At 35.1% G+C, this 72,089-nt stretch overlaps 3 protein-coding genes across 4 annotated transcripts; 1 reads left to right on the top strand and 2 right to left on the bottom strand.

Annotated features, from left to right (window-relative positions):
* Positions 1-11,571: 11,571 nt before the first annotated feature.
* LOC127073166 (probable methionine--tRNA ligase) lies at positions 11,572-22,019 on the bottom strand. Its single transcript, XM_051014288.1, has 17 exons — positions 21,759-22,019; positions 21,481-21,625; positions 20,372-20,525; positions 20,046-20,201; positions 19,459-19,689; positions 19,233-19,376; positions 16,889-16,979; positions 16,388-16,494; positions 16,167-16,281; positions 15,782-15,909; positions 15,243-15,308; positions 14,982-15,110; positions 14,249-14,389; positions 14,043-14,163; positions 12,913-13,148; positions 12,721-12,822; positions 11,572-12,072 (listed from the first exon to the last, which is right to left on the bottom strand). The coding sequence occupies exons 1-17, from the start codon at positions 21,871-21,873 to the stop codon at positions 11,842-11,844; spliced, it is 2,412 nt and encodes an 803-aa protein (XP_050870245.1). The 5' UTR covers positions 21,874-22,019; the 3' UTR covers positions 11,572-11,841.
* Positions 22,020-39,439: 17,420 nt separating this feature from the next.
* Positions 39,440-40,829, top strand: LOC127073165 (peroxidase 40). The gene is made up of 4 exons (XM_051014287.1): positions 39,440-39,690; positions 39,774-39,965; positions 40,065-40,230; positions 40,331-40,829. Exons 1-4 carry the CDS (start codon positions 39,442-39,444, stop codon positions 40,732-40,734), a joined length of 1,011 nt encoding a protein of 336 aa, XP_050870244.1. The 5' UTR covers positions 39,440-39,441; the 3' UTR covers positions 40,735-40,829.
* Positions 40,827-57,825, bottom strand: LOC127073164 (flowering time control protein FCA). 2 transcript variants are annotated; one of them, XM_051014285.1, is made up of 19 exons: positions 57,322-57,825; positions 55,605-55,675; positions 55,384-55,462; positions 53,054-53,136; positions 52,910-52,961; positions 52,333-52,400; positions 52,055-52,121; positions 51,747-51,826; positions 51,609-51,673; positions 51,240-51,296; positions 50,932-51,097; positions 49,986-50,063; positions 49,312-49,878; positions 42,735-42,938; positions 42,452-42,646; positions 42,336-42,374; positions 42,121-42,180; positions 41,997-42,042; positions 40,827-41,262 (listed from the first exon to the last, which is right to left on the bottom strand). In XM_051014285.1, exons 1-19 carry the CDS (start codon positions 57,566-57,568, stop codon positions 41,255-41,257), a joined length of 2,232 nt encoding a protein of 743 aa, XP_050870242.1. In that variant the 5' UTR covers positions 57,569-57,825; the 3' UTR covers positions 40,827-41,254. The 2 variants fall into 2 exon arrangements, with proteins under 2 accessions (XP_050870242.1, XP_050870243.1); XM_051014286.1 differs by having other exon boundaries at positions 42,336-42,368.
* Between the last annotated feature and the right edge of the window lie 14,264 nt (positions 57,826-72,089).

Here is a 72,089-nt window from a genome sequence, read left to right as displayed (position 1 = left end):
GTAAATCCCATTTTTGGTTTCCCAGCAGATTGTTCTTACCCAGTAACCGGTAATGAATACGCCTTTTGGTTGCCTTCAGCGAGTCATCCTTAATATGTTTACCCTAACCGGTAATGGATGTCCTCTCTGTCAGATTTTGTTATCTCCTTACCCAATAACTGGTAATGAATAATATACTTCTGTTACTCCTGTGTTGAAGATCATTTCTTCCCCAGTTGAGTGTGAGTGCGCATTTCCTTAGTGAAATCGTCGTTTCCTACTTGGCTCGAGTATTTCAGCTTTGTTCTAATCTACTCGCTTCCCCCTGCAGATGTCCTTCTTTCCCCGGCTGAGTCTTTCCATTGATTTATTTTCATGGAATCCCTCGTGTCCTCCAGCAGTTTTAAGTCGTAGTCTGGCCTACGCACAACCTTTTTTATCCCCCCGGAGTCTCTGTCTCCCCAGTTAGTTTTCCTTACGGAATGCATTATGCTCCTGCAGACTTTTAGTCTCTCTGAATTCTTTTCTTTTGTGGCAACATTTCCCCACAAAGATTTATTTTAACATTCATATAATATGTGTCATGAGGTCTCTTAGGGACCAAAATTTGTTTCTATATGTTGTTATTTAAGCTCATTCTACTGAGTCGATACAAATATTTTAACTCTCACCTCCTCAATTAGAATGTCCTTAAATGGGGGCAGCTGTAAGACCCTAATTTTGACCCTAAGATCCGTCATGCTATCTCATCATATGCATTAGCATTGGGATCATACCTTGGCATCCTCTTTACCCCTCATTCATTAGGTTTGCATTGGGAGAGATCACCAAGCATCATGTGATTGTATCATACTTTGTATCTTTATCATTTACTAACCAAAATACCAAAAATATGTCTTTGTATACACTAACCCTTTTGTAGGTAGGGCATGTGCTCACCTTTGATCTATCAAGCTCAAATCTAGGATTTAAGACCCTCGTTGCAAGGAGCTCAATCAAGAATTGGTATACTATGGCTCTAAACATAATATATGGATCCCCATGATCTTCACATGTTATTTTGATCAAGAATTCACCAAGAGTTTGGAATTGGTTTGCCTTGGAAACCCTAATTCATTTGGGTATCTTATGTAACTTCTTCAACAAGCTTCTTCACCAATTGATCAAATTTTTCAAGGGATACTTAAAATTTCATCATCTTATGCATATATGATCTCCCATGAGTCTCAAAAGTCAAGAGAATTGCAAGCTAGCAAGTTGGTTCATGGTGGTTAACCAGAGGATTTCATTTGATCTAAATTGGGTTCCCTAGACCCTATCTCCTACACTTTTTGTCATATGAAAATGATTCCAAGATAAAATTTATTCTAAATGACATTCCAAACAACTTTCATGTTAATGTCTAGAGCTAGTTTTGCTTGTAAAGTCTTTTTTATGGTGAAAGATTATAGGTCATTTTGTCTAAACCCTAATTTGGAGGTCAACTTCCCAAGACCATAACTTGCTCAATTTTTATGAGATGAAATATTTCCAAGTTGAACAATCAAATTAAATATGTATACTTCAACTTTTATATTTGTAGTAAGAGTAAATTCAACTTTTATGTGCATGTGATATGAGGATACATTATAGGTCATTTTGGACCAATGCCATTGAACAAGTGATTTTCCTCAACTTCAAAAATGCATAACTCCTTCATATTAAATCTAAATTAGGTCAAATTTGTGTCCATTTTTAAGTACTTTGATAGAGCTATAACTTTGGTGAAGGAACTTTTCTCATTTGAAACTCACATAAAAAGTTAGCCAAGGTGGAATAAGTGAACATATGGCTTAACACTTAGAAACTTTTTTGACATGTTTGATTTTCCCAACTTCCATCTCAAAATTCATCATGATCCAAGCTTCAAATGAAAAAGTGTCCAACATCACAGCCACCCATGTTTTCCTAACATACTTCAACAAAACACCCATGTTTTCCTAACATACTTCAACAAAACACCTCTCAAACTTATTAAGTCAAAAACCTGTCTACGTTCATAAACTAATCTACTCATTTGTTAAAACCTTCAAAACTAATCTCACATTATATATATACACCCAAATTGTTGATATTTTCATAATCCTAAGTTGTTATCATTTTTCAAAAGTGTTATAGTGAGCTTATAGCATGGCGTTATAACACTTTTGATTAATTGATTATAAGCCAAACTAATTATAGTGGTCCTAATTAACTAATCTACAACTTAACAAAATCCCTTCAGTATTATTGTACATAGTAGAATAATTCTTTAGTTTGGCTTAGTAGAATAATTCTTTAGTTTTTATTGATTAATTGTTAATTAGTTAATTATAGGCTAATTCACCATTTTTTATTAATAAAATAAATTCTACTTAATCGATTAATCTATACCTTTTGAAATTTTAGGTTGGTTAATTAAACTTAGCCTCACATATCATTGATTCATTAGTATTGATTAATTCTAAAACAATCTTTATTATATCTTCCATTTACTCCATTTTCGACATAATGACCATTTTGCCCTCAATGCTTGAAAACTCTAATTTTTATACATGTTCCCTTAGTTTAGGGTCTTAATTAGATCTGTCTGATTTATTTAGTTGATTAATTCAATAGGTTTATTATTGTACATAGTTCAACTAATATTTTTAATCTCATTGATTAGTGTTGACCAAAGGACACTTTGGTTAACCAAATATTTTGTATTGTGTTGTAATCCCTAAGCCTATTCAAGTGATCATAAGACTCTTGATCACTTGATATGGAAAGTTCATTATGCTCAAGCTATTTTGGATATGTTGAATATCAGGAGCTCAAGACCTCAAGGTTCAAATGCAAGATCAAGACTTCAAGTCAACATCAATCAAGCATAGCCAACAAATTAGACTATTTCTCAAGCATAACAAAGGTATCAACACTTGGCAAGTGTGATTCAAATTGTAAGCCATAACCCTTAAGTAATGAGGAATGATGAGACATAGTTTCTCATACCCTTGTCTAGAGTGACTTTGCGTACGGGGCGTACGCCTTAGCTATTTAAAGCATTCGTCCTTATTCATAGATTTTAGCACAATTTGATCAAATAATTGTCAAGTCTTCTCAACCCAACAAACTGTTGGTGTAAGCCCTAGAGGCCAATGCTTTTGGTACTTGTATCGAATTAATTATTAATAATAAAAGGCTTTTTCTTTATTACGGTTGTTTAATAAAGTCCCTAGAATAGTTAGTCCGTTTAATGCATCAAGTGTGACTTGATCATGAGACCACATTAAACATAAGGACATTATTCTTAAAGTATCCGTAGTCGAGCTTTATTGTGAAGTGGGATAACATTAAAGCATTAAGACTATTATGTTTGTAGACTGATGATCACATCTTATGGATCATGGATAAAGAGTTATCAAGTCTTAAACATAGGTATGAATATTAAGAGTAATATTTATACCGGAATGACCCGCTATGAGAATACTATATAGAAAGTTATGCAAAGTGTCATAAGTTATTCTCATGGTGATAATGGTGTATACCACTCTTCGACCTGAAACCACTATGGACCCTAGATGTAGAGTCGAGTGCTTTCTTGCTGATCAAACGTTGTCCGTAACTGGATAACCATAAAGACAGTTGATGGGTACTCCACGAAGCATGCTGAGGGACATGAGTGACCTAGATGGAATTTTCCCATCCTGCATAACAGGATAAATGTCTATGGGCCCAATATTGAACTAGACAAGGATGACACGGTCTATGCCTTGTGCTCAATATAGACATAAGGGCAAAAGGGTAATTATACACATAAGTATTATCACAGAAGGAATTGTCAGATCACATGACATTTTCGTGTCTTGGGTAGCAGTGATGTGTTGCTAGATACCGCTCACTGTTTATTATGTTAAATACGTGATTTAATATAATTGTTAACGTCAAGAAAACCTACAGGGTCACACACAAAGGACGGATTGATGAGAGGTAGAGTAACTAAGGAATACCGTAAGGTACGGTGCCCTTAAGTGAATTATAGAACATCGTAAGGTACGGTGTACTTGAGTAGAATACGAAATATGGTAAGGTACCATGGGCTTAAGTGATTTTGGGCATATTATAAGATATGGGCCAAAATACACTTAAGTGGGCCTTTTAGCTTGAAGCCCACACAAGTGGTTCTATAAATAGAACCCTTGTGCAGAAGCATTGATGGCGGTTGCATTATTTTCGTTTTCTCTCTCTCTCTCTCTCTCTCTCTCTCTCTCTCTCACTCAAAGCCTTCATTCGTACCAGCTAGCACTGAGATTGAAGGAATCAGTTCGTGTGGACTGAGTAGAGACGTTGTCATCGTTCAACATTCGTGATCGCTTCGTGGATCTGCATCAAAGGTTTTGATCGTCACAAGAGATATGCACCAAAGGTTTCAATCGTCACAAGAGGTAAATATTCTATCACTGATCATGACCATTCGTAAGGATCTCTAAAGGAGAAAAATTTTAAATTCCGCTGTGCCTTGGATGGCCATTCTCCTTCACAAACAACATGGCATCATCAAGATCAATAATCAGAATCCCCTAACAACACTTGTTAATCATGATAAGGGTTACACGCTATGAGCCTTAATTAATGAGGAATGATGAGATGGAGTTTCTCCAACCCTTGTCTAGAGTGACTTTGCGTATGGGGTGTAGGACCTAGCTATTCAAATCATTTGTTCTTATTCATAGACTTTAGTTCAATTTGGATCATATAATTGATAAGTCTTCTTCAAGCAAGCATCAATCATTCAACACTTCAATAATTGAGCACCTTTCTATCAGCACCTTGTGGTTGTACACCCTCTTTCATTCAACTTTTTCCTACATATGAGGTGATAGACCTTGGCATTCCATTTGCCTTGTAGGGTTATGGACCTAGGAAATTCATTCATAATTGCATATAAGTTGGTAGACCTTGGCAATCTTCCTTGCCTATTAAGTGATAGACCTTGGCATTCCATTTGCCTTGTAGGGTTTATGGACCCAGGCAATTCATTCGTTCTTGCCTATAAGGTGGTAGACCTTGGAAATCTTCCTTGCCTATGAGGTGATAGACCTTGGAATTCCTTTTTCCTTGTAGGGTTGTGGACCCAGGCAATTCAACCTTTCTTGCCTTCAAGGTTGTAAACCTTGGCAATCTTTCTTTGCCCCTTGAGGTGGTGGACCTTGGACAACTATTTATGTGCCTGTGAAGTTATAGACTTTGGCACTTGGTTATAGACCTTGACAATCCCTGAGTAGCCTTGTAGAGTTGTGAACTCTTGGGAATCCGCTTGCCCATCGGGTTATGGACATTGGCAGTGCTTTCCTTTGCCTTGAGAGTTATGGACTTTGGCATCCGTTCTCTTTGTCTTTTGGGTAATAGACCTTGGCAGTTCAGTTCTTTGCCTTCAGAATTATAAACTCTGATAGTGATACCTTGCCTAGCAGGTTGTGAACCTTGGCACCCATTTTTCTGCCTCGAAGGGTTGTGTACCCTGGCAATCAATATATCTTCATTTGTTTCAGTCCTAGTAGGCTGAACTACGAATGCTCTAACTTTGTCATTGCACGATGAGAATATGTAGGCATGAGGGTTTGAATCCTCCACGAGCATATTTATTTGTTTCTCTCCGTTCATCTCCAGGATGCATTCGTATTCTACCTTCATTCACTTCATGTGATATAATCCACCTTTGAGCCAATTACACTACCTCTTTGAGATCTATCTTGTGTCAGCTTGTGAACCAAGAGTTGTTTGTGCTGTGAAATCGAACACTTAATTCTCTTTCTTTTCGGTTATTCCAATACAGTGATACCATGTTTTAGGCCCCTAACTTGTTGGTTCCTACCAGTTTTACTCTTGGGTTCAATTCATCCCTTTTTGGAGTTCAAACAACATTATCCTTTGGTTCAAACCATATTTATTATCACTCTTCTTTCACCTCCCACCATTAGTTCTATGAACTATGGAGCTCTGAATTCCTTATTGCACTATAAGGATACGTAGGCATGAGATCCTCAATCCTCACCGAGCACTTTATCTATTCCTTTTCTTTTTCCTCATTCTTTTGCGAGTAATTTTTAGATATAACACTCATTCGAGCAAGAACAATCAAAACGGTTTCCATGGAGTACCATAGATGTTAGGGGTTCTAATACATTCCCCTTGCATAACCGAATTCCTTACCCAATATCTCTTTCCCGGGGTTTTATCGATGTTTCCCCTTTCCTTCGGGAATAAATAAAGCTCAATGGAGACTCTGTTGTATGTTTGAGTGTGCGATGCGTTCAGGAATATTTTTGCTAGCCTCAGCAGCCAATCACTCCATACTAGACCTAACACACATATGCCTGAGCAGGTCATGCGCCAGTTCGGGTATCTTCAGATGATTCTAATACATCTTTTTGTGTCTGCTCCTCTGACAATTCGCCGTATATATCTTGATGTCATACTCGATGATTTCTATGCTCATTTGGTACGAGATTAGACACATAGTGTGTCAGCGGGCAAACCATGGGCTTATGCATAGGGCTACATCAATTGGTTCTATCGAGTGTCACATCCTTACATGACACCGGTTATCGTAAGAGCATCACTTATACATTCTCTTCAAGAGATATTGGAAGAGAAGCGGGCTAGGGATGACCATACAATAGACCTATTGATGTTTTGTTAATGTATTGTGCCGATTGTGAGAGATGTCATAGAGAGATGAGACACTTTATAAGATAATCCTGGTATAGCCACCTTACAGACCATCTTACTCGTGGCACGGAATGCCTTGGGGTACAAGCGTTGGCAAAGGAGAAACGAGGGGGAGGATAGAAATATACAGTAGTTTATTTGTATTTGTATTTTGGTAACAATTGTTTTTTCTAAACAAATTATGTATCGTAGTAACATTTTCGATTATTTAATTAATGTTTGGATTTGAATTTATATATGACATGTTTAAATTTTAATTACTTCAGGATAATTAGCATGGTTTATAGATGAAGCCTTAGTATAATTACATCAATATACTATAGCCTTAGTGTAAAGGACCTAAAAAATATCAATTTGGAGATGTATCTATGTTAATAACTCGCAAATGCGTTCAAGGGTTATTTTGGAGATGCATCTACAGAATTACCCCTAAAAATTTACTAAGATGCATCACCGGACCATATTTTGACAAATTTGTATATATATATATATATATATATCCCGGGGTGATTCTGAAGATGGATCTCCAGACCATTTTTTGACAAATATGAGGTGGATGACTCACTTATGAAGCATTGTGTGCATTTTAAATGCGTACAAAGATGGATATTATGGAGAAAATAAAATCACTAGGGAATGGTTTTTAGCTAAGGATATGGTCTAGTTGAGGTGACTCGTTCAATTTGGAAAACCAATCTGTCCTACTTTTTAGTTGGATAGTTTTATATCTCTTTCTCTTTTCTGTTTCTTTGTATTTGTAGGGTTGAGTACCATTTGTGCTCTATAATATATCTTATCTTTAATTATAAAAAAAGGTGTGTCCGGAGATGCATCCCCGAAATATGTAAGGGTGAATTTGGATTTCGGATAGTTTGTTCACCCTCGCCCCATGGAGTGGATAAAGTAAATACCCAATATTGTTTGGATATAATAACTCATTTTTTAAATCATTGGAGAGAATTTTTCAAACTTTGACTAGAACAATCATTGATCATGCTTCATTTACCTCTCGATCAAACTCTGAATTATTATGTCCATTTTTCATTTGAGAATAGGGAGGTTAAAACAAAAGAAGAATAAGTTGTTACACAAATGTCTCACTTGTCAAATCATCAAAAATAAATCTCAAATATACAAAATGTATAATTGAGGAGAATGTTAAACATTTTAAAAATTGAGGGCTAAATTAATAGATTTAAATGTAGGAGAACTAAAACTGTAAATAAAGAGAATAAAACTGAATTTGGCTCTTTAATGTTGTGCATTAATTTTGGGAGTTGCTCCTTTCACCCTTAGGGGTTATCCCACACCATTGTGAAAATACTAAAATATCAATCATTTCCAGACACAACTGAGGCGAAAATGATGAGAAACCCTTATTCTGTTAAATTTGATCCATAAATGCCTTTTTGTGTGTCCAAAAAATTGTTTCCGAGATGTATCTTCGTATCTCCCTTTAGTTCATTTGTCTGTGAGTAATTCGGAGATGCATCTCCGGATTTTGCTCTGTTATTTCAAAACAGAAACAAAATAGGCAGAAATAATGGCAGATTGGAAAACATAAATTAACTCCAAAATAAACATTACATAGACAAACATTACATAAATTCAGCATTACATATTATTAAAAACATGTTGTTCGGGACGTTGCAACATTCTTATAATATCTTCGGTTGACCTTTGAAAATCGTCGCATCCACTTCAATCGGATCCTTTGTTGAATAACAATAAAAGGTAATACACATCACCTTCAAATCATCATCTGTCTTCAGTTCAAGCATTGTGAATTGTATCTTTCATTTGTTATCTATCGAGGGTGAACAGTACTCGAGCTTGACAACTCTCTGATTTTTTGGATATCACAGGAAAGTACTCAGTTTGATTTTCAGATCGGCGAGAAGTATGTACTCGCATATCTGAAATTGAAGTTGGGAATTTATGTCGTTGAAATACACAAATGCAAGATGGGAATAACTAGTCTTTCTAGTTTGTGTAAACAAAATGGATTGAGAGACTCTATTTATAGAAGTTATAAAGCAATAAGGACCTTATATATTTTATCAAAGTCACGAGTATATTTTTCGGAGCCACCATATTTAATGTCATGTCTGAAACAAGTTCTCTCTCCTTTGGCACAAGGCGACATACAATGAGATGGTCGGCTAGCTTGTCAGTCAAGGCATGATTATGTATATCCGAAATCACATTAAATTTCCATGCCTCATCCGTCATACGATATCCGCGTAATTTAAACAGACACTCACATTTCCTCGATCTAGTGTCATCTCGTTTCAACTTCTTAATCTTTGATTGGTACGTGTCACTTCTTTCGCATACCATTATTACAAATATTTATATCTTATCCGAACCATTGTCAGGCCTTCCTATTAAAACTCCAAACCCCAATTTCCGGCCTCCCTACGGATCCATTGTAGCATATGTTCACGAAAAAAAAATCTTTATTAGTATATTATGAACAAACATCTACCTCTACACTTGTCTGTCGAGCACCCGGTTGAACATCGTCATTCGCTTCATCCGGTTGAACATCATCATTTGCTTCATCCAGTTTAACATCATGCTTCACTTCAACTAGTTTAACATCCACACACTCACAATAGGTTTGGGAAACATATGCGTGCCCCATATCTATTACCACCAATAAAAAAAGTAGTGTTACATTTCAAATTATCAGGACAATCTGGAGATGCACATTCAAAACTGACCTAACTTCGTCTGAAAAAACATCTCTGGACTCAACGTTCTTTTTTCATCAGAAAACTAAGATTAATGCAAGAAATGAGAGATGAAATTAATTATATTTGCCTGTAATTCCAGCTTGTTTTGCTTCCTTTAAGGTGATGAAATACAAATAATGATGTTTTAATGTTGAAAAATTGATTGAAAATGAGATAAAAAAATTCAAGGGTTTTGTTATGGTTCTCATGCAAGGTGGTGTTTTATCAATTTTCCCGTTAGATATTTTCGGAGATGTATCACTAAGTTGTTATTTATATTATTTGCGTGAATAAGAAACTCATAATGAATTCAGAGGATATTTCGGAGATGCATCTTCAGATACACTCAAATATGATACGGAGATGCATCTCCGGATTTTTTTTCAAAAACTAAGGTGAAACTCAGGAAAAAAAATAGACATTATTGGGTGTGTCCGAAGACGCATTTTCGAACATCTAAAAATATTTTTAGGGATAAAAACAAATTTCCCTTTTTGTTATAACAATGTATTTCCCATCCTTTTATCACCATCTTCTTTCTTTCTTTTCTTTACTTTCTTTCTCTTTTTAAAATTATATATATATATATATATATATATATATATATATATATATATATATATATATATATATATATATATATATATATATATATATATATATATATATATATATATATATATATATATATATATATATATATATATATATATATATATATATATATATATATATATATATATATATATATATATATATATATATATATATATATATATATATATATATATATATATATATATATATATATATATATATATATATATATATATATATATATATATATATATATATATATATTTCTCGGACTGTTATGATATGATTTGTCAAAAAAAAAATTTGCTTTTCCAAATTTTATAGCATTATACATCTGATGCGTCATAAAAAAGAAACAGGAAATAGATAAGTTAAGAAAAAAATTAAATTACTGTCCAAGTGCAATATATACAAATACCATGTGAAACTTGATGTTTTGGCCGTAAAAAATAGCTTTGTCTAGACGTCAATAGGTTTCTAATGTAAAAGACCAGATTTTTCCTTTTTTTTTCAATTCCAATTATTTGACACATAATATAAAATTTTTTATTTTTAATCATTCAGCGGCAGTTTCAAAACCCTGCCAGGATTTATTTTTATTTTTTTTATTTTTAATTAGATAATGCTAAGTTGTGTTCCAATGACACATTTTAAGAAATTTATAAATAAAAAAATTATTTTGAAAAAATAAATAAAATTATTAATTATAAATTTTTAATAAATTTAATACATAATTTTTAAAAATTTATTTTTTTATTTATCTTTCTTAACATGTCCTCCAAGGACACATAGCATTACCCTTTTAACTATTAACAACAAATAATTAACACTGAAAATTTACCGTTAAAGCTATAAAAAAAACACAATTTTGTAGATAGCGACGTGAAAGAGCCACAAAAAAAATAAACTGTGATGCAAGGATAAAAATATTAAAACAGATGAGTGGCCACTCAATAACGTAGGAACAACTCCTATTGTAGAAGCTAGTAAATTATATTTATTTAAATATTTTATATAAAATTAAATTAAAACTAAATTTTTAATTGGCCAAAATCTCTTGCAACTTAATTTGAACAGGAGAGGATATGGATCTACCAATCACCATCCATAACATTGGCATTAAAGTCTATTTATTTCAACTTTAAAAAAAAACATTTTTTCTTTATATTTTTAAAAATAAATTTTACAAAATTACTTTAAAATATTATAAAATTTTCTAATAATCATTTTTTATAAATTATATTCTATAACATAAATATACATTATTGAAAATTAAAACATAGTAGAATTTTAAAAAAATATACAAAAATAATTGTTATGATCAAAATTAAGTAATTTTTAGAATTTTAATATCTTATAAAATTTTAATAAAATGAAAAAATATTTAAAATAACACTTTAAAAATAATTATTCAAATTAAATTTTAATTTAAAATTTTTATGAAAAACTTCTTTGTAAATAATTCAGTTAAACTATAAAAAAAAGAAAATTAAAAGTCAAAACAATCAACAATCGGGGCCCTAGGTATCTTTAAGATAATCACTTTAATCAAATAGTAAAAGGCAATCCCAGCATCTCATTGTCCCTAAATAGGAAAAGTATAGATAGATATCCTAGAAAAAAATCTGGAGATCAAATAGAAATAAGGCAGTTAAATTACTCAACGTAAACTCTGCAAATATGGCAAACATGAAAAACTGCCAAATCTGCTGGTAAGATCATAAGGGCTAATATATGTTTTCTGTTTCCTTATAGTCTTTCTCTTTCTCTCTGAACTCCAATCCTTGATATTTGTCTACCTTATCGATCCACAGGTTATTGATGAAACCTTGCAAACCCCAGCTGAGGTGGTAAGTGGGATATTTTTGTAGCATGCCACTAGCTCCTCATTACTGTGGAGATCGACTTGCAACGTCTCCCAAACTTTCTTCTTCGGGTTTAAGAGTTCATCGGGGTTACCTTCATGCCCTGGGAATGTAATTCTTTCTCCAACACGAGCAGAACTGGGTGGTTCGACCAATTCAACCTAGAGGGTGCACAGCAATAAAAAATTTAGTATCTATTACTCTCACATAACACATTTCAACGAGAGGAAGCACAACAAAATACCAGAAGAAAAGATATTTCAAAACAAAATCAAACATGCCATGCAAGCGTCCATGCTCTGAAGTATATTGCAATAAACATGTGTTCATATTAATATAAGCATCTCAGTATCTGCATTCAGGAGCTAGGGGAAAAGATGCTAGATATTATCCAGACTATTTCTGGAAAAGTTACAAGAATAAATGGAAACCTAATTTGAGGTCCTATCCTACTAACCCATTCGGAGCTCAACATTTATATTTCAAACTACATGTAATTAATTCGATCGGAAAAGGGACGCTCAGTGATTGATATTGATTATTAATGTATGTCAGATGAAGGCACGAAGAAAACTATATATCACTATTGGAGAACTTAATTGTCTTTCAGACAATACTGCCATTTGTGATTGTACTACATCTTTAAAATCGTAAACACCCACCCAACGCATGTGATAGAACTACATCTTTATAATCAATAACATTCGCTACACTATTACCATAGAGTCATTGTGTAATTTAAAGTGCTAACTAGAAGGGATTTACCGCCCCCTTTTGTAAAGAAAAAAGCGTTGTGTTTTTTTCCTTACCTTGGTGTGATCATCATTGGAAGCAGCAAGAACCATTGCTTGAGATTTAATGCCCCTCATAGCTGCTGGCTTTAGGTTACAAAGTACACACACCTTTCGGTTCTGAAGAAAGTTATTAGAATTAGTTATTAATTAATCAGTAGATAAAACAGTACCTTCACAACTTTCATTTAAAGGGATCCAGACAGTAACCTGCATTTCATCAACTGGTATATACTTGACAAGTCCACTAACAACAGTTCTTGTCTGTTCTTCGCCAACATCAATCTCTTCAACGTACAAGGTATCAGCATCAGGATGCTTTTCAGCCTTTTTTATGAGACCAACCCGAATATCAAGCCTGGTGATGGTAATATCCTGTTCAGCAGCAGCCTTGTTTTTGGTTTCATTTGATGATTTTCCTGATGCTTTTTTCTTCCCTTTGCCATCTGTTGCAACAATCAAGTCTGAAGCTGTTAAGCTTACAACTAACATACACAGATAACAAGGTGTGCAATAACCCCAACATATTACATTAACCAAAAAAAAACCTTAATATATATACAGCTTCCTTTCAAAGAAAGTGTAGTTTAGGAAATAACAAAGGAAAACAGGGCCATAACATCAATGACCCTTCCAGGTTTTTGAGCTTTTAAAGAATAATAAATTCTGAAAGTACTAATCGTTTAGCTTGTAACCTAGAGCAAACAAAATATATCTGTAATGATTACTATATTAATTACAATTACAGAATTCTTGAGAAAATAAAATACAAATATGTTATTTCTACATCAATTTGAGACCCCTAGATTCGACAACTTTTTACTCTTTAACATACAGCTGAACTTTATTGACGCACCAAAAAAGAACTGAACTTTATTAACCACAATTTCAGGTGTCCCAACTACATGTGAATCACATGAAAATCAAGGTAAACCGTGTTCAAGTTCGTGATTAATGAGTTGTGGTACCTGTTTAACCCATGTGTGTGAACTGCGTTAACTATTTAAAAAGTAGTCAAATTTAGGTATCCAAATTCATTTTCATATAACGCATTTGAATAAAATATATAAACATGTAAGCAATGAGGTTAAAATGGAGTACTGGAATTATAAAAGGTCCAACTGTTCAAGTCATTTACTTAATATGGAATAGGGCCGGTTGTCACATTTTATTTGGGAAGTTTAAAAATTTCTTAAAGTATTACAGTTTTGATATACCTTTTCCGCTTTTCTTCTTCAAGTTCATGTTTTTAAGAAAATAATATGATAATACCTCATCATCTGTCTATAGTGTATATCCAATATTCAACATTCTAGTTAGAAATGGATGGAGTAAAACACCTGAAACTTTTGTTTTCTTCAATTGCTCAGCAACATTTTCAGCTTCGGCCTCTGCACGTACAACCCTATCAGCTTGACTTCCTGCAAACTTATTCTTGTAGAATTCCAATTCTTCATCTTTCTGGTCAAGGATTTTGAATACATCAATGACTCAAACAAAAGCAAATTTGAATCCATTAAGTAATTTCAGAAAGCAGTCCACATACCAGCTCCCTGAACAATGGCTTGGGTGTTCCAATTTTATGCCCAGCATTTAGGATATCCCAGGGTCTTTTTACTCTATCAACATCTTTATCATCATAAAGTGAAAGATGAGTCTCCACAGACAAATTGAGCTGCTTGAATACCTTCAGGGAGAGAAAACAGAGAAGTACCAACAATTACTTAGAATAAGTAACCAAAATACCAACAAATGAGGAACACAAATATACAGGGAAGTTATTTTCTATGAAGCACAAACTCCGACACAGACACCTGACATGACATGGACACATCGACCCTGCTAATGTAAAAAACATAGGACAGTGACACCGGGAAATATATGATAGTATTTGACTTTTATTTATCCATCCACTATTTAAAAAGTTTAAAATGATCTAATCGAATTTAGTATCTTCAACTCTTCGTTAATGAACATTGCGTCAACACATTTTTAACTCTTAGATGTGATTGAGATTTGTCTAAAAAATGTATAAGGTGTATCAAGAAAAGAAAACAACAATTTTTTTGGAACACTTATTTGAATTGTCTGACACGTGTCGTATCATTGTCATATGGATGTCAGACACCGATTCAAAGAATATCGACAAAGAAAAAAAGCATTTTTTTGGACAACTGTGACTTTTTTGACATGTGTCATACGGGTGTTGGCAACGACTCACATAGGACACAGCAACACGCCTAATCCTGGAGTTGTCTGTGCTTCATAAATTATTTTACCTCAAGAGTGAAAGATGGCATAAAAGGTTCCAGTAAACAAGCAAGAAGATATGCAATCCCAGCAGCAGTTTTCATAACAAGGGCACAGAGAGGTTGGTTTTCCTTGTAAAGACGCCAAAATGCAGTTTCCTACAAAGTAAATTGCACGAGAGCTTAAGAAGCAGTTTGCACAGCCATTTAACATCAACATCAAAATAGTTTGAATGAATATTTGGGGTGGGATGGAAACAGAAATAGAGAATGTAGCAATTCCAAAGTTACCTGCAAATATGCATTCCCCTCGCCGGATATGCTCATTGCAATCTTTAATCCTTGCTTTAGTTTAACCTTCACAGATTTACGATGAGAAATATCATGACTAGTAATAATCCGTTTAGAAGTAAAAAAAGTGAATTCTGATGATAATAGGCTATATACATATATATATATATATATATATATATATATATATATATATATATATATATATATATATATATATATATATATATATATATATATATATATTTGGAACCCTCCGTGGCCTCAGCCATTTTGGCACCCTTCGCCGACACTATCATGCTGCTCTCCACTTTCATAAAGACATTCTCAAAACAAATTTACCAAGCAAGCAAGTTTTTTTTTGTTTTCTCGCATTTTAAACTGTTTAAATTAACATCACCAAATAGATTTCTCTGCTTTGTTATGACAACATTTCAAAAATTGTCTTATAAAATAGTTTTCAAAATAAAATAAAATAAGAACACCACCATTAAACAGGCCCTACAATATCATTCTAATTGAAAAGGGGGATTATCAACCTTCTCCATTGCTTCTATGTATTGATCCAAATATGCAGAAACTTTATCAGCCAATTTTTTAGTTAGATCATGGGAGTCACCGCTTACATCATCAGGAACAGTGGGAATAATGGAGTTATATCCTTGACCTTTACAAGACAAAATATGTAAATTAAATGAAAAGTAGCAAAAAATCAAAACTTCAATAAATAGCGGCAATAATGAAGAAAGGAATAGATATACATCTTCTGGCTTCCAAAATACTATGATAAGGACAATCATTTGCCAATAGGTCCAAGAAACATACTCATAGTCATAGTCTTTCACGTATGTAATTCTTAAATATCTGTAGCACAATTTATCAGCAGATATTCCAAGAAAAAAGTTGTGAAAGAGCTCAACCAACCTGCAGGTTTGGCAATGAAACTCAAAACTCGGTTGATGAAGTTTCCCAAATTGTTCAGCAACTCGCTATTTAATTTTGCTTGCAAATCAGGCCAAGTAAAGTCTGTATCTGATACCTACAAGTGGATAAACACATTCAATATACTCAATGACAGGAGAGAAAATGAATATTGTTTATCTTCAAGATCTGTATAAAATAAGATATGTTTGAAATGGATTAACCTCAGGCCTATTTGTGAGCAAGTAATATCTCCATACTTCAACTGGAATATTAGTATCTTTCGCATCGTTACCGAATACTCCGATGCCATTGCTCTTAGAAAACTTCCCTAGAAACCATACGGAAAATTTGTTACATAAAATGATCAAATCACAAACATCTAACATATTCAATATTGGGCATGTTTGGTTCAGAAAACGTTTTGCTTTCATTTTTTTATTATAAAACTGCCCCTTTGCTTTCACCTTGCTTCCTTTTATCCAATATTTGTATTGAATTCAGTGAAAAGAAAATAACTGTTTATCACCATTTTTTGTACAAGTCTTATAGGAAACAGGAAACAAAGTGAAAACAAGATGATAGTTTTGATACTAAAATTGAAAATAAGTTGGTCATTTTGAAATTAAAAATAAGAAAATAAAACATAAAATATTTTCTTAAAGAAAATGAACCTTCAGCTATTTGTCATTATACATTCCCCGATTGCCAAACAGATTACTAACCTGATTCATACTTCAAGTATTCAGTAACACTAATAGTCTTCATTAAAGTCCAATTTTCACCGGTTCCGAGTAGGGTAGATGGAAAAATTACCTGAAGAATAAATTCTATCAGTTACCAAATGACTACTTCCCCATTATCCACATATTACAACCCAGTCTATCAAGCAAAGAAAAACTTGTTCAAGTTGCTTTTGTTATAAAAACATCATTGAGCAAATAGCTGCTACACCAAGATTCCAAACAATGAAGAGATCCATTGGCAATATACAAGGGCAAGGCAAAAGGTGCCAAATTCAGTACTAAGAGGCAAGAGTTGGAGCATATGATGGACAGATGTAGACCAGGATTTACAGTATACTTATAACATATTTGGGAAAGCTTTTTTCATGGGGGGAAATATATTTTTCTAAGCTATCTAATGAAGCTGCACAAAAAAACTATTTTACCACAAAAACTAATCCAAACAATCACTTAACGATGTGGCAAGCAGAAAGAGCTTCCCAATTAAATAAACTTCCAGACTTGCAAAAAAAAAAAAATATTCCAATTTGACACATGAAACATTGAATTTAATGGTGGGATGTTGAACATTTATAAAAAGAGTTAAATAGTTTTTGGTCATCAAAATATTTGGCTGTTCTGAGTAGAAATAATGTTAACTTTGTTACCACGAGTCCACAACCCATAATGGTACTGACATAACAAAAACTGCAGCAAAACAAACAGCATGATAATTTCATAAGTGGCAAGAGCAATTTGCACAGAGTAGAATGACTGATGCCAACAAAATTAAATGTGACAGTGGTTGCAGATTAACATGCTAAAAAACTGGCTGGTATTGTAGTACAAGTCAACATACGCAGAACAAATATAAACATAAATCATATAGAATTTGCAGCAATTTTCATATAAAAACAAGGAGAAAAATGAACAAAGGGATGGATGAGCTGATATAAGTATAATATGCTAGTCCAAAACAATGAAATGATGATTCATATAAACCCAATTTGCTTTAAACATGAATTATGATAGAAACGAATGGAATAGGGTTAATTTTCTGATGCAAAATAGGCGAGTCAAATGACAAAAATATCAAAATACTTGGGGCCTATTTGGATTGGCTTATTTGAACTTATCTAATGTCATAAGGTTTATCGCACTGTTTGGAAGAGCTTATTAAAATAGCTTATATCATTATTCATAAACTTTTTTGAGCTTATTTTTAAAAGTTCTCAAATATAAATTATGAAAATAATTTATAGAGTATATAAAAATAATTTAAATTTATTTTATCTTTTGTTATAAGAATAGCTTATGCAACCTTTTCCACAAGTGCTTATTTTGATAAACACTTGTGCTATACGCTCCAAATAAGTTGTTTATCCAAACAGACCCTTGGTTACGAAAACTCAGGAAAAGAGAACAAATGAGGTTTTAACCTTCACGGTTTATTAGTGGTGCAAATATCAAAATATTTGGGTTGGAAAAGTAAGAAAACGGAAGCAAAATGGGGTTTTAACCTCCACAATGCAATAATCACACAAACATCTGCCAAAGAATGCAATTTTGGCGCGTGATTGATAACCCTATAGAGAACTGGGGCATAAAATTGTTTTAAAAAACAAATTGAAAATAATATAAAACTTTTAACTCAGCCATATAATCCCTAGTCAGTGAAGGAAGATGATAAAAAAATAAGATATTGATATATACAATTGCAATTGAACATTAGAGCTTATAATCATTGTTATCAGTTGCGGATTGCAAAAAATACTGGAATACCAAAAATCTGCTATTTAAAATAGTAGATGGCGTTGTGGGCAAATAGTGGAAGCCGCATAGGGGTTGAAATAGATCAATTATCAATTATATGTTAAAAAAAGCATACTACATCCAAAAAAAAAGCTGCATAAAAAAAAGCGGCATAAAGGTCAATCATTCAAAACAAAATACTGACCTCATAATTCTGACTAATGACTACTGAAAACAAAATTAAAAATATCAAACGATAAAACCCGTTGAATATGGAGGACAACATATTGAGAGAGAATGCAGGAAGAGCACAACTTGAGTATTTAAAGGGAGTAATCCTCACTGACATTTCAGTTTGTCTATATTAGAAATAGGCCATGTGCATCTCACATGCTGACTCTTCAGCTCACATGTTACATCTGCTATGGCCAAACCTAGAATAGCGGCCGCTATTGCTCCAATAGAAAAACTAAGATAGTGCAGCGGTTTTCATAAATATTCATCAAAATCCACCACACTATAATGCCACTATTTAACAATACTGCACATGATAACTATGAAGTTCTCAAATTGCATAAAGATAATAACTTACAGTGTGGAATGGCACATTGTCCTTTCCCATAAACTGAAACAACTCCACATTCTCTGGGTTTTTCCACCATTTCTCCCAATCAGGTGTGTAGCATGCCGTGATTGATATATATCCAATAGGTGCATCAAACCAAACATAGAAAACCTTCCCATTTAAAGGAAATAATTTATAAAATTACTGAATGAGAAAACAACTTACATTTGAAAGACCCAATGAAAAAGCTAACCTTGTTGCTGTATTTTTCATGCGGAACAGGAACCCCCCACTTCAGATCTCGGGTAATACAACGTCGCTCCAATCCATTTCTGAGCCATGCATTTGTTATTTGAATAGCATTCTGACTCCATGATCCGTCAACGGACATCTTGTTGATGTATTGTTCCAATTTATCTTTCAACAGAGGGAGCTCAAGAAATAAGTGGTCTGTATCACGAAGGCGGGGACTACTTTTACAAACCTGTTACAGGTGCCAAATGATCTCATATTAAAATCCTTGTTTAAACACCAAAATAACTAAAAATTTGTACTGGAATATGACAATTAAATAAACATGTGTGTACTTCAAAAACTTTGATTTAAACATGGTATGAAAAAGAAGAACCAAATAAGTAATACCCAATGAAAAGGGAACACAAAACTGCAAGGAACATAGACTGCAATGAAACTTAAAGCTACAAAAAAATTCAATACCCTGAGATCATCCACGAAAAGCCAAACATACAGCAAAGAAATGATTCCACGAATGGGAAAGATATAATTAGTTAATTAACTAGGAAAACATTGAGCCAAAATTTAGGGAGGGGATTTTACTACCTTGCACCTGGGACTCTTCAACTCTGTCGGATTCAGAAGCTTTCCACATTTGTCACATTGGTCTCCTCGAGCAGAATCATACTCACAGCCCGGAGTCGGGCAGGTACCTTCCACTAGCCGATCGGCTAAGAACCTTTCGCATGTATCGCAGTAAAGCTGAAATTTGATAGGTGTTTGAGTAAAGCATAATAAAGACCCTTGCAAAAAAATTGACTCAGGAAACAACTCTTCAATTCTCAACTAAATAGGAGAGAGAGGAATGACGCCAACAATAACCAATAAAATAAATAGACTTCAATCAAAGAAACAAAAAGACAAATAAACACCTGTTCCACTGTTCTCTCGGACAGCCATTTGTTATCAAATATCTTTTTGAAAATTGACTGGCAAGCTTCAGTTTGCTCAGGAGAGGAGGTCCGCCCAAATTTATCAAAACTTATATTGAACCAATCATAGACCTCCTTATGAATAGCATGATATCTAAGCGCAGAGGAGTTACCGAGTGGCAGATAAGTGTAAAATCCTTGGATCAAAAACACAATTAAAAGTACAGAAATATCTAATATTATTAACAACTCTAATCCACATCAATGTTATATTATAGCCACATAATGAAATATAGGCTTGCAATCCCTTGAGCCAATATTGCCAAGGATTAGGGCTAGTGATGTGAAGCAACAATGACAATGCTCTGAGCCATTAAACACCGGAAGATAAATAAAGGTATGGTTGGATTGGCATATTTGAGTTTAGTTACTGACATAAACACTCATTAAACTCTTTGGAAAAAAACATATATAGAAACAACTTGTGATGATATGTGTCCATAACTTATTTTCAGCTTATTTCCCTAAGCACTCTAGGGTTATATGAAAACTGTAAGAGTTTATTTTGTTCCTGTTTGTTAAAAAAATATATGTGATAGCTGTAGCGGATAAGCTAGTTGATTGAATTTGAAGTGTTTGGTGAAATTAGAGGTTGAACTAAGTGATAAATATAATAAAACAACATACAAAATATTTTTAAGTAATGTTTAATTTTTTCCCAATTAAGATAACAAGAGTAAAATTGAGATAAATATGATACACGACTTGAAGAAGTAGCATATCAAAAAAAAAAAAACTATAAGCTTGTTTAGATAAAAGTGATACCAAACAAGACTATATTGGTTATATCAGCTAGTTATAAGCTCAAAAATTAATTGGCCTTGCTAAACAAGGCCAAAGGCTTATACATAAGCACTTACACACTTACACTGTAAGTTCTTATGTAAGTTCTTATTAACTTGTTTATCCAAACAGACCCTAACTATAGGGTTTGTTTGGATAAACAACTTATTTGCAGCTTATAGCACAAGTGCTTATCAAAATAAGCTCACTGTTTTTATAACAAAAAATATATAAGAAAACTGAAAAGGACAGAAATGAAACTATACTTGTCACAAATTTCTTTGGGGGAACAATTTTCTTCCAAGGCTTTAGTTTCAGTTGCAGTCCCATACTCATCAGTACCACACATGTAAATAACATTGTAACCCCTAAGCCGGCAGTAACGAGCAAACACATCGGCACTCAAGACGCCTGGTGAAAATCAAACGAGAAATGAAGAAATCGGTTCAATCGACGACATGAACGAACGAATTTGAATTGAATTGTGATGTGAAAATGAATGAATGGTGTTGAAAGAAAGAGTGAGAGAGGAGAAGTTACTGACATCCAATGATGTTGCCGAGATGAGGGACGTTGTTGACGTAGGGCAAAGCGCTGGTGATGAGGATGTTGCGTTTCCCTTCCACCGGAAGTTTCGCCGGTTTCCGATCTTCGACCATTTTGGACTGTAACTGAATCTTCGTTTGCCGGCGAGAAGAATAACTCCACGGCAGTGTTGAATGAGAAAGGATACTACTTTACCTGGCACTGAATTTTGATTGGGTTAACCCCGATTACAGAAAATAAACTTTAACTTAGGAATTTATGTTGAGTAATATGAGATTATTTGCGGTAAAACGATTTTATATACGCCAATTAATTTTATTTTTATTTTTAAATCCTTCAAAAAAAGAATATTTTTATGGAGTTGAAAATAATAACTTGATTATTTATTATTTATTATAGAATAATTTTATTTATTTAGTATAAATTTAAAGAAATTTTTTGGGCATAGATCCATTTATATAAAATCAATTAAATTAAGTTCCCAAGTGTTTATTTAATTTTTATTTTCAAAGCTATATAAAGACTGAAGTTTTAAGTGGAAAAACAATGTGGGACTTCTATTCACTCTTTGTTCTGAAAATTTTACTCATTACTTGTTGTCAATGATATTTATGAGATTGTATAACTTCTTCACGTGAGTTTCTTTGTTATAACTGCAAAAGGGTATCATTCTAGTGAGCTTCTTCACTGTAAAGCTTCTTAAATGACATGTATATGTGTATTAGTTTACATGTCAATCTTATTTTTTCTACTCTCAAGGTAGAATCTATATTTTCAACACTCCAAAGAATTTGTTGTTATCAATTCAATGAAGTTGTGGCCTGGACTCAATGCAGTAGTTATATTCTTTCTTATTTTTAAGCTTATTGTCACAACATCAGAGAATGAGTAAAATAACAACAAGCACTATAAGACATTGCATGGATGGTATGTGTAACTCAACATTGCATGGGTGTAGGTGTTACCTTATTCAACAAGCACTAAAGTAAAATAACTATATATTTTGTTTCTCAACAAATACATCACATAGGCACAACTTTGTTCATTGTACTATGACTCTTCAAATATTGACGATGATTTATGACTTTCTTCAAAATCTTATTACAATTCAATCATTGAACTATGTGGAGAAATTGAGCTTGTGTCCAACTGCATTGCGGGAAACCTCTTGCAGTCTCAAGATTTTGGAGCATTCAGCACAGCATCAATGACAATTGGCTTTGTCATTCTTGAAGAAAATGGAGTTCATTATGTTAGAATTTTTTCTGGGTAATTTAAATTCTTGTGTGTTATTGATTGGTATACTTTGGTTTGGCCTCGAGCTATTAAGGAAGTTTGCAACGGAAGATTGCTTCGTTTTAGCACAGGTGATGCATTGCACTTGGTTTAAAGTTTGATGTGATACTGATGAGTCACGTTGATTTGTTTTCAAATTATAAAAGGGTTTATAAAGCTTAAACATGTAGACAATATTACATAAGTGAGTGAGTTGAAATGTAAATGGACCTTTGAGAAATTAACATATGATGAAATGAAATGGACTTTAGGACTTGAATTACATTTTCAAAGTTTAGTTAATTAATTTATTAATAAACAATTAAAATTATTAATACTTAATTAATTCTATAAAAAATATTAAAAAATAAATTATCTTAATCAGTCATTCCACGTCATTAAAAGTAATTTTGATATTTTGTCATCACTGTCACATATGTAAAACTAGAGGGGGACCAACAAAATCCCAAGAGAAGTAAAGTTTAGGGACCAAAAGTTGGTTTTTAAAACGGATTGACTAAAAATTAAAAAACATCAAATTAAATTAGGGGATCAAAAATGCATTTAAGCCTAAAAATTTAGTTTTTGTGAATTTTCCCTTCCTATAGATTTTCATTGTCCCCTCCATTTTTGCTCACATAACATATGTGGCAACATCATTATTATAGATCCATGTCACGTTTGTTGAATATTTTAATGACATTTATTTATATTTTATTTTACAAAAATTGATGTAAAATATTTTATTAAATGTTAAATAATATAAAATGAACATAAAATATAAACCAAGAAACCAAAAACATCTGAACCTAATTTCTTTTTGCTTTCTCTCTCTAATACTAAACACGAAGAACCTTAACTTAGTTTTTGAAGGCCGGCTCAAATATCAAATCTAGAAGTGCTTGAAACGAAGGCTCATAAATGTTACTCGAAGCTCATAGTTGTAGCATTTGGTACTTGGGATTTGCGAATTGAGTTGTGGGCAAGTGAAGTTTTGTTTAAGGTATGTTTTCTTGTCCCCTTTGGAGTGTCACCATCTCCCACTTATTTTGTTTCGTTTGTTGTATGTTTTAGTTGTGGTACATTGTCCTTTTCATGTGAACTTGTGATCTCATAATTGTTTACTTGTCTTATTCCAATATTGTGGTCCACCATGTTTATTTAATGTTTGGTTGTGGTCCCATTGAATGTTAACTTATTCCATATTTATTCAATTACTTCTCAGGCCAAGTCAGACTAACGAGGTTAGGTTAAGAATACACCATATGGGGAGATTATTTTTTGAACCTATTAAGTGGTATGTTGATGGAGAGGTAAACGAGATGAATTGGCAATGGGGTGTGGATTTCATATCATACATAGATGTAGAGAGATTGATTAAAATTGAGGGTTATGTAGACATAAAGTATATATGGTATTGAAACCCTATATTCAACTTTTCATGTGGTCTTAGACCATTGAATAATGATAGGGATGTGTTGTAATTTTTAAAATATATTGTAGGACACGAGGTGATATATGTATGTGCGGAGCATAAAGTATCTCCCCCCGCCCCCTGTAATTGTGGATCCGATGTACTGGTTTTAGTGAGCCTAATGTTGATTTGAATGATGAACGAGCTGAAGTTAGTGAGCCTAATGTTGAAGTAATAATGAACAAGCTGAAGTTAGTGAGCCTAATGCTGAAGTGAACAACATTATTACATAAAACCCCTATCACAAGGGTTGCTAAAGGGATACCATCACGGTTGACCAACCGTTGAGATTTTGTGTGATTGTAAGTGTGTAGTTTATAACAATGACTTATTGCCTTTTGTAATAAACGTGATAATGTGCTACGTATAACAACGATTGTTATAAACAACCGTTGTGACATAATTTATAGGTCCTGGGTTTGACACCCGACAATGACATTTTTGGCGATTATTATTATGGATAGCGCTTTGCATATAACAACGGTTTTATTAAAAAAGCATTGTGAAATTTTTATTTTTTTTATTTTACAGAATTCCCAATTTTTTAACCTGGATTTTTCTGAAACGTATCAGACCAGAAATAACAACACACCTATTTGTGAATCGTATAAGATCAAAAATTGTATTACAACAAAGTCTAAATTGCATTAAGAATCAAAAATTGTATATTACATCAAAGCCAAATAGGCACAAAACAACCTACAATCTACACATCATTACATCAAATAATAGTATCTTGGTGTCTTTGTGTCTTGTCTCTTGGTGTCTTGACTTTAAACACCTATAATTTCAAATAATAATACTTGTTGGTAAATAAAATTATAAATTATAACTTTGAATAAATTATGAATGAAGAATATTAAATACTTACCCGTTCATTTTTCCATATGTCTTCTTGATGATTTTTACGAATAGCATGCACATCATCTCTATCAACTTCTTCATATGAAGTATGCACTTGTGTTGCGTAAGAAGGAGTGGAAGTAAAATCAAAATTTCCATCACTAAGAGGAATGTATTTTTCATGGAGAACAATTGATTATCTCCTCCATAAGTCTACAGGGTATGTCACATAAAAAATTTGGTTTGCTTGAGTAGACATGATGAATGATTCGGTCATATAAGTTGTCTTGCAAAGGTCAACCCATGTGAATCATAACTCATTAGTTTGTACACCATTTTTATTGGGAATCCACTTGCATTTAAATTAAGGCACTTTAAAAATAATATAATCAATCTCAAAAATCTCCTCAATGACACCATACATCGCACTAGTTGCCAAAATAGGATTCTTATCTTTCAAACTAGAGAAATACATGGATTCAAACTCATCCATAACCATACTATTTTGCATTGTGCTACGGTCATCTTATTCTTCTTTATAAAAGGAAAAATTAGAAATTGTGTATGATGTCCAAGTCATCACATTAAATTTTGGCGTATACGACAACTATTTAATTATATTAGATGCACTATCATCGTTAGAATCCTCTTATTAAACCAACTTATCAATTTCTTATTATGCTTTGTCAACAATCAATTGTCATTCATTCGGGGATATTTTTTCTTTAAAGTTGTTTTGTGAGTAGCTATGTAAGATTCAACTTCACTAAGATTATTCAATATATAGAAATGTGTTTTAAGCACTACATCCTGAGTCATTAACTTAACATTTAAACCTTGAGTACCTCTTGCTCTTGCTAAAAAAATACTAAAAGGTTGACTTCCTTGTTTTCACTTAAGGAAAGCCTAAAATGATTGGTTGGAATATTTTTTATGTATTTCTTATCTCGTGTTCGCTTGTTCTTTACCCTCAAAGCATTATCCTATTTATAGGTTCAAACCTCCTTCTCTTTTTGCTCGTTTTACTCTTCATATTCCTCATAAACACACCTGATAGTAACGTATGTCGTCCTTATAATTGATATGTAATGTCCACCTCTTCAATAATTATAACTCCCCTATCATAATGCATCATTATGCAATTGTTTCTTACGACCCTTCATATGATATTTTAACCTTGTCACCGGATCCGACCTGCACGAATTAGATTATTTCTTAGACTGGTTAAAAATGAATATTTTCATTTCTATGCCGAGGTATTAGAGGATTTTAACATTCATTTTCCCCTTATTGATTTTGAATATGTTCTGTTAAGAACCTTGAATATTTCCCCTTCTCAACTTCATCCCAATAGCTAGGGATTTATCAAGGCCTTCGATATAGTTTGCGAGGCCATAAATATAGAACCAATTATAGGCTTTTTTTATCCTTTTTTTAAATCAAGGGTGTTGATAAAGGTGGTTAGGTGAAAATTAGCGGCCTTCCTGATAAGATTTTTCTCCAAGCCTATACCACTAACTACAAGGGTTTCAAATACCAGTTTCTTCGAGTTAGGTGTGGACCGAGATTTCCTCAATTAATATATGTGCTAGACAGATGTTATCGTTTCCCCATTTACTTGACCGAAAGTCCACTTTCGGTATCCTATTTTGATTTTGACACACTAAATGACCGAGAGATTAAATCCCTAACCATATTAGATATTTTCGTATGATGAAGGTTCAAGATCTATTGTCATTACTCGAAGAACAAGTATTTTCTTTCCTGGGTAATGCGCATTTATTTTCTTTTGCATTACTCAAAATATCATCCTACCCTTAACCTTTTTTTTCACTTTGTATGTAGGAAAAATGACCAACTTGTTTGTGAAGGAACAAAAAAAGTTGATGTTGGAAGTCTGGGCGACAAGGAGAATAATCGGCCAAACTGCTGCTACATATCCGATTTAAAAACTCGATTACTGAAGAAAAGAAAGATAGCCCCGAGCAAAGAAATTCCAAGCGTTTAGGAGCCTTAAATTTCAACCTCTTCGCCACCGAAAGACCTTCGTTTGAGTTCCCCAAAGATGATGAAAACTTTGATAAGTGACGGGGTTTGCACACCTGATTAGGAGATTTCATCTATGATGCGCGAGACTAGTGGAAGCGGCCAAACCAGGTCGTCCAATGAAATAAAGTTCTAGAGTAACAATTTTGACGGATTGAAGTTACTCTACGACTATATGAATGCTACCGAAGAACGTGGACAAGGTGAAGACCATATGGCGGCAGAAATTGACCCAAAACATTAGCTTTTATGTGATGAGGTATGTTGTCCTTACCCGAGGTTTGTTTGAGGTCGGGGATGATTGTGAGAAGAACGAGATCAAACTTAACCAAGAGATCAACCAGCTGAAGGAACAACGGAAGACACAGGTGGATAGACTATCTGACTTGGAGAAACAATTATTGGAGGAAAAGACCAAGAGAGAGAAATTAGAGGCTATGATCCAAGAACTGAAGTTAATTATTGACAAGCAACCTGAGGAGATGAAATCAGTTCGAGATTCCTATGACCAATTTCAAGGTTCTTTGCAGAAATCCTAAATCGACATCCTTGATGTGGGCAGTGCTTTCTTCGATAGGGAAAAGGCTCAAGTCTTATGCCTCTATCCCGATCTTGGCTTGTCCGAGATAGACTTTTTCAAAGTTGTGGTCAATGGTCATGTTGTAGATATGTAAGAAGTCGAGCCCTCTCCTACTGATGATCTGACCCAGGAAGACCGCGATGTTTCCAATGACTCTAAAGCTGTTGGCGAGGATAAGAATGAAGAATAGTTTTTAGCCATCTGTTTTGTAAGGTTTTCACGAATGTTGGTGTTTTTCCTTATGTTTTGTATTTGGGCCATGTTATGACCCATACTATGAGAATTTTATATTTTGTTCCATGTTTACGAATTGCCTCTATAACTTATCTTTACGATTGTTTTTCTGAAATGATTCATTATAGAAGCTCTAAGTGTTTAAAAAGTTTGATGTGTGCATGACTTAGTCAAAATCTTTTTAGGAGCAAATTTATATATTTCTACTTTAATAAATTAGTGGGAGGTCTTTATGGGATGTGTAAATATAACGTGGATTACTTGTAAAACTTAGATTAATAGGCCCACGACCTTGGCTATGACAACCAGAGTTTGACCGAAGGCTTCACCTTGTGATTTCGCCAAAATGTTTGTCATTGACCTTTAACTATGCCAGGAACTTTATTTAGGCAGGGAGTTTCAAATTACTTAGCACGACCCAAGTCGATTATGCCGGAGGCTTTAAATTGCTTCAACTTCATTTAGGCCAGAGGTTTCGATTTACTTAGCCTGATCGAAGCCGATTATGTCAGAGGCTTCAAGTTTCTTGGACTTCATTTAGGCTAGAGGTTTCAATTTACTTAGCCCGGTCGAAGCCGATTATGCTAAAGGCTTCAAGTTGCTTGGACTTCATTTAGGCCAGAGGTTTCAATTTACTTAGCATGGTTGAAGCCGATTATGCCAAAGGCTTTAAGTTGCTTGGACTTCACTTAGTCAAGAGGTTTCAATTTACTTAGTCGTGCCGAAGTCGATTATGCCAAAGGCTTCAAGTTGCTTGGACTTCATTTAGGCCAGAGGTTTCAATTTACTTAGCATGGTTGAAGCCGATTATGCCAAAGGCTTTAAGTTGCTTGGACTTCACTTAGTCAAGAGATTTCAATTTACTTAGCCGTGCCGAAGTCGATTATGCCAAAGGCTTCATGTTGCTTGGACTTCATTTAGGCCAGAGGTTTCAATTTACTCAGTCAGGCCAAAGTCGATTATGCCAAAGGCTTCAAGTTGCTTGGACTTCATTTAGGCAAGAGGTTTTAATTTAGTTAGCCCGAACGAAGCCGATTATGCCAGAGGCTTCGAGTTGCTTGGAATTTATTTAGGCCATATGTTTCAATTCACTTATCTCGGCTGAAGCCGGTTATGCCAGATGCTTCAAGTTGCATGGACTTCATTTAGGCCAGAGGTTTCAATTTACTTAGCTCGATCAAAGCCGATTAGGCCAGAGGCTTCAAGTTGCTTGAACTTCATTTAGAGATCATGGCATAGGACCTACTTTACATGATTTACATGGTACATTTGCTTTAACTATGGATGCCTCATTAAAAACTTTTGCTCATGCAAGGGAAAATAATGCATTCCCATGATTTTTATTTATGATGTTTATGACATAGACTAGTTATGATAAAACTCAAGACTAATCATGTTCCATGTCCTAGATATTTCAATATCCTCCAAATCTTCCAACTTTTAAGCCTTATTATTCATCCTCTTATTAATACGGAAGGATTCTTCCCCATCCGGAACCAACTTCCATTTTTTCTTGAAGTCTGCCACCTCTTTATCATCAGACCTCCTCTGTGATATCCCATTTGCTTGACTTTGATATCAAGCCTTATGGAAATTCTTTGTGTGGCTGCAAACTCCCTAATATGGACCATTTTTCTGAGTTCCTCCTTCAAACCCGTCAAGTTGTATAGGCCTACCGAGATGACACTTTCGTTTAAAGCACGACATCCCCAAGTCGGCGTGTTGATCCCAACTGGTATCATTGTATCAGCTTCATCAATCGTTGCAAAAGGATTCTCCTGAATAGTCGAATAAGGCATAATGTGGTAAGACCACAAAATTCCATGTATGTTATTTGCCCTTACATTTCTGATCTTATCTCGCTCCTTTCTTAATGGACTGTCTAACTTAAAGGGAACTTGCAAACCTCAGACTTTGATGTTAGACTGTGTTAATTAAATCATCAACCATTATTCTTAAATACATTTGTTTGTCATCATAAAAAAGGGGGAGATTATTGGAACAAGATTTGTTTATACCCTTAAAAGGTTTTGATGATAACAAAGTATTTAAAGAACAATAGGGTTACTAATGGTTTTTCAAGTGTGCATGATCAAAAGACATTAACCTTGATATAAATCAGGTTAATCACTTAGAAGAATCATTAAAGAGAAGCAAAGTTGTTCCGAATCTGAAGGATCAGAACCAAGCTTTCAGACTCTAAAGTCAACTTAAGTCTTTCAGATGATGAACCTAAGCTTACTTGATATTCAAAGATCAACATGGTTCTAAAGACTATAGTAGTTTGAAGCAAGCATACTATGTCATAAGGAATGACTCTACAACTTCTGAACAAGCTTCATTAGTAGTTATGAAGATTCTACTACAAAGGAATTTTGTCTATATCAAGTCAACAACTCTAAAAGTGTTCATCCAGATTAATTCTGATCAAGACTCTGATAAAGGCAATCTCAGGACCTGCGAACTCTAGACTTTGATGTCTTACTCCAACCAGGTTCTAAAGACATACTTCAACTTCTAATCATGCTTTAACTAATTCTATAAAAAAGCCTCTAATTCAGGAAGTTATGTATAAAGATAACAATGAATCAAATCAAGCTTCAACAAACGTCTACAAGAAGTCTCTAGTCAGAAGTTATCTAAAGAAGATCATATGACAACAGTACACTACTTTATGTCTAATTAAGAAAAAAATAACGTTGTCAGGATCTTATCTCTCAAACTTTTATGAACTCTACTATGATTTTCTTAACGTCTTTATGTTAGCTGGTTTATAGTTCACTTTATGTACTCTAGCTAAAGACCTTCAACAACTACTTGTACTATGGGTAGTTTCAATCTTCAACGAATCTATTATCAACATCTACATAAGAGGAAGATTGAAGACATTCAAATATACATACAAATAAATAATGAATGGGGTTGAAGAATATGTGATTGTGTTCACAAAGTTGTGATACCAGTTCACAAAATAGGTTGAGAGAGAGATAATGTTATACATAAAACACAGGTGAAAGAAACACACACAAAATGGAAAATATAACCAGAAGGGTTAAATGTGTGAGAGTAGAGTGAGAGATATTCGCATATAACTTAAAGAAAGAATATGTGAATAGGATCTAAAATATCAACATAACAGAAAGGCACAACAAATAAGAAAATACATGCAAGAAGATAAGAAGAATGAAGACTTCATTCTTCTACACTTATGAGCAATCAATTCATATTATGCTCAAGAGTGTAAAACCTTTGTGTATATGCTTAACTAAGAAACACACATATAAACACAAGGTTAATACCAGATTCTGTTGTTAAGATAATCTGAAGGCTTTAGCCTTTGTGCTTATAGTAAGTCTCTTTCTGATGATTGAGCATTGAAGTCTCATCCTTGAGAGCAGAGCAAGGAAGTCTCAATCAATGTGATTGATAATTGAACTCTCATGCTTGATGGCAAAGCAAAGAAGTTTCAATCAGTGTGATTGAGCATTGGAGTCTCATGCTTGAGGGAAGATCAAGAAGTCTCTTTCTGTGGGATTGAGTAGGAAGTCCTGAACATGTTGTTTAGGCAACGAAGTCTTTTGCTTGAGGGCTTGAGCGGAAATCTCTTTCTAGTTTGATTGAGCAAATTGTAATATGTTGATTATAGTGAAAATCTTTTGTGATGCAAGGGGAGTGGATTACTCTCATGTTGAGAGGAACCAAGATATATTGTGTGTCTCTTTATTTACTTCTGCATTTATATCCCGTTATGCAACAAACTCTGAAATCAAATTCTGATCTTATTTAGACTATTACTTGGATCAAAATTTGAGGTTAACATCTTAGGTTCTGAAACAAGTTTAAGAAAAATAAGTAAACTTTACCATACACAATTCAATCCCCCTTCTTGTTTATTTTTCTCACCTTCGCAAGAAACTTTTAGTTTCGAAAAATTCTCAATATGAATAAGGGAAGAGGAATATGTACATTACTCCACATGCTTGTAGGGTAGGAAGTATCATGTATGGCATAATTTGTATGAGGTCAGGCTTAACATATGTGATTAGCATAGTGAGTTAATTTATGGTTAGTTTGGGCCAAGTTTATTATGAAGATTTGAAGTTTATTTTGATATACCTGAATGGGTCCCTAAATTAAAATTTGAAATACACAAGATCAATTCAAGAGGAAGACGTTTTGGATGGGTTTTTAGAAGCGAATTACGCTGAAAATATGGACACTAGAAAAATCATATCAATTTTTGTGTTGAATTTATTTGGAATGACTATTAGTTAGAATACCTGTTAACACAATCGTGTGGAATCATTTATGACTCAATTATAGTAAATTCCCCTTGTTGAAGGAATGATGGAAGTTATGTGGCTAAAAGGTATTATCGGTTAGTTTCGAATTTCTCAAGGACGTGTGAAGGTACATTTCGATAGCTAAAATGCAATTCATCTAAAAATCGTCAAGTGTATTATGAGAATACATAATACATCAACATTCACTTACATTTCCTTATAGATGTGGTATAGTCTAAGGAAATTGTGGTTTAAAATGTTACTTTGAAGGACAATCTAGCGAATGTATTCATTAAGCAATTACCAAGATTATAGTTCAAGTATTAAAATGATTGGACTTTATTAGTATTTTAGTATAGTAATTTCGAGTTTGAATACTTTAGCAATTAGTTGATAGGTAAAGCTAAGCATCACCGCTAATTTTAAGTTAATGTGCACATAAATGGTAAAATAGCCTTCAAATCTTATTTTTTTAGATTTTTCATAGATTAATTTGAGAAAACTTTAAATGATGATTTGAATCATTTTAAAAAAATATGTTTTGATTTCATGCATAAATGAATTTGAATCGATATTATTAGCATAACTTGAATCATTTTTTTGTCTCTATTTAAAAGCGGTTATTTGTCGAATTATAATGTAACTTTATGGAAAACATGAGAATAAGTGTTATATTATTTGAGACCACTATGAGTTTGGGAGACACGTTGTAAAAACCTTGGGTAGTTGAGAACCATTCGGGAGAAGATTCAATCTTATTCTACTGAATTCTATCGTGAAAAACATCGAAGGTTGAGAGAAAAGAGAGAAAAACTAAGTATCGTTCATCTTAAGCAATTAAGGTTGGTCTTTTGAGAAATTTTTATAAATGTTGGAAATAAATTTCTATAGTTAATTAAAGAGTTTCCACTTCTCGCATATGAAAGCATATTTTTGGGCCTAATTGTGTTAACAAACAACAATGTTATTTATTTACTTTTTTCATCTCAGTCTTTGGCTTAATTGTTTGAATTTTTTTGCATGCATGTATGTTCTAGGTTTGTTCTTGGCTGATTCTTTATTTGTTGGGCTGTTTTATTTTGAGTTTTCATTGGTATTTATTCCACCTTTTTCGTTGATCTACATACATTTAAAAGGGTGATTCATATTAATAATGATTATTCATCAAACGACTTAGATGTACGTGTTTAAAACGACTTATGAGTATTCAATTAAAGACCTAATCATAGACCGGTCTCCTGAATGATGTCAAGGGCTTTAGCCAGCTTATCTAATTCCCCTATGATGGTCCCATCATCAAGGTATCAGACATGAAGAATAAGCTTACAATTGTCATTGATCTGATGAATAAGTGCGTGTAACACAAGGGAAAAAATGAGCAGCCCTAACGGGTCACCCTATTGCACTCAAGTGGCTGACATAATATGTTTATCCTTAAGGTATAACCTTGATGCCTGGCCATAGAGAAACTCAACCCACAAGGAAATATATTGTAATTTCACCCCCCACCTCTTGCAGAATGGCTGGTCGATATACCAGGTTAAAAGCATTCATGAAATCTAATGTGAGCATAGTCAAATATCCATCTCCATGTCACTTGCTTAACACCCTATTGACACCGAGCAAAATTGAACACCACCAGATACCCTAACCCCAAACTGGAATCCATTGAGATATTATGCCACATTCTTAATGACCTCTTTCATTGCAACCTTGCAAACCATCTGTCTCCAAATAGAACCCACGTATCCCATCATCAATCTTCAATAACAACGTCAAAGGTGTTGAAGCAACAAACTCTGCCAAACTCATCGTGTATCTCCCTCTCAACCATAGGTTAACAACTAAAGTTATTGCAGATAAGAGATCTCTAGCCACAACAGAATCGTATCCACACGTTGCGTCTAATAAATGTTGAACGCGTAAGACATAGCTATTACATGAAGTCTCTTTGAGGAAATGCTTAATGCACCTGAAGACAATATCAACATCAACCACTAAACGAGTTTCAAAGAACAAAGTGATTGGCATGGAGAGAGGTGGTTTGTATGTATGTTTAGCCTTCAAATCCCTCATAGTATGTGCATTATAGTGAGCTACACCTGATGACCCCAACACTTTAACAATTGTGAAGTGACCATTTTCAACCTTATGAAGGTATCGATTGATGTTAGAGCTTGCATTTGCATCGAAGGTTGAGAGAAAAGAGAGAAAAACTAAGTATCGTTCATCTTAAGCAATTAAGGTTGGTCTTTTGAGAAATTTTTATAAATGTTGGAAATAAATTTCTATAGTTAATTAAAGAGTTTCCACTTCTCGCATATGAAAGCATATTTTTGGGCCTAATTGTGTTAACAAACAACAATGTTATTTATTTACTTTTTTCATCTCAGTCTTTGGCTTAATTGTTTGAATTTTTTTGCATGCATGTATGTTCTAGGTTTGTTCTTGGCTGATTCTTTATTTGTTGGGCTGTTTTATTTTGAGTTTTCATTGGTATTTATTCCACCTTTTTCGTTGATCTACATACATTTAAAAGGGTGATTCATATTAATAATGATTATTCATCAAACGACTTAGATGTACGTGTTTAAAACGACTTATGAGTATTCAATTAAAGACCTAATCATAGACCGGTCTCCTGAATGATGTCAAGGGCTTTAGCCAGCTTATCTAATTCCCCTATGATGGTCCCATCATCAAGGTATCAGACATGAAGAATAAGCTTACAATTGTCATTGATCTGATGAATAAGTGCGTGTAACACAAGGGAAAAAATGAGCAGCCCTAACGGGTCACCCTATTGCACTCAAGTGGCTGACATAATATGTTTATCCTTAAGGTATAACCTTGATGCCTGGCCATAGAGAAACTCAACCCACAAGGAAATATATTGTAATTTCACCCCCACCTCTTGCAGAATGGCTGGTCGATATACCAGGTTAAAAGCATTCATGAAATCTACTGTGAGCATAGTCAAATATCCATCTCCATGTCACTTGCTTAACACCCTATTGACACCGAGCAAAATTGAACACCACCAGATACCCTAACCCCAAACTGGAATCCATTGAGATATTATGCCACATTCTTAATGACCTCTTTCATTGCAACCTTGCAAACCATCTGTCTCCAAATAGAACCCACGTATCCCATCACCAATCTTCAATAACAACGTCAAAGGTGTTGAAGCAACAAACTCTGCCAAACTCATCGTGTATCTCCCTCTCAACCATAGGTTAACAACTAAAGTTATTGCAGATAAGAGATCTCTAGCCACAACAGAATCGTATCCACACGTTGCGTCTAATAAATGTTGAACGCGTAAGACATAGCTATTACATGAAGTCTCTTTGAGGAAATGCTTAATGCACCTGAAGACAATATCAACATCAACCACTAAACGAGTTTCAAAGAACAAAGTGATTGGCATGGAGAGAGGTGGTTTGTATGTATGTTTAGCCTTCAAATCCCTCATAGTATGTGCATTATAGTGAGCTACACCTGATGACCCCAACACTTTAACAATTGTGAAGTGACCATTTTCAACCTTATGAAGGTATCGATTGATGTTAGAGCTTGCATTTGCATCTTTTTCTTCAATATAAACTCCCTCATGGCCTAACTTATCTTGCTCAGAGCTGCCCAACACACTATAAACTAACTTGGCAATACCATATGCATTCCTCCAAGTAGATAAGCATTCAAATATGTGATGTTGTTGTAAGGCTTTCTGACTCCCATACCTGCGATCCCGCCTATTCTGAGGCTTGACCACATGTAAAGTGCATAGAGGAATAAGCAACAACCAAACCCAAGCACCTACATATTCTAGCTCAGCAACCATCTTGAGGAGTGTGTCTTTCAATTCTTGAGAGAAAGCAAGACGACACTTAAGAGGTATGCTTTTTATAGTGAAAGTATGTGTTGTGAAGACTCACTATAACAACCTCGTGTCTAATACAATCCCCTCATTTACACCAAGGTTATCAAAGTTTATTGCAGATGGTTTTACAACACCCATAATGAGACTTTCAACCTCTCGTGTCCCAGGTGTAACTCGAACCAGATCATCGGAATGAAGACATGTCTTACTCATGGCTTAATGCTCATGCATCTCCCACATATCCATCGCCTAACTCCCTTTAAAGTCTCTTCGAATTCCGCAAACAAATCTATATCACTTCCAAAAGCTTCCTGAATTGTATTTTTATGTTCGTCACTGCATAAAGTAACACCTTAAGATAATACATTATACGAGAAAAAACCTTGTTTCCATCCTTACCATCAGGACAACAATGAAACTCTCGGAATGGGCAATGCAAGCCTTTTATCGGAGTAGAAACCATAGAACAATGCAAAATAGTTCTAGTTGAGGAATTTTAACAAACACTTTGTAGGCAACAATGAAAGAACTTTTTTCTATGATAGCGATGATGCATAGTTCAACTCATTTGCAACAGTAATGAGAAAAAAAAAAGTGAAAGAGAAGAAGAGTTGTTGTTACTTCGTGAGTTTGGTGAAAGTATGGGTGTGGTTATTTATATACACACGGAGAAGAAGACTGTGTCTTAGAACGTGGCTTAAAATGTGTAGTTGGGTATGTTGATGCTTTTGGTATACTTGAAAAGGTGGGAAGCTTGCTGATGAAGTTTTGATGAACATTGAATCAATTATGGCCAATCTGAACGAAATTGTTAATGTTGTTTCTACATGTGTTAACATCAATGATTAAATTCAAGTTTTGCTTAAACAAAGGAAAATTTTGATATAATTGAATTTTATATATATATATATATATATATATATATATATATATATATATATATATATATATATATATATATATATATATATATATATATATATATATATATATATATATATATATATATATATGTGTGTGTGTGTGTGTGTAATTTTTAATTAAAATGGAGAAGCAAAAGGTGTATTAATTTACACTCAATTATATTGTATTTACAGGTGATGGTATGGGTGAAATTAATATTATCATTTTTTTAAAATAAAGAATTCAAGATTTGCCCTATAAATTATTTCATTGGTGTTAGTTGTACACTTTAAAGCATGTATAATTATATATAAGTGTGGAAAAATGAGTCAGACCATTCAAACCTCTTGTTTAACCTACCATTTTTGGTAGGTCGAGTCAAGGATTCGAACATTTACCTTCTATTTTGACTGTTCTGTCATGTATTTTGGCAGATTTTGGTAAGACTGGTCTACCATTTGGACAAGCCCAAAGGCTTCACAATACATTGTAGAGGTGAAAAAACATACATGACTATCAGACATACACATTTAACATGTTATTTTCAGTGTGTCCAACCAAGGTTTTAAACATCTATTGTTTACTTTGACACCCCATCTCACTATATTTTTAACAAGGTGGACTTAAACGAGACTTAAATGTTTGTATAGCACCCTATTTAAATGAAAATATGTGATGACATTGTTACTTAATGCATGTTTACTTTGTGGCAAACTAATGACCGAATTAGGTTGGGGGACTTTAGAGACTTATCAAGCCTCAACAGTTTTATGAAAATTATGGTATAAGCGTTTAGCAACTCAAGTTAGGTCATTTGTAGTAACAATTGTATGTTGATATGTAATTGATTTTTGCATTTTTATTAATTTTTCATTTATTTCATGGAAATTTAAGAAGTAAATCATCTTATTGTAAGTTGTTTTCTATAATCATTATTTTATGAAAAAAAGAAATTATAATTTTTTTATAAAATTATCTTTTATTAATTGTACGATAAAGATAAATTTAAGAGATTAATTAAAATACACTGTCAGTGAAAAAGAGTTTTACACCATCACTTAATTATAGACGTTGGAATATTAAAAGAAGTTTGACTTTTATTTTAAAAATCTATAAAGTAATACAAACGGGTGATGGTGATGAACCGATGGTGTAAAACTTTTTACACTGACAGTGTATAGTAATTAATCTCTAAATTTAAATAATTAAAAAAATGATAATATATACTTAAAAGTATAATAGAAAAATATATTAATAGTTCTTTGTTATTAGAAAATGATGTATAAATCTTTTGTAAAACAACTTATAAAAAAAATATATGGAATACGTATTTGTGTGAGGAGATTGATGTTCCGATAACTTCAATAAAAAGATGATTAGTGATTGCCCAAATAATTTTAACTCACATGTGAACACTATAAATAAAAATTGAAAAATTGAAAATTTACATATTTGTTTAAAGTGCAATGTTTTATTTTTGAATAATTATAATTTATGCATAATCTTTATGCGCTAAACTGCAATGTTTATAGTAGAATAAAATATACTTGTAATAATTTCAAAAGCCACATAATATAAGAAATTGTCTTATTTATTTTTTACGAAAAAATTAATATACAATTAATGTAAAATTAGTTTATTCTTAATTCGGTGCTAAATATAAGACGTCTTTAAATTGGTTCTTAATATATTTTTTTTAAAATTGCATCTAAAGGTGATTTTCATGAACTATTTTAATTTTAACACTGCTTAAGTTCAAAGAAGCCGTCCAAAAAAAAGTTTCAATTCAAGTAACGTAATCATACCAACAATTTAGTGGTAGTAGTAGATATTTGCTTTTCAAAAATTTGGATCTAGTCTTCATGTACTAGTAACTAAACACTGATACTTTGATACTACCAAGATATAGCAGATGAAAGAATGTGAAAGGAACGCAAAGGCACATGGCATTAGGTGATCATCACAAACTACTTACTATAACCACTTCTTAACCCTGACTATGTCTTTTTACCATTTCACTTCATCAACTTTTCTTCCATGGCCCAGTTAGCCTCTTTTTATCACTAAGCGATTTACTACTAACCTCATATACTATATAAAGAACAGTGCATAGCATGCCAATTCAGCAAACATTTCTTAACATTAATGTCTCAAAATATGGCCATGCAGTTGGTAACATTATTTTGTGTAATGATACTCAACCTCACTTCAGTATTTGCAACCACGGTGAATGAAGGCTATGGTGGTGATATTAATACTGGATGTCCATTAGGGGCTGACATATACCAATATTCATGCCCTCAAGCAGAGGCCATAATCTTTTCTTGGGTTGAACAAGCTGTCTCTAGTGACCCAAGAATGGCAGCTTCATTGCTAAGGCTTCATTTCCATGATTGTTTTGTCAATGCAAGCCTTTCTTTCTTTGCCTCCACATACATGTTTTTAAATTTTTCATGAACTGTGTTTATAGTTTTTTTTGCCTTTTTCAGGGTTGTGATGCTTCAGTGTTGCTGGATGACACACACGACTTTGTTGGTGAGAAAACTGCTGCTCCAAATTTGAATTCGCTTAGAGGATTTGAAGTGATCAATGAAATAAAATCTGAACTAGAACTAGTTTGTCCACAAACTGTTTCTTGTGCTGACATTCTAGCAACTGCTGCTAGAGATTCGGTTCTTCTGGTTTGTCATTGCTCCTTTGGTTTCCAATCCTTTTCTAATTTTATTATATTTGACTGTTATGACTAAAATCAAGCAATATGAACTACTTTGCTATTATAGTCAGGAGGACCAACTTGGGAGGTGCAAATGGGAAGAAAAGATAGTATAACGGCTAGCAAGGTAGGAGCAAATAATAACATTCCAGGTCCAAACTCAACCGTTGATGTACTTGTGTCCAAGTTTGAAAATGTTGGCCTTACACTTCAAGACATGGTTGCACTCTCAGGTTAATAAAGCTATAGAAATTGCCACTTATTTCCATGTTATTATATTCACATATAACTTGTGTATTGAAAATCAAGATTTGCGATGATTTTTATTTTCAGGTGCACACACAATAGGAAAAGCCCGGTGCTCAACATTTAGTTCTCGCTTACAGAGCAACAGCATTTCAGATGGTCCATATGTTGATGTGGAATTTGTTGCATCGTTGCAACAGTTGTGCTCAGGACAAGGTAATAGCAACCGAATTGCACATTTGGACCTGACCACACCAGCTACATTTGATAACCAATATTATGTTAACCTTCTCTCTGGGGAAGGACTGCTTCCATCAGACCAGACTCTGGTGAGTGGGAATGATCAGACACGGCAGATTGTTGAAACCTATGTAGAGAACCCGTTTGCTTTCTTTGAAGACTTCAAGATTTCAATGATAAGAATGGGAAGCTTGGGATCAGATGCGCAGAGTAACGGGCAGATTCGCAGGGACTGCCGAACTATTAACTAATTTAATAAAGTGGTGATAATTCCCTATGTAAACGCAGTGTGATGGTCGTGTGCTATTTAATCATTAGAAAAAACTATGCTAAGTGTGCAAGATGAAAAAAGGTAATACTAAATATTTAATGATTACTTGAATCAAGGTTTGAGTAACTCTTTAAAGGCGAGAGCCATTACTTCCCTAAGGACATTATGAGTTTGTTAGATAAAACACTTGCACCATATGAACTTCATAGATTGTCTCTAAATTAATGGCTAAGTTAATATTTATTAATAAAGCAAAGCCTATGTTACACGAGGATCTAGATAGAGCATTTCCTCACTGCTGAGCCAGACAGTGATAGTGAAATCTCAACTACTAGGACCGTAATAATTTATGAAAAATATACAGTTTACATGTCGCTTTTGGTCAAAATGAAGGTAAGATGGTGGTCCTCTACCTTCTTTAAGCAACAGATTTGAGATTCTGTTACACAGCCATTTAAAAGCTGTATCGTCCATATATGCCACCTCATGCCCGTAGAAATTCAAACTCCTGAGGTTAAAAAGATACAAGACATGTCAGTATTGATATTATAAATAAAAAAGGTAACTGCTAATATGTGCCCTTAAGGCACATGATAGCAAACTACATATAGAAATATAATGTGTGCATTTAATTCTTTAAAATTCTAAAAATTACTCTATTGTCAATTCAACTCAACTTTTCTACTTTTAACATGCATAACATGTATCCTTCCTTAGGACCCATAGCAAGACTTCAAAATATAACAAACAAATAATAACCTGACCACCTATTATCTATAGTAAATCCTTGTTTCTATAGTGTTGAACTTTTTTTCTCGTATGTATTTTACCCATCAATAGTTTTTCTTGTATATAACCCCAAATTCAATTTTATGCCCATCAATAGTTTTATAGCAGGGTCGTCCAAGCACGTGCATTGCTTTACCATTGTAAATGATACCTAAAGCACTTTTTAATACTATCCATGTCCCTAACTCCCTCTGCTGTCCCTACCAAACTCTCTTGGAAACGATGCAAAAAAAAAATGCAAACATACTATTGATGCCCCTAACTCCCTTCTATCGTTGTCCCTGCAAAACTCTTGGAAATGATAAAAATGCGAACACTTATAATCCCACATTCCCCACTTGATGAACAAAATGATTTAGTAAGATGACGTTGAAAGACTCCCGTTAGTTTGTGCTTTGTGTGTGTGTGCATGTGTTCAAACTGGGGTAGATGAGTTTGTGCAAGGACTGGAACCTGCAGGTCTGTTTTTCCACATCAGCTCTTGCGCAGTATTAATACCCTGAAATGGAATAAAGAATTATGATTAGACAAAAAGGCATCATAAAATAAATGGAGGTCAAAAGAGCAAACATTATACCTGTGAATAACGTCCAGGATCACCAGCAGAAACAAATGACGTCTGTTTATAACCAAGTTCCTAAAAAGCCAAACAACTTTCAATTATACACCAAAACGAAGCCATTTAAAATTAACAAGTCAGAGAAGAACAGTGGCTACATGCATAGACTGTGAGGCATATCAGGCATCCCTTCTATTGTTATTAAACAAATGTTGACAAGGATATAGCATTACCTGAACACTTTGATGACCTGTAACTCCATATGCCTGGAACTAGAATTGGAAAAGCAAAATCATTAACATAATCACCTTTCAATGCCAAATGAAGGAATATCATTAGAGATGCTTACAGAGGAAAGTTGCTGTAATTGTTGATGGTGGAGAACTTGTTCTCTGAAATGACTTTGAGGCTTAACCTGTTGGTTTTGTGCAATTTGTTGGGTGGGTGGTATTGAAGGCTGTGACTGATTTTGAGACTGCTGATCAGACTGGCTGTGCTGTTGCTTTTGTTGTTCAAACAATGTCAACTCTTCGGGTTTCTCCCACTATAGGTTCATTTCGGCAAAAATTAGTTCTACAAACATAATATAAAATAACTTACATAACCTAACGGAAACTCGAGTTAATTCTTACCCGACTTTCCCCAGTCACACTATTATAGTAGTATTTGAAGCCCTCAGGAGATAGATGCTCTGTCCAATTACATTTTGGAAGAGTTGTGTTCTGGCTTATTGCCTGTACAGAAGAAGTAGCAGCTGTTGATGAAGGAGTACCGGCAGCAGGTGCAGCCACATGAGCGCCTGTGGCTGCATGTGATACAGGCCCGCCCCATTGAGACTGCAAGAATTTAAAATAAAATAAAAACATTAGCACATGAATAATTGACTAAACACACTCTGGAGTCTTTTAAGTTATAAGTTTGTAACAGTTTCTTTTGTAAGGAATTGGTCTTCTAAATCATTTGACGTTTGCACTGTTACCCCCTTTTTCATCAAACCCCATTAAAAGGGGCTTAAGTGGCCATTTTGCTGCTAAGGTTGCAAGTCCAAAACAGCAAATTTCATCTTTTATTTAAAAATAAAAATCTCAAATAAAATATGTTTAAGAGTTCTTCATCTTCTTCATCAACCTTCATGATCTTCATTAAATTAAAATTAAAAATCCCAAATTCTTCAAAAAGAAACTCAAAACTCAAATCGAAATTATTAGTTCTTTAAAGAACATTAATCACAACCCAAAAATTTAGAGTTTGAACAACTAGGAGTTTGTTAGTTCTTAAACCTACAAATTAAAATAACTAATAAAAATTGAAAAACAGTGAGTGAAAGAAGGGGAAACAAAGAACGTAGTGAAATTGGAAACGAAGACAATGAAATTGGAAACAGCGCATAACGAATGGAGAGTAGAGCTGTGAAAGAGTACAGAAGCAATGGATCCAATGGATGAAGGGCCACAGGAGAAAATGGACCATAAGTTTTGTTAAGAATATGTGGTTTGGCCTAACTCAACCCTACAAAACCGCTTGGTAGAGTGAGGACTGTCCCCATTTGTAAACACATGTTAATGCCATATATTGTCCGATGTGGAACTCTTAACACACCCCCTCACGTCCAGGACTGGACATCTGAAGCGTGGAAATAAATGGTGGGTGGCCCGATAGCGGAAACCATAGTAGGTGGTCCACCGGATCTTAAACCAGACTCTGATACCATGTTGAAATACAAGAGACTAAGAGATATTTGAATAAACCGTGTGTTTTGAAAAGCACTACGGAGACTTTATTATATATAGAGATTATAACTAATTACATGATATAGTCGATGTGGGACTATTCGATATACAAATATTCTTAATATTATATTTACAAATATCAACAAGTACCATGTTTAGAGAGTTTTAAATTGGACATCATAGGTGTAGGGACACCTTTTGCTTCTGACAAATTGGCTTTAGATAGAAAGTCCTTAATGTACTTGGATTGAGAAAGAAATAAAGAGTCATCTTTGTGGTAAGAGACTTCAATCCCCCAAAAGATATTCAAGTTGACCAAGGGGGCAAACTAAGAACGTAGTTTAGTGACAAGTAGTTGAATGTGAGAGGCAGAATTCCCTGTGATAATGATGTCATTTACATACACTAACATGTATATAGTGTATGTAGGAGTAATGAGGGTAAACATAGATGGATCACACCTGCTAGAGACAAAACCAAACCCTTTAAGAGCCTGAGTCAACCTTTCAAACCAGGCCCTTGAGGCTTGCTTGAGCCCATACAAGGCTTTATAAGTGTCGGCATTCTCTAACCCAGGGGCTGCTGCATATAGACCTCCTCCTCTAGGATGCCATTAAGGAAGGCATTGTTCATATCCAGTTGAGTGACTTGCCAACCTTTTGAGATAGCAATAGTCAGAACAACTCTGACAGTAACATGTTTAACCACTGAAGAAAATGTCTGAGTAAAATCAAAACCATGTTGGTGGAACCCCTTAGCCACCAACCTAGCTTTATACTTGTTCATTTTCCCATCAAGGTTTTGTTTAATTTAAACACCATTCACACCCTGTAGCTTACCTGTTGGGTGGAAGAGAGGTGAGAGTCCATGTGTGATTCCTAAGTAGGGCAAAATACTCCTCATTCATGGTCATTTATGGCAGCCATCCACTTAGGAATCTTCATGGCTATTTTGTAGGTAGAAGGCTCAAGTCCTATGAGAAAGAGTGTGGGATGCACCCTTCGTTGCACTATTCCACACTTCCTTCTAGTGGCCATCGGATGAGTGTTTAAGGGGTGAAGAAAAGGAAGATTAGGTGACTCAGAGGAGGTAGATGAGATGAAGGTGAGGAAAATGAATTTGTAAGTGATGTGGGAAGGGAAAAAGTAGGTTCAGATACGACACTTGGAAGGTCAGGAGCTTGGTCAGGCAAAGGAGTATTAGATTGTGCATGTAAGGAGGAGGTGGACTCAATCATGATAGGGGAAGTGGAAGTGGAAGCATTTGAGTCGGGTGTAGTAGAATTGAATGCAATGGAGGGGGATGACAGTTGAAGAGTTGTATTGTTGGTGATGGGAGAGGGGGATGTGGAAATAGGATTTAGAGGAAAAGAAGGCATCAAGGGAAAGATAGATGAAGTGGTATAGGGTAAGGGGGAAGAAGTGGGTTCAGATGGAAACAGATGAGGATAAGGAAAGTAGGAAAGTGTGTGTCATTGAAAACAACATCCTTGGAGATATAAAGTCTGTCATTGGAAGCAAGACATTTACATCCTTTGTGACTTGAAGAATATCCCCAAAAAATGCACTCTTGAGAGTGGAAGGTTAATTTGTGAGATGAGTAGGGCCTAAGGCTAAGGTATGCATAGCAAACACACCCAAAGGCTTTTAGAAATTTGTAGTCAGGTATTAGATTATACAATAGAGGTAGTAAGGAGATTGCATGTTCAAAAGTGGAGTTGGCATCCTATTGATCAAAAAGGATGGAGTCAAGCAAGCATGATCCCAAAATTTGAAGGGAAGATTAGCTTGAGTCAGTTATGTTAGACTTGTTTCTACAACATGCCTGTGTTTTCTTTCCACATACTCATTTTAGTGATGTGTGTGAGTGCAAGCTAATCTGTGAGCAATTCCTTTTATGTTGAACAAAGGAGTGAGAGTTTTGAACTTTCCTCCACCATCAGTTGGAATAGCTTTGATTTTAGTAGAGAATTGAACCTCAATTGTTGTGATAACGTGTGTGAAAGTGAGTAACACATCAGATATAAGTTTAATAGGAAAGACCCAAGTATATTTAGAGTGAGCATCCACACAAGTCAATAGGTATTTATAGCCACAAGAAGAAATCACAGGGGCATCACCCCGTACATCAGCAAACAGTAGATTAAATGCCCTAGTGTAGAGTGTGAAGGTGTGCTAGGTAGTCTATCTTTCCCAAGCAGCATGGACTACAAAAGTCTAACAAAGTCCTATGTGGAATAGAAATGTTGTAGAGTTAAAGGATGGCTTTCAAAGTTCCATGATTGGGATGCCCCAATCTATTATGCCACATAAGATAAGGAGAACAACCTGAAGTTGAGGTGGAACTAGGAACTAAGGTAGAGGCCTTAGAGATAGTGTTGATTGAAACAGCTAAACCTTGAATGAGCTTAATAGAATCAAAAGTACAGAGGCCATCTTTCTTGAGAACACCTTGAAGCACAACTTCAGAATTGGCCTGATTTTTAACAAAGCATTTGTCAGCATGGAACTCAAAATATAACTTGTTATCTCTTGCAAATTGGCCAACAAAAATTAAGTTCTTGGTGATAGCAGGAACAAGAGATTTTTAAGACTGACATAAGTGTGTTGTTTACGGAGAGGCAAAACAAGCAGAACCTATAGAGGTAATGGGCAAACCTTGACCATTGCCAAGTAGAACTTGATATGTGCCTGATAGAGTACTGCTATCAGAAATCTGCATTGTTGGTGTCATGATGAGTTGCGCCTGAATCTGGATACCAGGCTTGGGAAGTGACAGGAGGTGCATCAAAACCTGTACCGATGAGACGAGCTTGATAAGTTGGTCTAGGAGAGAAACCTGGAGGAGGACCTCTGAGAGCTTAGGAAAACCACTGATTATGACCAGTAGAAGGGGATAGATTGAGGAGCAAGCCACTGATTTTGGTTTGTAGGAGCCATATACTGAGGAATGCTAGATTTGTCCACTGATTCCAAACAGGTCTAGGAGTTGGAGCAGTGTAGTTCCAAGGCGTGGACATCAAGGGAGGCATAGGAATGTCTATGATAGCATATGCTAGCATCATGACCAATAAATTTGGGACTGCACTTTGAATCTACCACCTCTGCCACGGCCAAATGATCATCCACCACAAAGTCCTCCACGACTATCACTAAACTGAGGTATAGCATTAGATTGCACCATAGAAGAAGCATCAGGTTGAGTCTGATTGACAGGTTGAAGGGGGTCTGAGTAGCCTGTGCTACACTAATAGACATAGGTTCAGTGAGTCCAGTTTTCCCATATCTATCCAATTTGGCCTCATGATCAAGAAGCATAGATTCAACCTCAATTATAGGACAGCGAGGAATGGTATTGAATAATTGAGGCTAAGGCAGGTATTGAATAATTGAGGCTAAGGCATTTTATTCATCAGGCAATCCATCAAGGATAGCTTCAAGTTGATCGCAATGTGTAATCGGATCATCAATCAATTCCAGGATATCTACAATACGTTGAACACGAGCAAGATATTCGGAAATGGATTTCTCACGTTTAGTTCAGTTCAGAACGCAATTGGCGTGATTTCGTGTTAGTGTGTGCAAACACATAATTGTGAATCTCATCCCAGATCTGGTGAGACTGCACACAACACGAGGTAGGACCGAATCCGATGGCGTCGAGAGACGCCAGGAGAAGAGAAGTCTTGTTGCTCCCACGTGACGAACGCTGGATTCTCAGCGTCATTGGTGCAATCATCATCGGTTAGGTATCGTGGCGAAATTTCAGGATTGACGAGAAACCGATGAAGCTTGTGTGTTCTGATAATACCTTTAATTTGTTGTTTTCAAAATCGAAAAATTGTTTTCATCAAGTTTGAGTGTTACTTGTTGCGTAAAAGTCTTGAAAATGTTCTTCGAATTGAAATTTGAGATCAACAAAGGTTCTTGCACGGTGTTCTTTGTCGTGTTTGCTGAGTTTGGATCGAGTTAAGCTCTAGATATCATATTAGAAAATGATAAATGCAGAGTAGATTGAGAGAAAAGAGAGATAGAGTTTGTTATGAACTCAGATTCATTATGAGAAAATTATGCACAAACACAGTTAGTTAGAGCTGAGTATATATAGGAGACCTAACTGTGCTGACTCAACACAACTCATCACAGTTAGTTCTACTAATTTATTTAGTTACTCTATACTAGAGTATACTTTGACTACTCTAATATAGCGGAGTCAAAATGCAATACCTGCTTTTGCTTTTGCTTTTGTACCGGATAGCCAAAATTCCGATACGTAATACCGGTGCTATACCGGATATTTAACAACAATGTAACTATGTAAGGACTTAAAGGAGTTTGTTAGAATTAGAGTTAAAAAGTAAGTTAGTAAGTTGATAAGTTTGTTTGGTGGTTGTTAAGAGTTGTTATTTTGGTTATTCTTAGAAAGTCTGTAAATAATCCTCAAGGGTAGAGGGGAAAGATAGCTTTTGAATAATTAAATTTAGTGATAGAGATAGCTCTAGTGTGAAAGGAGAGTGCTCCTTTGGGGTAGCCTTGAGTGCAAAGTTATCATCTTCATTGTATATCTTTTGTATCTTCTCTTTCAATCCTATTGTCGCATTCTATTGGTAGTAACATAAAGATATTCAAAGAACTCATTTTTTCTCAATTTTGTTGATAATCTTCATTCTAGTTTGAATTATTCCTTGGTTTATTCAAATTGGCCCAGTTTTGGGAATTCTTTCCACGTATTGAAAAAGAGGTTCCTAACAAATTAGCAAACCAAGAATTTTCTTCTTGATCAAACTCAATTTTTGTATTTTTTGTTCTCTTAAGAACTCTTAGAATTCTAATTAGTAATTTTGGAGGTTTCTTTTTTGATATAAATGAAGATGATGAATGTTGATTGAAGAATTTGAGATTCTCATTTTTAATTTGACGAAGATCATGAAGGTTGACAAAGATGATGAAGAACCCTAATGTTTTCTATTTGGGATAATTATTATTAACAATAATTAATTTGAAAAAAGGATTTGCTAATCACATAAGCACCTTCTATTTGGGATTTTTAGGACTTAAATGACCAGTTTGTAACAAAAAAACACTTAAAAGGCTAATTTGTTACGAACATAAAAACTTAAAAGGACCCCGGGGATGTATTTGGCCTAAATTATAATATAACTTAACAGCACTAGAAATTAATCAACTACTTCAAACAGATCTGATATCTACATGCAATCAGGTAAAGACACCAATCAATCAAAGTCCTCCAAGATAAAAAAACATTTCAAAGAGTGTAGCAAATGTAATGAATGCAATTATTAAGAAACTTTTTGTAGTATAACCGATTCAAAATAAACTTCACAGATCAGTCCAACCAAAAAAACATTAGGCAATAAAACCAATGTTCAACTTCTGAAATATCATACTTGGTGTGATGTTGAACAAATGAGAGAATACAGATTAAAGGAATTTAATGCAGCAATTTTGACCAAAAATACCTGTGTTTTAGTAGCTTCTGCATGATGCTGCAATGTCATTGCTTGACTGGATGGCTGGATCATCTGTAATTGTTGTTGAAGCTGGGAGAAGGCCTGCTGAGATGAATGAAAGCTTGCTTGTAAAGTCTGTGTTTGTTGTGAGACCAACTGGGCTAACTGAGAAGGGGATTGCTGAAGAGGTTGAAGTGGCTGCTGCTGCTGCTGCTGCTGCTGCTGCATAGAGGGAGGAATTTGCTGTCGATTTGGGGTAGTCAATGCTGTATTAGATTGGATGTTAGTATCAAGAGAGGTCTGAGGAAACGTAGCAGACAAAACACTCTTCTGAGCTTGAGGTTGAGGAACTGAAAACTGTGCATTAATGCCCAGTCCCTGCTGACCAGCAGACAGAGGTTGTGGCTGACCATGTTGCCTGAGGGATGGAAGTGTCGATTTTTGAGGATAGGGCATCGGAGCTTGAGGATATAACTGGTGTGAAGGTGGAAACTCCTGAGATGATTGAATAGGTTTCTGTGATGGAGGTATTTGTTGATTGACCGGTGGAATTTGTGATCGAGGCTGGTTGAAATTCTGAAAACAATATAAATTTACTACTGAGTCGAGCTAGCAAAAAGGTAGTGAACCCTCCTTATCCATTAATCTCTCAGATCACATGTATACTGATAATCTCAAAATACCTGTTGTGGCATTGCTGACGGAGACTGAGCTTGAAATCGAACATCTAGGGAGACTCCCATGCCATTCATAGGACCACCCTATATTGATTTAAGCATAGTGTAAGCAACAGATTCGTGAAGATTAAAATAACGGAAGAATAAATAATTTAAAATGGGGAGCAACTTGATGTCAAAACTGACCCCCAAACCGGATTAGTCGGTCTAGTGGACCGGATACCGGTGGTGAAAACCAAAAAAAAATGGGGAGCAGCACAAGAAACAAAATTGCATCCAACGAGCAATTAGAGATCAACATTTTGTTCCTTGTCCACTTCAATTCAAATTTTAAATTTTAAGTATTCAGAGATAATTACAAAATCAACATATGGGCACACATGTCTTTGCACAAGTGGGGCACATCGAAGCATATTAACCAATAACTGTTAGCAGCAAGGAAGGGTCCCGGGAAACCTATCCCTTTTAAATATTAATACAGAACCTTGCAGAAACAGCTACTAGTTGAGTTTGTTCCATTCATTTGACTAAAAAGAGTGATGAGACGATGCAGTTTCCGTCTTGCGATAGTGCAGTTTAATAGTTGATAAAGACAGTCAATCACTTAGCAACAAAAGCCAGAAGGCAGCAAAAAGGTAATTAACAGAGTTTACTAAGTAGAGTGTGTTTGAAGGCTCACCCTCTCCATCAACAGACAAATTCAAACTTTTTTTTATCATGATAAGAATTGACAACAAAATGTAATATTTCTAGTCATCTACTTGGCCAAACTTCAGAATAAGTCTGCTGGGAGTACGAATGCAAAATCAAGGCAGCAAGTAATATTGAAAAGTGCAACAATTCGGCATAAAACAAATAGGGAAAAGCATTTCAGTTGGTTGTAGCTTTTAAAGAAAAATATTATCATTGAGCTTGGAGAAATATCTTCCAGTATCCTTGAATTTATACTTACTGCATTTATAGGCAATGCCATGTCGCCAGATCTTGGCATCGATGGAGGCCCCATACCATGAAAACCAGCATTGAAAGATGGACCAGTATTTGGTTGATGGATTGGACGCCAAGCATTAGGGGGAGGCATACGATCACCCATAGGATCAGAATTATTTGATGGAAGTCTGCAAACAGTAATTACAAAAATAAAGCATTGCACTGAGTAACAAGACAAGAATATAAAAGATTAACTATTCAAAGGACTGTAATAAAGCTGGTCCTTCCTTTGCGCACACAAAAATAGTAGTAAAGCTGGTGGGAGAATACCTAGTGCCTGGTGCATCCAATCTAGGACCAAAACCTGCAGCTCCAAATACAGGACCCCTGGAAACCAAACAAAAGTTCAAAAACTACTCATTGATGCATGCATTTGAGTCAAACATTGGACGCCTAAAACATGGGCTAAATAGTCAAAATTAAGTTAATATGGTAGAGTGACTAGAGTCTATTGCTAAAGTTGCCAAGTATAAAATAACACTCTAGCTTAGGCATGATCCCCCATATTCACAAGACTAAACACAAATCAATTTCTGGATAAAACGAAAAAAGTCCATGGATCTAATCTTTTGTGCTATTAATTGATTATATGACAGGCTTTTAGGCTTAAGAATCATAAACTGATGCCAGAAAACAAACCTGGAATCTCCTTGGCGAGGTCTCTTAGGATCAGCAAACCGAACAATCAGTGGTTGATCACAACCCTAGGCAAAGACATACATGATAAACATAAAGCTTTTATATGAAGAGCTGATAAAAGAAGAAGAAAAATCTTACTCTCATTGTATATATTCCATTAAGTCCATTAATAGCTGCCAGGGCCATATCTCTGTGAGAATATTTGACAAAACCACATCCTTCAGACAAAAATAAGGAAAAATATTATCTATTTGGTACTGCAGTCAAATACAAACGCACATACAGGGAGCAGGGATAAAAATTAAATGATTCCAAACATCGTAGGCAAAAGTTTAGGAAAACATTACAGAGAACAACTTCTAATCTGAGAATAACAAAGTACTTATTCTACCTCCCACAGTACTACCCCACAACCAGGTTTTATCACGTATATGAAGAAAACATACCACGACTCTGCTTCTTGTCATCACGCATAAGATAAACATCTTCAACCCGCCCATATTTTGAGAAAACCTGATGCAAGAGAACAATCACTCACTTCCATGTTCACAAGAACAGTAAACATGCATGACACGTTATTAAAGGAAAACTAAACATTTTGGAGGGAGGGAAGGTAACAATCCAATAAGTCACAAGGACAAAATTTGCCATGTTACCATTCCCATTTGCAAGAAAACACAAAAAGTCTCTAATGTGTAAAGTTTGACGGGTGCAAGCAACATACTTCCTCAACTTCTTTTACGAGAGCCTGTTTATTCAGAGAGCCCACAAATAGTTTGTACTCAACTGCGCCTATAATAGATAATTTTTTTGCAGCAACACAAAACAGTCAGTCCAGACAGTTGAATGATTTGGAATAATGATGCATTTACAATAACAAAAGAACGCCCAAGTGCAAATTATTCCCCTATTAAGACTATAACTAACCAATTTATACAGTAATAAGCCTCAGAGCATGTTCAGATGAAGGTACTATTATTCACATATGGCTTTAAATATTATTGGATAAAGTAATAAGTTGACTACTACAATGGACAGAAGGTTTATACCATACAAATAAATATTCAAAAAGATACAATATATACCCAATGTTCAACTTATTTCAAAAAGATGTCTCAAACATTTCATTACACAAAATTGGCAGTCATGCCAGATAAGTCTAGTTACACTTAAATTTATAGATGTAAATATTACTATGATTTGGGAACATTCTTTTATCATTTAGTCCATGTACACTATACTAAACATGTGGCAGTTAGAACTTTACAGACTAACAATGTCAGGAGAAAAAGAATAGTTACCAAGGCGTTCTCGTTCGCCATCAGCATACCGCACTTGAATGGGACCAACACCCTATATGATAAAATCATGTGTCAGAAAATTACTAGTCATAAGTTGCCTTCCCTACTTACTATTCACTAAGGATTTAGAAGCACTACACTCACTCCGGGAAGAGTATGTTGATTGTGCAATGCTCTAATTGCCTGATCAGCTTCCTCTGAAGTAGCATACTTTATAAAACAACAACCTGCACAATAAAAGGTGTTTTGTGACAGTTCCAATAAATAATACCCTCTTCCCAACCACGGCCAACAGATAGTCATTGGGCAGAAAAACAATAAAGCAAGAAGTCTAACTTTAGAAACATCTTTTGCTTAAAAATATTTAGCTGCTAACAAACACATACAATAGGTCAATTTTGTAGAATGTTATGCATCGCATAGTCATTACTCGTCAAACAAAATAGATGATGCTTTTCACGTGAAGTGGAAGACAAAAGACTACCAAGAATAAGTGAAGGGTTAAAATTGTAATCAAATTATATTATATTAAAACACCAGAATTTACCCCAAAGCATCAAATTTGGATGGACCGGAAGATCCCGCAGAAACAAAATACAGAAAAGATATCAAAGTAACCTCATCATAAGGGAGGAGCAAAATTCCAAACATCCAGAGCAGCAGATAATAGATCAAGGTAAAAGGATACATTCAGATCTTTTCATATGATGAATTATGTTGTATACAACTCATTAACAAAAACAAAACAACAATGATGTAGAAATTCAATATCAATAACCAAGATCACACTGATTAATCGGCGTTAATGGCGAAGCTTTCAAGTCACCATACAGCCACAGTTGCAATACAAAGAACTCACTAGTTCATAATCGTTGTTATGAAAATAAACTCCTTCTATTACACATCAACTATCAGAGATGATGTTGTAGCCTCCGCGGGTTACACTTTACCAAAACAGTATGCAAAAATTTTCCTTAGGTAAAGGCTTAGCTAAAACCATCAAATTGCATGCACAACAGCACTAGAAACATTTACCACTGTGCTAAGATATTCACAATCAATATAATCTGAAGATGAATTATAGCATCAAGAAAGTAAAGACTTAACTAATACCACCAAATTGCAAATTCCCACACAACTGGACCAGAATTATCCTCCGGTGTGTTAAGATATTAACAATCAACAGAAACTATAGACGAATTCTAGCATTGAATATGTACTCATATGAATAAACACCAACAGAACATAAATGCCAGACGGCCTTTCTGACTCAACTGGATACATACAAGCTCTTAACAAATTATTGTGATAAATTACGACTGCAAGACTAACTTTACAATAAGCAAAGGCAAAAGAACGGCACTTGGCAAAATTTCAGTGCCATGGAGTATCCAACTTTCCACAATGGTCTTTTCGGCAACTAATGTCTAAATATGTGAACACCTCTGCTATTTGTCCTGACTACTACGCATTGACATTTGATATAGACACAACGTGGTTGACGTCATCCAAACCGGTGCAATTAGAATTTCTAAACCATCTAACTTCTAAAATGATTTCTATATGGGCCGCATCATTATATTTAACATAGACCTATAATAATTTCTAAATCACCTAATTTCTAAAATAATTTCTATATGGGCTGCATCATTATATTTAATCACAGACCTATAATCACGAAGAAGCAAAATCATTGTTCCAAACACACATTCTGAAACCACGTCATAGAGGAAATTATATCCACCACATACACATAGCGTTAAAACTATAACTAGTTCCTAAATTGAACATAAAGAATCACAAACACACAACCATCAACCACATCGCCAACAGATCATCCATTCATAAGGTAGCTAATGAAGTATGAATTCCAACAAACGCATCAATCACTGATATCAATTATCATCCATATTTTGCCGGCCTAACTTTTAGCCCCCAACCACTTTACTGAATTGAAACAGATATATGATATCCCAAGCCAATCAATAAATGCTAACATTCACCAAGCCATTCAATAAATGCTAACATTCACCAAAATATGAGAAACATTGAACCTTCCGAAATAAATTGTGATTAACACCATTCAAAAGTAACAACCCAAGATTTTGTTTGTTTCCTTTGTACAATTACTGACTTCTAAATTTTTGGGCAAAACAATCTACAGCTAAGGCAACCAACACTCCCACTACAACCAAATTTTGGACATTGCCCCCACTTCTGCAGCTACAATTGCAAGAGCAGGATCTTTTGGTCCTCCAAGATCCCATCTGCTAGCTTACAGGTGCACATGTCTTGGCTCCTTTAGGTATGACAAGACGAGGAAAAAAGTGGAACCATAACCAACAAGTCTGAACTTGTTTTAAATCAAACTGGGATGAAGACGAGCTTATAGTCTTCCCTATCAGCCTCTCAAAAGACCTGAAATAAAATGTACATGAATCACAATAGTCTTAGATTAGAAGAATCAAAAATACCTTGATGTTGTCCAGTCTTTCTATCTTTGATCAGGGCGACCTCAATCACATTCCCGTGTTCCTCAAATAAAGGACGAATCTAGCTCAAATCAAATAATTGTTACAAGAAAACAATTACTCATCAAATATGAGACTAAGGTTAATGTCCTTTGATGTTATAGAAAACATGAGATCATTGGGCAATCAAGAAAAGAACATAAAAAAAAAGTGAGACGACTTACATCTTCCTCAGTTGCTGTTCGCGGAACAGACCCAACAAAAAGTTTGGCAAAATTTCCACCATCAAAATGATCTGAAAGGAACAAATTTATCATTCGTTTCAGATATACCGAGTATTATCCCACTGGCTGCCACTTCATAGCTCAGAATAACGCACGGATAAATACCATATATTTAGGGGAGTAAATTATAACAAAAATCATAAACATTTGCAAGAGAATACTAATTCACATGTAGTTTAGCATCTGTTACTCGGTTTACTGACAGATGTAAATTAATATGTTACCCAACAGTTAGTACTGACTCCTATTATTGCTAGACTCTGCATCTATATATATTCAATGCAACACAGATAAAACAAAACAAGTCGTACTACAAAAGGATTTAATTCATATGCATCGATGGTGTAAACATTTTTTATATTGTCGATCAATCATAATTGTTAGATCACTTCAAGTATTTGACTTTCATCATATATACCTTGCCATATAAAGGATGATTTGTGATTTATTGAGAGGATAAAATTCTTTACATCAAGAGTCTATCAAAATTAATCTCATTACAGACCACGCGCATACATTATTTCTCTAATTTTCCCTTAATGCGCGGGTAAAAATAACCCCCATCACTAAAAAAAAAGACAGAGAAGCAGGTTTTTACCATATCGAAAAATGCAAGGATCAGCAATATCAAAGAATTCTAACTTATATCAATGATCATGTAAAGACTATATGGTCAACAATATCCCACAAGCTATGAAGCACGGGCATCTCTAGGAGTAGGCGTTGCGGAGTCCGACATGTGTCGGTGTTCGACTTGTATGACACTCGTACACATGCGTACGCGTCGGAAAAGTCAGACAATTGTCCCCCAAAAGGATAGAAGTAAGGTCCTGGATAGAACATTATGGCAGAAGTTGATCCATTGAGCCGATCTCACTTAGTGGGATAAGGCTAGGTTGTTGTTCGACACTCTTTGAATCGGTGTCTGACACACGAATGACATACAATACAACATGTGCGGACAATTTATAGAAGTGTTTCAGAAAATTTGTTTTTCTCTTTGCCTCAACACACCTCATACATTTTTTAAACAAATCACACAAACATCTAAAACAATTACACATATATTGAACCAATGTTATCGATGAAGAATTGAAGACATTAATTTTGATTAGAATATTTTTAACTCTTTTATTAATAGATGAAATACTATGAGATATGCAGCGGTGTCGGTATCCTATGTTATTAACGGTGTCGGAGTTTCTGTGTCGTGTCCCGGTGTTCGTGTATGGAGTCCATGCTTCATAGCACACAACCCATTGAAAAAGCCAATTCCCCCCTCCCAAAACACACACATGGCAACAGCAGCAGCGCAATCCCTAAACCTAGATAGAACGAGCTAATGCCAATTCCCCCTCCCAAAACACACACATGGCAACAGCAGCAGCGCAATCCCTAAACCTAGATAGAACGAGCTAATGCCAATTCCCCTCCCAAAACACACGCATGGCAACAGCAGCAATGCAATCCCTAAACCTAGATAGGACGAGCTCACGCCCATGTAACCCTTATAGCAAAAGCCATTTCAAACACCCTAATCAAAATTCGCCATAGCAGTGACAGCCATTGAAGCTGAACTACGTTTAAACTTTAAAACAAAACAAAAAACCTTAAATTCAAAATTCGCATCAGAAAACAGAATCAATAACAAACTCACCCGGTGAAGCTCCACGTCCAGAGAAAGGAAACCCTCGTTTCTGCCCAGACATCACCGGCGGCTGGTGATTATTAAATCCAAAATCTCCAGGACCTTCACCTCCCATCGGCCTGAACCCCTCTCCAGCACCTGGTGGACGGAAGGCCCCAACCCTACCCGGAGACCAACGCTGTGGACTATCAAAATTCCGATGGAGAGGGGCGGGGGCGGAGCGGAAACCGCCGGGACTTCGACGGTTGTAGTTCATCGGAGAATCGGAGAAACGAGAAGGCCTTGAAGGACGATTATTGTTGTAAGAGTGATCATCGTTGTTGTTGTCGCCGTAGCGGTCTCCTCTGTGCCTATCCAGTTTGGCTAACAGAGTGAAACCCTAACCTAAAACCCTAGAAACTAAACGGAGAATAATTAAAATAGAGAAAGAGTGTGCAGTGTTGCTTCGCACCGGTAAAGATGAACTTTGACACTTTTCTTGGCTTAACGACGATGCTACACAATCAATATTAAAATCTCATATTAAATATTATTTTGTCTATTTATCAATAAAATACTTTTTTTTATTCACATCAATCCATAATACTCGATTTGGTCTCATTTAAAATACAAGTTAATTTTTAGATTCATTTCTCGATATTAATATTGATGTAAAAAAGAAAAATAAATCAAATAGTTGAGTTTTTAAATAAAAATATAATTTTACAAAATATTTTTTACTATGCATTTTGTTTTTTATTTGGGTTAATATCTATTTTTTTATTTTTTTTAATTATCATTTTAAAAAACAAATATTCCAATAAAACATTTTAAAAAATATAAGCTTAATACATGTAATAATTTTTAATTATATATATGTTGATTCATATTTATATTAATGGTCTTGTTGTTACGTCACGCCACGAAAATGATCAAATATGATAATAGAAGTAAAGTTAAGGAATTAATTTGTAATGTTTTAAGTTAAAACACTAACTTATAATATTTTTTAGTTAAGGAACTAAAGCGGGACATTAAATTAAGTTAAGGGACTTGCCGATTAATTATGCCAAAAATTTATCAAACTAACCACCTTTTAAATAAAAAAAAGTTTATTTCATAGAGAATGCGTCAATGTTTGTGGCGCATGTACTATAATTTGGCATTAGGCGTTATTGTCTGTGGCATATGCTTTAGTGTCATGTCAATAACAATGGCGCATGCATGGAGGCATTAAGAGCATGTCATCCCTCATGACTTCAATGTTGTATTGTTTTTATTTTTATTTTTTAATTATTTTAATAATTAAATTATAATAATAATAATAATAATAAAATGTTAAATAAAAAATTAAACTATAATATAATTTCATAAAATAGAATTACAAAACGATTAGAGATTTATTTACCGAGATAACCCAGTTTTTCGAAAAAATTCCCAAAATACCCCAGTTTTCAGCAAAATTCTCAATCTACCCCATTTTTAGGAGGAGGCGCCAATTGAATTGGCGACTCCTCTTAAAAATTGCAAGGAGGCACCAATTGGATTGGCTAGGGCAGGTGCCCTAGCCAATCCAATTGGCGCATATGTGTAATTTTTAAGAGGAGGCGCCAATTCAATTGGCGACTCCCTTAAATAAGCCTCAAATGGCAAAACCTCCAACATGAAAGTTGTATATCTTTTCAAGACAATGAATTTGGACATAAATTTTACATCATTTGGATTTTTTATGAGAAAGTTATAGGCAGTTGAAGTTGGACTTCTGAGTTTTTTAACTATTATCTGACCTATAATGTTTTGTATTATTGCATGCGTTTCTGTTAGAGTTATGAAATTTTTTCCAACATAACAACTGAATTAGACATCTTAAATTTTCCAATGCACTTGGTCCCACCTCAAAATGATTAAAAATGAGTGAGTTAGGTCCCTGCGAACTTGACCTAAAATTAGGGTTTCTGTCAAAATGACCTATAATGTTTTGAAATGAATGATGAGCTTCCAAGTTTCAAATGGATTTTTGATGAACATGAAATTTGTTCATATGGCGACTGTTTTTAAAACTTGAATGGAGGCGCCAATTGGATTGGCTAGGGCAGGTGCCATAGCCAATCCAATTGGCGCCTATGTGTAGGTTTTAAGAGGAGGCGCCAACTCAATTGGCGACTCCCTCATAAAATGCTTTTTTTGTCTTATAAATAGATGCGTTGTGTGACCAATTGTTCCACAACTCATATAATCATTTGGCTATCATGTTTGGTGTTCGTCGTCGATACGGTAAGGTGATTTATGCGAGAGACAAACCTCAATTGCTGATGCTGTTTTGGAACATCACCACGTTAGATCAACTGAAGAGGAAGCTGGTTCGATGGTTAGACGGGAAAATACCAGAAGGGGAAAAAATCAGAAGTATTGAGATACTTGACAGTATCTTTGGTTGGGTGCGAATGAAGACTGATAAGGATGCTAGGGAAATGATGTTCGGTCGAGACGACATTAATTTGATTGTTGTAATCAGTTAGAATTATTTATGTTTTCAGATGTTTTGTACTGATGTTGGTTATGAAACTCGTTGTAACAAGAACTTAATGATATATAATGATTGATTGTTACAGAAATACAATGTTACAAAAAGCTTAAGATCTAGATATAATGTTACAAAAAGCTTAAGATCTAGATGATGCTCCTTTATTGGGACAGTTGTTTTTGTTGTGTCCTGGTTGACGATAGATACTACATAATCTTATCATTTTATTTGTGGAATCCATCTCTGTTCTGATACGTGTGCTGTTTGGCCTTCCTTTCTTCTTTCTACGCATCTCTTCATTGTGCCAAACAATATCTCCTTCATATGGAGGCCAGTAATCCTCCATTGGTAGTACTGAAAAGCTTTGACTATATACATTCATGATGGTGTTGGTCTTGTACACATCAGATAAATGGGTGTAAGCGTCTTGACGAGTATAAGCGCATGCTGCAATGACATGGGAGCAAGGTATGCGGAAGGCCTGAAATTTTCCATAATCGCACCAACTTCTGTGTAGTCTAACAGCGTAGGCTAAATTTGGTCTCCCCTCGTTGTTGCCCATTGTTTCCTGGACGCTGAAATTTTGTCTATGACGGTCAAACACTGTTACAGCGTGTGTCGTAGCTTTGATGCTCTCCTCTTTCATGACCTTCGTGCAACACTCACTGAATACTTGTCCGGACATTAACACTGCACTCCATCTTTCACCTCTGGTTGCGAACATAAAAGCCAACCTATAATAGGTTGATCTTACCAAGGTGGTTATCGGCAGATTTCGAATTCCTTTGAAAACCCCGTTCATGCATTCCACAATGTTTGTTGTCATGTGGCCCCATCGACAACCACCGTCAAATGCTTTTGTCCACTGCTCTACTGGGATGTTATTTATCCATCTCCCCGCGTCTTCATTAGACAGTCGAATTTCATCACGATAATATTGAAATGACGGTTGAGTTAAAGCATACCCAGCATTCACCACCTTCTTGCGAAGATTCTTATCTTTTATAGCACGCATGAAGTTTTGTGCAATGTGTCTGATACAGTAGACATGTGTAGAAGGAGGATCATGTCATCCGTTGTCATGGTTGTTGTAGGCACTTTCAATGGCAGCATGTCTATCAGAAATCAAACATAGATTGGCTTGTGGAGCGACATGCGTTCTGAGATGTCGAAGAAAGAAACCCCATCCACCAGCCGTTTCACCTTCAACAAGAGCAAAGGCAATGGGGAATACATTGTTGTTACCGTCTTGTGCAACTGCCATGAGCAAAGTACCCTTGTATTTTCCGTATAACCAAGTGCCATCAATTTGCAAGAGAGGTTTGCAGAAAGCGAAACCTTTGATGCACGGGTCAAATGCCCAAAAGAGACGGTGAAATATTCTATTACCTGTAGCACAGGTTCCGTCTGGCATCATTGCTGGCACTGTCTCCATAATTGCCACAGTTCCTGGGACATAAGTTTTTAGTGCCCATAAAAACCGTGGTAATTCCTTGAATGAATCCTCTCAGTTGCCGAAAACCTGTTCAACAGCCTTTGTCCTCGCAATCCATGCTTTCTTGTAAGATGGAGTATAATTATATGTTGTTCGGATATGGGATATAATTATACTCACCTTCACTGATGGGTCTTTATTTACCAATGGTAGAATGTCTTGACATATCAAAGCTGTGCTCAATTTACGGTGATCTTGTTCAACGTTAGTTGCAACGCAACTGTGCGGTGGGTCTATTGAAGCGATCTCCCAAGAGTCATTTTTCTTCTTGTAAGATGCAGCCAAACGAAACTTACAAAGCATGTTACGACATTCGATAACATACCTTCTAGAATCAGTGCGTTTCACTGTAAAGTCAGCAAAGTTGTTCATGTGGAATTTTTTGATTGCCAAGACACATTTCTTCTTTGGTACGAAACATGTCTCCCACCTTTAATTCGCCTACTGGTCTCGGATACGGATTATAGAAGACACTGTCGGATGTTTCATCATCGTGAAAATCTATATTTGTCATATGTTAAGGAGGATTGTAGGCATGACTAGGAGGTATTGGTGGTGGTTGAGCATCATCTTCATCGTCGTTGTTCAGCATGTGATCAACCTGTATCTCGGTCTCCTCTTTTTCTTCATCAACAACGTCGACTTCTACTTCTGCTTCTGGGTTGAGTTCATCTGACCATTGTGCATCATCTGCAGCATCTTCACCAGCTGCATCCTGATCGGTTAGTTGAGACTGTTTAGACGGTATACATGGTTGTAGAGTAATGTACAACTCGATACAATCCATGCCTGAATGTTCATGACTAAGAAACATGTTTTCAACATCTTCATCGTCTCGTACCTTAAGGGGGAAAAACTTGCATTGACCATTCTCAAAAAATATAGGATTTTGATATGTGATCTTTGACACAATACCTGATCCTATAAAGGATTGTATTCTTTTTTTTCAAATGCAAAAAGGTTGCATTTCTCTTGACCGTGATTCTAATGGTATCAGTGTTTCTAAAACAAAAACCATGAAGCTCAGACTCAAAAGTTTCACCGTTGCAGTGAACATTGACACTGTATAATGATGAAGATGACATTTTGGAGATGAAAACTATTTTACAAGTGCAGATGAATGTGAGTGAAGTGTCTTGGATGTTGATAGTAAGACACTTAAATAGATGGTATCAGTGTCTCACATGCTAGCTAGTTCTGAGATGATGTGTCGGACATTGAAGCTACTCTGAGATAATGTGTCAAGCATGCAAGCTAATTCTGAGATGATGTGTCTGTCATGCAATACAGTGTGAGTTGATGTGTCAAGCATGCTAGCTAGTCATGAGATGATGTGTATGTCATGCAAGACAGTGTGAGTTGATGTGTCAAGCATGCTAGCTAGTCATGAGATGATGTGTCTGTCATGCAAGACAATGTGAGTTGATGTGTCAGCCACGTGTCTGACATGTAAGTTAGGTCTTAGATGATGTGTCAGTCATGCAAGACAGTCTGAGATGATGTGTCAACCATGCAAGCTATCAAGAAGCTAGTCATCAGCATGCAGGAGACAAGACAGATATGTGTCGGACATGTAACATAGTCAGAGATGATGTGTCAATCATGCAAGCCATCCACAAGTGAGTTGTTCAGTATGCAGGAGACAAGAATGCCACGTGTCAGACATGCAGATGGTGTCGCAAATTGGTTTGGCGCCTACACTTAAGGCTTGTACATGGTCGCTAATTCAAGTGGCGACCCCATGGAGTCAGTCCTCGAAACCAAGCATTCAGAACTAGCCTTGCATGCATGTACCTATGGTGTCGCCAATTTGAATGGTGCCCCCTCTTTAGGATTGTACATGGTCGCCAAATGAGGTGGAGACACCATGCAAACATAAATTTTTATGCTCTCATCCATTTGCCTATAAATACATCCACTCCTTCAACAATTCTTCCACACCAACATTCTCACTACTTCATCTACAATACTTCTTTTACAATTTCATCTTCAACAACATCTTCCAATTTCATCTACACCAACTCCCCAACAATATGTCTTTACTCACAATGGGCGAAGCACACAGAGGAACAGTTGCAAACATCGCAACATACGTAAGTTTTTTCTTATACTAATTTTGTATGTTTCATCTCCACCAACCCCATTTTATTTTGAAATACCAACTTAGTCAAGTGTTATATTATTTCTATTATAGGATGTATCAAGGTTTCGAACTCGAGTCCACGAATTTGTCCCAATGGACCCGATGATTCAACCTTATGTTGAACTCGCCGGTTTTGGTCAGATTAGCAAGATTATGTCTTGGTCTATAGATAATAAGTTCATTCTAGCCTTATGCGAAAGATGGAGGCCAGAGACACACACATTTTGGTTTCCAACCGGTGAGTGTATCGTGACGTTGGAAGACGTCTACATGCTTTTAGGACTACGAATTGAAGGCAAAGCTGTTAATGGTAAGACCAACTATGCAAGTTCAATTTGCATGGAGCTTTTAGAAACTGATTTGTTAGATGATAATGCTAGAGGTCAAGGTATATTACTCTCACGCCTAAAGTCATATTATAATAGTCTATATTTAGATGAGCATTCTACTGAAGATGCTCGAATAATAAAAACTAGGTGTTACATTATGTTGTTACTAGGATCCTTTTTATTTCCCGAAGGTAGTGGTTATAGCATGCATATTATGTACTTACCTCTACTTAGACATGTAGATAGAATAGGTAGTTACAGTTGGGGATCCGCATGTCTAGCCTATCTTTATAGTTCGTTGTGCAAAAACTCCCACAAAGACACATTTACATTTTCTGGATGTGCTGTTTTGCTACAAGCATGGGGATGGGCAAGACTACCGTCTCTAGCACTGGTCAATAACAACCCTTTCACTTTTCCATATGCAAAAAAGTAAGTTGTTTAAATTGCTATATCTTTACTTACTTCCTTGCAGTTTAGTACCTATAACTAATTTATTTTAACTTTTTGGTGTAGATGGTCGGCACGTGGTATGAGTTACAGCAGATGTCCGAGACACTGTATTACTCAGTATCGCAACCTGTTGGATCACCTTCGACCGACAGACGTAAGCAAAATAACTTCATTAATTCGTCATATTATGTTGACTTTTTCTACATTCATTTAAATCCTATCTTCTTTAACATTTCAGTTCATTTGGCGTCCATACCTTAATCTGGATCATGAGCATGAGGTCAACCCTGAAGACGCAGCCGTATGGACAACATGCACACCGATAATACGGTTCACAACAGTGGAGATGCACAACACTGATCGTGTGAAGCTGCAGTTCGGTATGGTCCAGAATATCCCAGATCCCTCAGCTAGCCTAGGAGAATGGCATATGCGTAAAGTGAACGACCAATGGAACTTCAACCCTTGGCAAACCTTCGCAAGATCGGAGTGTCGCAAGTGGAAGCACCGTCATGACCATGTCTTAACTGACGTAGTCATGCCAAATGAGGTAAAACCAAGTCGTACTTATATGGCTTGGTACATATCGGTTGGATTTCAATTCATCGCCGATGATATGTACCTCTACGACCCACGCTAGACAAGTCACACACAAGAAGGATCAACATCTAACCCCCAACAACATTCTCAGCCCGGTTACTCACAACCACCTATCCGTCAAACTTTCTGTTCCACAAACACACAAACATACAACCAAAACATGGCATTCACCCAACCCCAATACCAAGAACATCCCCCATACCACCACCAACAAATGGACCATCAACCTCATACCGAACATCGCTTCGCACCCACACCATCACCCTACCAAAGTCGCCTTAGCCAAAACACTAACCGCCCCTCCCGTAGCCAAGAACCCCAAACATCACAATACCAAAACATCCCACAACCATATCTCTTCCAAACACCCCAACAACCTTTCCAACCTTTCCTAGACCCATCATTCACACCCATGTCTCCCTTCAACCGTCCCGGTCGCCCATCCATGAGTCAACCACACCTCAACTTCTTTGGCATGGGTCATGAGCTCAGCTACGCCGGTACACCATCATTGAATACTGAAGACTATGCTGAGTTGGCTGAATACCTCAACGGATCTTCTCCTGTAGGAGGTAATGATGCTCCTGGAACATCATATGAACAAACACCGGTGCAGAATCGTCAACGTGGGTTAGGGCCAATGGTTAGGGTAGTTATGGGATGTGGGACCGGAGGTCGGTTAGGTGATCCCGGTTATCACCATTAGGATTCTTTCTGTAAACTCCAAATTTTATTAATATCAAGTCGTATTATATCAAATTTATCTTTGTGTAAACTCCAAACATTAGGTTTCTTTGTCTAAACTCCATTTTGGCAAAATTCACATACACATGTTTTGACTGAAACCCTAATTTTAGGTCAACTACCCAAGAACCTAACTCACTCATTTTTTATGATTTTGAGGTGGGACAAAGTGCATTGGAAAGTTTGAGATGTCTACTTAAATTGTGATGTTGGACAAATTTTCATAATTCAAAAATAAACACATGTCATAATACAAAACATTATAGGCCACATAACAATTGAAATGTCAAAGAGTCCAAGTTCAGGTGCCCATACCTTTCTAAAAAAAAATGCAAATGATGCAAAATTTTAGTCCAAATTCATTGCCTTGAAAAGATGTACAACTTTTATGTTTAAGGTTTTTTCATTTGAGGGTTTTATCATTCAAACAGAAGGGCTTGAAGTTGGTCCCTTTTGGCAAAATTCACATACACATGTTTTGATAGAAACCCTAATTTTGGGTCAAGTTCGCAAGGACCTAACTCACTCATTTTTAATTATTTTGAGGTGGGAACAAGTGCATTGCAAAATTTGAGATGTCTACTTCAAATGTTATGTTGGACAAAATTTCATAATTCTAAAAGAAACACATGGGATAATGCAAAACATTATACGTTAGATAACAGTTGAAATGTCAAAGAGTCCAAGTTCAGGTACCCATACCTTTCTCAAAACAAATGCAAATTATGCAAAATTTTAGTCCAAATTCATTATCTTGAAAATATCTACAACTTTTATGTTGAAGGTTTTGTCATTTGAGGTTTTTATCATTCAAACAGAAGGGCTTGAAGTTGGTCCCTTTTGGCAAAATTCACATACACATGTTTTGACAGAAACCCTAATTTTGGGTCAAGTTCGCAAGGACCTAACTCACTCATTTTTAATTATTTTGAGGTGGGACCAAGTGTATTGGAAAATTTAAGATGTATACTTCAGTTGTTATGTTGTAAAAAATTTCATAACTCTAACAGAAACACATGCAATAATACAAAACATTATAGGTCAGATAACAGTTGAAAAACTCAGAAGTCCAACTTCAACTGCCCATAACTTTCTCATAAAAAATCCAAATGATGCAAAATTTATGTCCAAATTCATTGTCTTGAAAATATCTACAATTTTCATGTTGTAGGTTTTGCCATTTGATGCTTTTTTAAGGGAGTCGCCAATTGAATTGGCGCCTCCTTGCAATTTTTAAGAGGAGTCGCCAATTCAATTGGCGCCTCCTCCTAAAAGTGGGGTAGATTGGGATTTTTTTTGAAAACTGGGGTATTTTGGGAATTTTTTCAAAAAAGTGGGTTATCTCGGTAAAAAAACCACGATTAGAGAGAATTTTAATGATCTGCTCGTTGTAATGCCTATCGGTTTCCCACTCGGCACATTCGCTTGCTTTCGAGGTCTCCCGCGATTTTCCTAAGGTGTTTAGTGAAGGAAAATTTTAATCTAAAGTGCAGCGGAAATTAAAAAAAAATCCTTTAGCGATCCTTACGAATGGGCATTGATCAGTGATAGAAACCGTTACCTCTTGTGGCGATTGAAACCTTTGATGCATATTTAAGGGGTGATCATGGGCGTTGAATGGTGACAACGCCTCTACTCAGTCCACAAGAACAGATTCCTTCAGTCCCAGTGCTAGCTGCTACGAATGAAGGCTTTGAGTGAGAGAGAGAAACATAGAGAGAGAGAGAGAGAGAGAGAGAGAGAGATAAAATTTCATCTAGTCAAATGCTTCTGCATGATGGTTCTATTTATATAATCACTTGTGTGAGATGCGAGCTAAAAATCCACTTAAGTGTATGTGGCACATATCTTATGGCATACCGAAAATCACTTAAGTGTGTGGTACCTTACCACATTTCGTATTCTACTTAAGTGCATCGTACCTTACGATGTTCTACAATTCACTTAAGTGCACTGTATCTTACGGTGTTCCTTATTTACTCTATCTCTCATCAATTTGTCCTCTTGTGTGTGACCCTGTAGGTTTTCGCGATATTGACAATTATATTAAATTATGTATTTAACATAATAAACAGTGAGCGGTATCTAGCAACACATCATTGATATCCAAGACATGAAAATGTCATGTGATCGGACAAATCACTTTTTGTGATAATACTTGTGTGTACAATTACCCTTTTACCCTTATGTCTATATTGAACACAAAGCATAGACTGTGTCATCCTTGTCCAGTTCAATATTGGGCCCTTAGACATTTATCCTGTTACACAGGATGGGCAGATTCTATCTAGGTCACTCATGTCCCTCATCATGCTTTGTGGAGTACCCATCAACTGCCTTTATGGTCATCCCGTTACGGACAATGTTTGATCAGCAATAAAGCACTCAACTCTACATCTAGGGTCCATAGTGGTTTCAGGTCGAAGGGTGGTATACACCACTATCACCATGAGAATAACCTATGACACTTTGCATAACATTATATGTAGTATTCTCATAGCGGGTCAATCCAGTATAAATATTACTCATAATATTCATACTTATGTTTAAGACTTGATAACTCATTATTCGTGATCCATGAGTTGTGATCATCAGTCTATATACATAATAGTCTTAATGCTTTGATGTTATCCCATTTCACAACAAAACTCGACTACAGATACTTTAAGAATAATGTCCTTATGTTTAACAGGATCTCATGATTAAGTCACACTTAATACATTAAATGGACTAGCTATTCTAGGGACTTTATTAAATAAACATAATAAAGGAAAAGTCTTTTATTATTAATAAATAATTCGATACAAGTATCAAAAGTATTGACTTATAGGGCTTACACCAACAACTTATCCCAAGATCTAGTCTATTTCATTGGAAATGTATTATTAGGCCCAGAGCTTTAATATTAGAAGATGTAGAAGATTACTTTGACACTCGTAGTGACAACCAAGAAACTAAGATATGATTTCCTTACGCATCCCATAATAGTAAGTATCAACCACCCTATCAGAATTTGATAGCTCATATAAGCCTAGAAAAGTGTTGAAAGCTAAAGTCTTCACTAATTTTATGGTTGAGACCACGACCGAGAAGGTAATCCACAAAGTGAATAATATATGTGGCCAGATCATCCAACACCTAGGGAGACGAACTTAGACCCCTCCTTCAAAATAAATATGACCTCAAACTAGGGTTTTCCATAATGTTCGTGTTTCCCGCTTAAAACAACCAATTGGAGTATGAAGGATTCATGGCCAAACTATGATTGGCATCTGAGATAGGAGCTAATTTTTTTTATAATAAAATTAGATGCATAGCTCGTCACGTCACAAGCCCAAGTAGAATACCAAGCAAAGGATATCATAATGCAGAGATATCTAACAAAGGCAAAATGACTATGACAATGTTTAAGAAGGCGAAGATTCACCACATCACAAGAGAAGAGAACAACCAAGCATATTTATCGTTAAATTTGGCTAGTTTAAAAAATTAAAACCAAAAAAATATTATGATACGCAAAAAATTGGCTAGCCTAAGAATAAATGAGGATGTAAGCGCAATATAATAAGAATTAGTAGCTTTAAGCTAGATGACACCAATAAAAAAGTACATATCCACCGGAGAACACACAGGGAATAAGAAAGAAGCGGCAAATGTTAAAAGAACATATTGCTCATACTAATTTATCGAATTTGATCGAAGGACATCATTACAATAGATGATCCACCTATATTTTTCTAAAGTATTTCACCAAAGAAAGAGGGAATAAGGTGTTGGAAGAGATCCACGGGGGACCAACAATACAACTTATAGGGGGTCACGACTTAGAAATAAGAGTTTCGAAATTGGATATTTTTTGCCAACCATAAGGGAGGATGCTAAGTTACACATTCGTAAATGCCAAAAGTGCCAGAAACATGGTAGCATCTACCTTGCTCTTCTAACGAAAATAAACATCTTATCTTTTCCCTAGCCTTTCGTAGTGTGGGGGTGGACATCTCTGGCCTTTTTCCATTGACACTAGGACAACTCAAGCTCTTAATTATGGTTTTAGATTACTTAATGAAATGGATCGAAGCATAAAAGTTAAAAAAAATCACAAGTCACAATGTATTATGTTTCTTCAAAAGAAACATACTTACTCGATTTGATATTTTGCAAAAGATAGTAAGCGACGATGAGATACATTCACATACAAGAAATTTAGATAGTTGATGGGAAAATTATAAATAATTCACTACTTTACTCAGTAGAGCACCCTAAACCAACAAACAAGCAGAATCAACAAATAGGATTTTGCATAGAGGATTGAGGAACAGATTTGACAATTCTAAAGGAAATTGGGCCAAGTAAGCCCCACATGTTTTGTGGGACTATCTAACTACTCTTCACTCTTCCATTAAGGAAACACCTTTCTGGATTACCTACAGAATATAAGCCATCATCCCGGTAGAGATGGATGAACTCAACCAAAAAATGTCTCATCAAGCTTTCTGAGAAGCTAATGAGGAAGATTGTTGACATTAATTAAACTTTTAGAAGAAATAAGAGATTGATCGGTCCTAAGTGGGGCTCTAGTAAAGCAAAATATGACATCTAGATATAACAAGAAAGTTTTGCCTAGAGTTTTCACTCACGAAGATCTCGTGGTAAGAAGAGTATACGTAGGCTACAAAGACACGTTAGGGTGAAAGCTAGCACCAAATTGGGAAAGACCATATTAAGTAACTTGCATAATAGGAAAGGGACACCTACACATTATAAACTCTTTTAGGGGACAAGACATCCTTCACATGTAAACAATAAAACTGAAGTAATTCTACAATTAAACGATCTTTCCATTTTATAAAGATTCCAGTAAAATCTCATTAAATCTCATTAAAATCCTCAAATACTATCCAAGTTGTTGAGATATTAATAACTAACCATTTTATCCTAATAAGTATCCCATACCTCCATATCTCTGGGGATATAATACACCATAATTGACAACATGTTTAGAGTGTAACCATCACTAACATTAACATGGAGAAATTTTTTATTTTCATGAACCAGAGTAATAAGTAAGTCATATGTGTTCCATGCCTACCAAATACCCCAAGAACTCATGCACATTGATCCTAATGTTTTTTCAAAACCCAAGTATCTTAATAGTATTATTGGCCTTGACACCGTTATCTATATTCCTTGGAAAAACAACTATATTCACTTTAAAACATCTACAATAGTTTTTGAACGCTCTATCAAAATTTATTCTTTGAACACCCCTAGAATTCTAAGACAAAATAATCATTAAAATCAAAATATATGTTTTCCCAATGTCACCATACCCATAAAAAAAATACCAACTTCAGAAAAAATAAATATCACCACCTCATTATAAATACTTACTTATTCAATTGATGATTGTAAAATAGATGCATGTCCCTCAACTAACTTCTATTTGCTTTAGTTCAACTCATAAACAATAAATCTATTCTAAAAAATAAAAGCATTTGAGAAATTTGATACAAGTAAATCATGGTGTCTTATAATATGCAACCATAACATCTAATTTATATAATTTGCAACCATAATATCTAATTTTTAATATAATTATGAATGAGGTAGTTCAGCCAATGAAATAATAACTTGTGCCAAAAATATCTATAAAAATATATGGCTAAATAAAAACTTATAACCATTTTTACCAGAAAGACTTCACCCATTAGCGATCACAGAGGAAAACGTCTCGATATTTTTCTAAAAAAGGTATGAAAAACCAATGGTATCATTCCATTATATAAAACTTATTATAGAAGTATCAACTCAATTTAATTACTTTTTCATTTTCTTAAAAGCAAACATACAAAGAAAATGAAGCAAACAAGTTCTCCGACAACAATTTTTCTTCATTTGTTCATATTAATCATATTGATTCCACCAATCCAATCCACTCTGTCACACACTAGTTTGCTAGAACAAATATGTCGCCAATCACCTCATTATCACCTTTGCACAATAACTTTAAGATCATCGATTAATCATAGATCTAAAGAAGACATTGTTGGATTTGCTCGTTTAGCACTTAGGATTGTCAATGCAAATGCTACCATAACTCTTGATCATATTAAAAAGGGTTATGTGCAAACCACCTGCCCAATGGAAAAAGAGGCTATAAAAGATTGTCTTGCTTCATACAACATGATAGTTAATGTACATCTACATGAAGCTCTAAATGCTCTTAACAAACATGATTATAAGATTGTTAAACAAAGAGCTTATGTAGCTGGTATACAAGCTGAAACATGTGATAACAAGTTCAAAAACTCAATTAGGAAGCCTTTAAAGGATACCAATCGTTATGTGCAAAATCTATGTGCTATTATTATGTCTATTGTTAATAAATTGATTTTGACAAACCAACCAACTTCTAGTTATTAGAATTATTAATTTTGGGGTTTTTGTATCATGTGCATTTTTAGATTGTAAAGTCATAAGTCATAGAACAAGGTGTATATAAGAACAAGG

The sequence above is a fragment of the Lathyrus oleraceus genome, chromosome 4 (genome assembly GCF_024323335.1).
Source record: "Lathyrus oleraceus cultivar Zhongwan6 chromosome 4, CAAS_Psat_ZW6_1.0, whole genome shotgun sequence".
In the NCBI taxonomy this organism is placed as follows: Eukaryota; Viridiplantae; Streptophyta; class Magnoliopsida; order Fabales; family Fabaceae; genus Lathyrus; species Lathyrus oleraceus.
The sequence above is the reverse complement of the archived record's forward strand: the minus strand, read 5'-3'. Positions and strand labels throughout refer to the sequence as shown.

Bases quoted from the DNA above. Each gene is read 5' to 3' on its own strand.
- LOC127073166 (XM_051014288.1), bottom strand. From the start codon at position 21,873: ATGGTCGAAGATCGGAAACCGGCGAAACTTCCGGTGGAAGGGAAACGC. The intron at 16,282-16,387 runs GTTAATCCATTT...ATCCACTTGTAG, and splicing joins TGCTCACAAATAGGCCTGAG to GTATCAGATACAGACTTTAC. The intron at 12,823-12,912 runs GTTACTGTCTGG...AACTTTCTTCAG, and splicing joins TACCAGTTGATGAAATGCAG to AACCGAAAGGTGTGTGTACT.
- LOC127073165 (XM_051014287.1), top strand. From the start codon at position 39,442: ATGGCCATGCAGTTGGTAACATTATTTTGTGTAATGATACTCAACCTC. The intron at 39,691-39,773 runs GCAAGCCTTTCT...TGCCTTTTTCAG, and splicing joins TCCATGATTGTTTTGTCAAT to GGTTGTGATGCTTCAGTGTT. The intron at 40,231-40,330 runs GTTAATAAAGCT...TTTTATTTTCAG, and splicing joins AGACATGGTTGCACTCTCAG to GTGCACACACAATAGGAAAA.
- LOC127073164 (XM_051014285.1), bottom strand. From the start codon at position 57,568: ATGAACTACAACCGTCGAAGTCCCGGCGGTTTCCGCTCCGCCCCCGCC. The intron at 53,137-55,383 runs GTATTTTTGATT...TTTATTGTGCAG, and splicing joins AAAGACTGGACAACATCAAG to GTTGTTGTTTTATAAAGTAT. The intron at 42,181-42,335 runs GTAATGCTATAT...TTGGCTTTTTAG, and splicing joins CAGGTCATCAAAGTGTTCAG to GAACTTGGTTATAAACAGAC.